Source organism: Varroa destructor, unplaced genomic scaffold (genome assembly GCF_002443255.2).
Source record: "Varroa destructor unplaced genomic scaffold, Vdes_3.0 BEIS01000007.1, whole genome shotgun sequence".
NCBI lineage: Eukaryota > Metazoa > Arthropoda > Arachnida > Mesostigmata > Varroidae > Varroa > Varroa destructor.
The window spans coordinates 12,056,726-12,128,814 of record NW_019211460.1 but is presented as its reverse complement, the minus strand read 5'-3'; the positions used below and the strand labels follow the sequence as shown (position 1 = coordinate 12,128,814).

Here is a 72,089-nt window from a genome sequence, read left to right as displayed (position 1 = left end):
CTACTCAAGGATTCTTCGTATCAATTGTAGGCTCTTTAAACCGATCCCTGAATAATTTTCGTCGACACAGGCTACATATGCTTCCACCGCATACATGGCTTGGAAGCAATGATTCCAACAGCCCATTATGACACAAGGGCGATTTTCTGTCTGCGGAACCAATCCCGACAGTGATCGATTATTGCCGACACGCAAAATACAATGCACCAGGTTCCCTATATATCGTTCAACTATTGCTTACCACATGACAGAGTACTGGTATGGTAAGACGACGTTGCTAACAGAACGAAAAAACTGCAGCGTATTACCCGCCCTACCTCCTGACACGGGTTTAAAGCTGTAGCTCCAAGAGAATTAATTAAATCAGTGTCAAAAGCAGTACGTTGATTCCGTCCTTGAGACTCCTTTCAAATTATCCTAGCGTCATCAGATCACAGCTGACTTCACCTAAACGTCATGCATGTGGAGTGGCTCGGCTCGGCTCGGCTCGGCTCGGCTCGGCTCGAATATTTGAGTCAGTCTTATTGATCAAAAGCACCCCCAATAGGCAGATAATGCTGGACTTAATTACTACGCTTCGGAAACCGACGACGAACTCTTTCATACAGTAAAACTATATGGTCATCACCTATGATCTATTCACTATACCTCAATTGTGTCGGTTTACTTCGAACATTTATGAAAACAGAAACAAGTAACGAAACCATAGGTCAGACAGTGCCGTGTAGACAGACACATCGGGTGCGAATACGACTGCGTGCTCAATTGTATAGATCACTTTCATATCGACTGATGCGTAACTAAGTCTTCCGTTGAAGAAATGGGTCTGGTCTATGTACGATAAATGCTCGCTTGAAGAGTGGATTCTCAACGCTAAGAAAGGCTACGATGTTCATGATGACTAAGACGGCACAGTACGCGTACGGTAATCGACTGGACCGCCTACCTGTGAACTGCGGGCTAGATCCGCGTAATCTTCGCATTGCTGGCGACTTGTAAGGCAGCATGGCTGGTTCTATTGGTGAGAGAGGAAGAACAAGCTGGCTATCAACTAATACAACGGTTAACAAAGATGTGACAAAATGTATTAATATGTAGAAGATGCATCTTGTAACACGAGGTCGATTGCATTGTTGAAGAAGAACGCTGAGAACGAGGCATCTGTGTAGAAAGTGTAACGATGGACGTGGGCGCTCGTGAAGCCTGTCACGGACGTATAAGATCCGCTTTGCCTGTCGGTTCTAAGTGTTTAGTTTAGACACGTAGATATATAGATCCCAGTTCACAGGACTAAATTGAAGTAAACGCAACGTAAACAATCAGTGGTCGAGAACAAAGAGAGCTTTTTACGGGCGCGCGATCGCAAACCTTTCTTCATAATAACTCTGTTAAATGTTTAGAGAGCTTTGTACATTTCGTACAATAATATTTTTAGTTTCAGCGTCTGAAACGAAAATCTGAACTTCAATTTCTAAGATTCGATACTAGATTCAGCAGTTTTTGAAATAATAAAGTCAACAATTCAGATCTTCCTGTTCAGTCTTTTTCTGACGAAAATAAAAGTGTTATTTCGTTGAGCGTCGCTGCGTCCGATTCGTGTGTTACGCTTAGCGTCCGAGTAGCAGGCAATTTAAAATGTGCGATCTATTCTTTTTTGCCTGTCCCAGAACGGTTACCCCTGGGTGGCCGAAGTCATCATCCGTCCGAGCTGGAAACTCCTCTACTGACCTTTTCGTTTTTTCAACCGTCTGATCTAGTTCGCGCCACATCGAACGCCCAAAACAATAGACTACTCTAGAGGTCAACTTAAAAAGTCCACTGCCGTCTTTGCTGACTATGAAGAACTATAGCAGCGCTCGCTAAATGTGGCGAGAGCGAGTCAAGACGGCGATCGCTGCAGAGACAGGCTGTAAAGCATAGCTAAACAGCACGAAACGCTGGGTCGGTAGCGAACGCCGCCGAAATTGTTACCGTACTTGCTTCCAACGTAAATCAACAATACCAGCAAACATTGCCAGCAGGAGGAATGTAGAGGAAGGGGTATAGAAATGAAAAATATAGAATATAGCCGAAAGACATGAATACGTATTTTCATCTATATCCTCGGCCACTTTAAATATACAGATTTGCCGGGGGCGGGGGGGGGGGGGAGCCGAAGAAGAGATCTTTCCTCACTAACAGCAATGGAACAGTCCAGATCTACTAACAGTTACGATTCTGGTGGGCTGGGTTGATTTGTTTCGGTCGTGCATCGAAAGGAGCGGTCCGGCCACCCAGCGATAAACGACCCATGTTTTCTTTCCGGAACTAACCCCTGTCTTTCGTCTACCATAGGCCTGGTGAGGGAGGGCCCATCTGCTAACAAGTTAACCTGAACAGCGTTTAGAGATTGCACGGTTGATTTGAGCAACAGGCAAAATAGGCCATTCAAGGAATAGTACAGGCTGCACCCTGCCCTTATATGATAGGTACAACAAGTAATGAATAGTGAAAAAAAAACTATTTAGCCGAAACGGGACTTGGAGGAACCACCATCTTTTTTTGCCGGAACTATTACTTTGTTGTGCTTGTACCGTTCATGAATCGTCGTCCATTAGCGACCTGTTATTTCATCAACTCGATGCTTCGTCACGTTTATGTATTATAGGTTAGGTCAACCGTAAAGGTACTAGGCCAAAAATAGGACGCATTAAAATTTTTGCGAGTAGCATGGTTTGCTAGCCATTAACTAATTTTCCAATTTACCGAAACTGGGCTGAGGCTAAATCTGTGACAGTTGATTCAGAAGATTCTTCATTTATTTGACTATGCAAACAAATCCTTGATCTGTTTGTTTTTTTCGTCAACAAAGTAAATAATCGATTGTCCTATTATTGTATTAGATCTATCTATTGACAATTATAAATAAAACCTCTTAATTTATGTTAATTAATTACTACAGATTCAAAATAATCATAAATACAGTACGTTTTGCCTGATCTAAATGGCACGTACGCGGAATAGCCCCGTATTCATGTTTATCATTGTTATATTATAGTTATTATATAAGTGGTGTTTTAATCAGGGTTTATGGCTGTAGCGTCTATAGGTTCGTGGCGGTTTAGATAAATTAGAATATTAATAGAATAGGACGTATTTGTGAAGTTTTACTTAGCGTTCTAACAGGATTACAAGATCAGCCATAGACTTGGCTTGAGACAATTGCAAATGCTTCCAGTGAATGCAGGTGAAGAAAATCGTAAAACACTTACGTTTGTATAGACATATTGCGCCTCAAGTTATAACTAGACGTTCGTGTTACTACCCTACCTGCTTCATGAAATGAATTTTAACAAATTCTACACTATATTTAATACATTTTCAAAGGCACTCTGTTTCGATTTGTCAGCTGGTCACTTTCTCGTACCATTTCGATAGCTTTAAGAACAGCCCGCATAACATGATGCAGTAGGACAGAATCTACTGCAGGACGATGTGTGCGTACGGCACTAATGAAAAACGAACGATAACGTAAAAATTGTACATCTATTTTTTTTTTTTTACCACTGTTTAATATGCATTGTCGGTCCAACAGAACAGATGCTGCATGCTATATGCCGTTACGGGCCAATTTGTCGATGCACACAGTATTTCAATACCTATATCTATAACAAGGTGGTAACTATATAAGCTGTTAGCGCGGCATGTCGTGGCAGTACTCATAAACACGATGATTAGACGCTTCGTAATGCCGAAAATAAGCATGTAATGCAATTGTCTCTCTTCTGATTCTAGGATACACTATACGTAGCACGATCTGAGTACACAGCCGTAGCAAATAATCAGCTTCCGATTGGGAGCATCTCTGTTGGGCTTATGTTGGTTTCGTTTTGATTAGTCTGTATGGTGCCCAGTGGTAACGGGGTCGTTGGGCTATGCATCGCACTGGGTATGATAATCTCTTACGAATGCAAAAGATTCGTTACTGGTTGGTGTTCCGTTGGCGCAAATTGATAAGAAAGAAGGGAAAAACTGGTTACAATGGCCTGGTAAAATAACACCTTCGACCGCATGCGAAAGGATCATGTCGCCGCTATTATTACAATCAATACTGTTATATCATTTTGTAAACAGCTAGATAAAGCAGATAATTAGGTTTAATTCGAGGATGTATTTATCCGTGCGTTTTAGTTACATAAGTTTGCCTGTTATGTCGAAACGTTCCTTTTCATGCGTCCAAGAGATCGGTCTAGTTTTTCATTCACTGACCGAGGCCATTATCCAGCTATAAGTTCCGTACGCAAACAGTGGAAATGCTAAACAAACCACTTAAACTTCTTGGAAGTGTTTTTTATTCCAATAATTTTGTTTTAACCAGCGACACGTGCCATAATAACATGAGTATCATAGAAAAATCACATTAACATTAGCCAAGGTAAAACGTTTGAGAGTTGCTATTGCCATTGCATATGCTAATACGGTGGACATTCACAAACGTACGATCGAAGGTAACGTTAGCGATCACTGTTTAGAGAGGTGTCTCGCCCCATCCCCATCCCGAACAGATTGAAACGGTCGCAACAGCTTCAGCAACCGTTTCTAGGTTTCCTGGGAGATCAAACATTCGCTTCCACATCACCCCAGCACACCCGCAATCCTTTCCGTCTCTCTGCCATCTATTTTTCCCCTATTTATTTAGCTTTTTCTTCTACCCAACACTTCATCAGCCAGCGTCGTACGCAGCCGTTCAGCAGAAGTAAAAGATAATAAAGCAACAGAAATCAGCAGCATGCAACATTTCCTGGATATCCTGTTCTCTTTTTATGGGTATTAGAAACAACATAAAGAAACACTGTGCATTTTTTGAGAGAAAACGGGAAGTATGTCTGAGGTAGACAGAAAGGGGAGAGACTGTACTTCCATACCCATTGGCGGCGCTAGTGGAAGTTGAAACTTTGCTTGTCCATGCGATGACTTAAGGGACGAAGCTTATCGCGCTGAAGTAAGCTCCGTCTGCGAAACCTGCGACCTAAAGAAGGCAGCGGCCAGTAGCGGAAACAGTGTTGCCTACCCACCCTCATGTCCCCGCAGCCCTAAGAGGCCGTAACAGGGATCATGCGTACTAGCAGAGATGAGGCACAACGCGCCCACGTCTATAATATACTTTGTAAACAACATTGAGCGAAAGAACGGCCTGTTTACCACTTACCGACAAGCGTTTGCTTAATTCGTACAGCAGCGGTATACTGACAGTTCAGGAGGCCAGTCGAAGGACAGCATTGAAGACACTTCCTGTTGATCATAATGTATATCATAAGCTATATATGTTTTGTACATAAAAAGAAAAAGATATATATATCTTTTTCTCTTTGTATGTATATATCCTTGAGCAATTGTATGCCTAATGTTAGCAGCATAGGTAGATGGTAAATTATAACTACAACAACTCAGCAGTACTCTATGGAACTTGCTATGTGATTGTATATTCCTTGAATGATGCTCTGCTAACTGGTGTTTGCCCTCGTTAGAATCATATTTATGGCCCAGCGTCATTGCTTCAAGCATTTACACAACGGCGTTGGTTAACAACGACACAACCGTCTCACTGGGCCTAAGGCCCCAGCAGCCCAGTGCGGCAGTTTCAGTATTGCAAGATGGCAACATGGCATTGGGGTCCACTTGAGCTGCGGTGAGCGCGATAGTAGCAGCAGTAGTAGGGGCTAGCGAGAGGCTAAAAACCTCCTGAGGAAGTGGCGGGTCAGACTAGAGAGGAAGTCTAGGCCTTATGCAGGCGGGCGAATGGGCGGTCCAACGGACGGACGAACTCAGGCTGGAGAAACAGACCCCTTCATTCGCTTCCATAACGCCGACGTTAGCGTCGGTAGCAGCACAGATAACAGGAGTGGGGATGGGAAAAAAGGAGAACCCAAGCAGTGCAGGGACTTGCATGACGACAGCGCTCGGTCGGCGGGGCATCGGCGATGACGATAAAGGGCGCGTTAACCGTTATACTAGCTGCTGCCCCTTTTCCTTTATGTGCTGCCGCATCGGTGTTGTCACATCGTTTATGCTCATCCAGCGCTCAGAACGACGGATAGAACAGCGGAAGCTTGCTTGTATTAAATACAACCCCCTGTCGACTGCAATAAAGATGCTTTATTATGAGGGGACGCACGGAGCCTCCAACAATCACTGTAGTAGTAACAGAAGCGATACGGTCTAAGGAATGATTATAATAATCATAATAATTATCATCATATAAAAGTGTGCACGTGCGTTTATTAAGCTGCAGAATGTGTGTTTTTATGTGAGGCAACATGAGGAGAGGTTCGTGGAGATAAGAGTAAGTATACGCGTATGCAGGTACATGAAAGCATGTCTCTCTTATTCTATATTTAATTGAACGAGTATGTACCAGCAAGATACATTTAACGGGATGTAGTTTAGGTAGGGAACGCACGCCTAGAGTAGGTTTTTAGTATACATATGTAAAGCAAAGCATGAGACAATTATAGCTGTTATTGTTATTATTGTAGGCCTTAAGGAAAAGAAGTCAATGCATGTGCCAACTTGAGTATTTATTTAAGGTACTTTTTTTTTTAATGATTTCTGCTAACTTACACTTTATTATAGATTAGTGAGAAGTTTTCCCCTACCATCTGTCCTAGCTCATATTCAAATAATTCCCTGATCTAGACTATGATAGATGGGCATAAACCGATAATAGATGTAACAAACGCTATCAATTTATGACCCGAAACCAGGGTGCAGAGACTTTATAGTGACATACAGCTTTCAAATGCTGAGCTAACGAGCGCCGTTTGAATTAAGTGGTATCCTCGCAGCATCATACAGCGGCAGGCAAAGAATTGTTTCGTTTTAGGTATGAATATTGAACAAAGATTTATAATGACCTTCCTAGTTGCACATATTGGCTCATTCTAAATGGCTATAAAGCTGACAACTCCTTGATCAGATCACTTTACGACAGGCATTATGCTGACGCTAGGTTGAAGTAGTTCCCAAGAAAAAAACCATATTGGTAGTAGTGGCAGGGTTTTCCATTTCAGCTTTGACGGTTTCGGGCATCTCCCGTTCTGGACGCATTGAATTTGCATGTCTAACGCTTTTCGACGCAGGAAGACGAACAAGGAGGCAAATTTCACCTATTCCGTGATTCTGACATGGCAGCGGTAACGAGACTAGACGTTGACATCGAAATGTACTATCAGTACGTCCATCATCAGTTTGCGACGCTTATCCAAATGACTCGCCTCATATATTTGGAGTGGTTTATGTTTATCACTGTATCACCGGCAAATAAACACTATAGTAAAAAATTGAAAAGCTTGGAAAACCTGAACGCAAACACAGAAGGTCATAGCTGTTTTTACTATTTGCCATTTCAAGCCAATTGTATTATCCAGTAGCCGAATTTAACACATTAAACACTCAATTACTGGCGAGTGTTTCCTAATAAGGGCAGAACTTAGAGTGAGTCAATTCGATAACATTTCAATTGATCTTACGCCATAACCGCCCTTCGAGTTCTGGTAGATCTTGGTTGGCCAGACGGCCAACGTTACACTATAGATAACGGTGACGTTACGGCTATACAGAATCAGGAAACGCATGATCACTGCATGGGTCCAGCCTCATAACCATAACAGTTTCATAACCAGCGGCCATATTGAAATGCGTTAGAACACATCGACGTCATCCAGGGACCGAGCACGCTCCGTTCGGAGAGTTAATGTCGATAGAATGCCGTCTATTCGTTAAATAGTGTATAGAAGAAAAGTTTTTCTCATTAAAGGACGGTTTCTTAAAAAAAAATCAGTATAGCACTGTAATGCTTCATCGGCAATTTTCATCTATAGGTGCAATTCAATTTGCACCTATGCCCGGCCTGTTTATTATGAGAGCCTGAAATAGAATATCCAGTGCGGGCGAATTCGAACCGTTATCGACAAGGGCCATAACGTGACGTATTTAATTGTATCCAATATGTACTAAGAGAAAAACGTTTCTTTTTTCCACTCTAGCCCCCCATCAGTTGAATAGAAGGCCGCCAAGAAGCTTCGTTCGGCAAAATCATTTGTGGCTCCATTTGCGAACAGCATAGAAACACTTATGAGTATGGGAAAGAATCAATTAGCTATCTCAATGTAATTTAATCCAGATAAACATCTCCATCGGAATAAACACTAATGAACGCACAGCAAACGCTTTATCTACAGACAGGCAAATCTATCTATTGCGAACAGATGATCTATGATCGGGCTAGTAGTACAGTTTAATAACAGCCAGACTAAAGGAACCACGCGTCTCATCTAGCTCTGGTCGCCATACCGCCCTCTGATAATGACGAGCGTCGTCCGTCGCTCGTGGTATATCCATCTAGAAATGTTGACGCGCCGACATATCGCGTCATAGGCTTGAGTTGAGTCCTTTGTAAAGTTCGAAACTTAACCTCGATCAGAAGTCGGAAAAAGGCCTCGAACAAGCATATGTAAAGACTGGGATTGGGTCGTTTCAAGCCTCGGCAAATACATTGAAACAAATATTAGTGATTCGAAGATATTCGAAATTTAATTCAGACTTTATACAGTTGTCCTCTAATTGGTTCGATCATGTATCATTCATGTATTTTGTTTGTTTGTTTTTTTTTTTTCAAATGGCCGCCTTTAGTCTTCCAGTTTGTCTGAACCATTTGCTTCTCTTGGATTTTCGAACTTTTATGAAAACAATAGTTACGGCATGAAATTTTCAATATTCTTACTTTATTCGAGTGTTATTCTATTGCATAGAGCAACGTTTAACGGCAGCACTAGGGGTAAAACGAGCTTTGTCAGACAACATTCAGCTTTCGATGAACATCCAGATTTACTGAAACAATATTCCTATTCTTTTCCAGGTCAAAGATAATATAATGAACTCGACAAACGACTTGCATAATGGTATGCTTCTACGTCGGATGCTGATAGGTCTTTTCCTTTATGTGACGCTGTTCCAGGCCTAACGTCTATAAATATCTATCGCAGTTATTAGAATGTTCGGGTTTATTGCCTTCTTATCAAACGTATATTCATTTTTTGTTGTATTGCCAAGTGTCAAAAATGACCAGGGACTTTTCAGACAATTCAACATGTACCCACGATGTCGATCATGTGTAATTTTTTCTTATTTACAATCACAACCATTATGGGGATTCATAGTACCGCGTTTTAGCGACATTAGCCGAGATGTACATTGCTATAACAAATCATCTTCTAACAAAAGTGTTCGGGTTTTTTGAAAACAGGATGTAAAATTAAGGATTTATAATTTTAAAGATAACTAGAAAAAAAAACAAACAAACAAACAAAAAGTCGCATAAAGCCACGAAAAATTGTTCGGAATTTAACGATTTTTTAAAAGCGAATCGATATGGAATCGTATTTTATGCTCTTACTACACAGTGGAAAAAGTCTTGGAAAGCTAGCTTTGTCGATCGATGGGTATCTTCCTGACTACTATACTCATCTGAAACTATACTCATTGAAATATAGCTGATAATGAATATAAAAAATAATCTTCAAACATTTAATAGTGTTACAATAAATATAGAGAAACACCGCTGATATACTTAGTAATTGGCTTTTGGACTTTACTGGATCCATTTGTGGCTACGAGCATTCAACTGATTAACGAAATGGTCTGGTTTACTCAGCTACTGGAGACCTCAATTCTGCCCTGACGGAACCTCGCAGCTATCGAACAGAAAGTTCCGATACAAATTTCTTCTTTCCATCAAAATATTGGTTTTTTTTTTTTTTTTTTTTATATTCACAATTTATTGTATTGTACGAAGGGTTGTCCTTTAGCTTTAATTTTTTCTGTCTCTTAGTCTTTCTTCGTTCGATTTGAGTTACTGTGTATAGAAAATCAAACACTTGTAAGCATAATAATGCTACTACTAATGTTGATACTAATTATTTTATCTAAAGATCGTATTATAACAAATACAAATGCACCGATGAGACAAAATCCCTAGTTTAGACATTACAGGAGCAGTACTTGTGCACCACTAGTGGCCTTATACGCAGGATGTCATTATGTGCGCAGTGCAGCCGAGCATCACAATAGAAAGATTTCTATCTGAAAATCATTGATGGTATAATATTGTTACCTAGAAACTAGCGGAGATATATATATATATATGTACAGGTGACATCTATGGAGAAACCTCTATTTTTTCAGTATTTCTACGGATCTGGGCAGGTTACATAGTTTCCGGAAGTTCCGGCTTCTTTTGTCAGTGGTGATTGTAGGTCTGTTGTCTTATGTGATGACTAGGTTGGCCCGAAAAGAGGTGAGAGGTTGAATATAACAAACGATATGCCCCAACGGGCTTATAAGACTGTGCTATATGTAAATACAGCAGACAACATCTTTCCTTGTTATGAAAAAAAGCTACTGTGTATTGTTACGTCATGCCAAGTGAGTCAAGGCAGTAAAAAATGTTTCAAAATCGTATCCTATGCCAGTTTTCGCATACATCATTATTTTTAATTCACAGTAGAAAACCGAGTGTGTTTATTTTTAGGACAGGAAGCAGCAGAGTGTACGTTGTTGTCATTATAGATATGATCAGTGATTAAGCCGCAAGCGTGCGTGTGGATGACACCAATGATAAGCTGAGAAAACGTTCACTTTATCCCATAGGTAATTTGCTATACGTTAATTTATGGACTTATACAATAAGCCGATAAGCATACTTAGAAATATGGTTAAAAGGAATAATTAGAATGGTTGATTACTTGTTGATTGGTAGAGTGGTTGATTACCAAAATTTCGGGTTCGTCGAACCAAGGGTATCGATGGAGATCGCGATACAATCGTTTTATAATATTATATAACAAATTATATAACAATAAATGCTCCAGGTAACGTAAGCCTGGCCGGCCTTCGCTTCCAGTACGACCCACATATGGCATTATTCCGGTTTTTCGGTTTAATTCGGTAACCAATTAACCAAAAAAACAAAATAAAGCGAACTCAAATATGAACGGATACACAATAGGCATGTTATTCACAAAAGAAGTACGCCAATTAAGAAAGAAATGTTTTTATTATTAGAGAAAGCTAGCTTCTAAACCGTTCTGTAGGATTGCGTCTCACCGCAAAAATTCCCAATGATAGGACGAAGAGGATCAACACATAACGAAGAAGATTCGACCTCTAAACTTCCCATTGGGTTGTCTTCAAGCAAATAGAAAAAGACTCATTCGTCACGCGTGATTCTCTGTAGCCCTGACTGCGTCGCGACTCACTTGACTGACAAGTACAGTCTACTCAGCTAAGGTTCGGCAAAACTTCCCATACGGGAAAAAAGTCATTTGGCGTCCATGAACCTGGCGCGCAAACGGATCCGATATATCAGACGTTATGGTTTCTGGATATAGGCGTACGCATACATCTTCAAATCAGAAGCTTTTAAAGGTGCAACTACACTTATATCTCATCTTGCCTATGTTAATTAAAACTCTACTAAACTAACCTTATCAATGTACGCATTTAGTTGATATTACTATTGCTTCAGTCGACCTTGGATTTCTTTGATTGATAGTTTTTGTCGATTTTTTACATGCCCTCCCTCTTTGCCTGTCCTTTCGCTCTCTTTCCTATAAAGGATGCACATTTTACTCAGGGTCAAGTTCAAATGACCTAAGTCGCAGCCAACTGCTTCTGGTAGGGCCAGGGTATAGGTACAATTTCATTGCTTGCGAAGCTTCTTGGTTCTAGAAAGCACTTTCTTTATATATACGAATAGGCTTCGCTTGATGTATTGCGTATACTTTTTTCTTATAACTTTCTTATTTCTACATTTGCCTTTCAGCGAGAGTATGGCAAGGATTAAAAACGTGAGAACGTTATGTCCGTTTGAGGCGTCTCACACGAACTGCTGTAACAGAAAACCTTGTCTGATTTTTTCATGTCTTTATTCGCTGTGCCAGCACCTCTAGTTACACAACTTCACGAATGTCTGCCCACTTCGAAGCAGCATGTGCCCTCGCTTCTCTATTTGGACCTACAAGTTTCCTCGACATGATGCCAACCGTGGCGAAGATGGGCAGAAACGCGAAGACAGGACCGCACGTAATCTCTCCATAAGAGCGAAAGGCCCTTGTCCATATAGAGTCTTAGTTTTCAGTCACGGACTGCTAATGTGTATGTAATGCTAGTGGAAGTCACGCAGGCCCAGCAAAACCGTTGAAGATGTATGGAAATGATGACAATTGGATACTGTAGAACTCCTCATGCATTATTATCGCAGTAATCAAACGCCCAGCAGCTATCCGTAAATATCGTACTCACGAACTGTTCTTTTTAGCCTTAATAAAGGTGACAGGTGAACATGCTTGGTTGGATTGAAAACTGCTTAAACTATCTCTTTGTTTAGTAGGGGCATTAATTAAAGGCAAATTAATTAAAGGACAATAGAAAGAACAGAGTTATTCGATATTATGAGTACGTACTGAGTACAGCTTTCAGTTCCATTTCAAAGTTACCGACATTTAACAGAAGTATTCCATTTAATCACATTACATTCAGTCAATTGAAAAGGTGCCTGATATGTTATTGTTGCGCACCGTATAGTTAATCTTTCATCATTGATCTAACTTGAAGCGCATCATCCATAGCGCTGGCTAAGGATGGATGCGCTGCTAGTTAAGTTCTTCAAAGAAAAAGCGTTTGTTATCCCTCAAAAAGGAGTGACCCAGTAACTACAGATTTGTTTGTATTTCCATAATATTTCGAGTTGTAAAATCCTCTGAACCAACAACAATCTTACTGATAGTTCTCCTATACGTATCATATGATCTTACATAATACTTAGCTAATATATATTTATTTTACAGCCTTTAAAATCGTATATACAAACCCGATGGCGACCGATTCACCACCGTTATATAATTCCATAGCCTTGCAGCGCTAGTCGGCCGGGCAGTCGATCGCTTAAAAATATTTTAATTGCCCAAAATAGCCAATAATGTAAACATCAAGGTCACAATGTAGTTTTAATAAAATATGCACACACAGAGATTTGTGTGTTTGCAAACACATCGTCTTACTCTCACAAAAACAGATAACGTAGGTGATACACGTTTGACGGTGACAAGCGTTTCGCGGTAAAGACGAACAAAGTAGTAATATGTTCTAAAAAGCTTAACATATTATTATCAATCATCATAATAAATTCGACTCTTGTGAAACGTAAGAAATTTAAGGAAATTGCCTGCGTTGTACTGGATAAGCCGTCTGGTAGGCCCTCCACAGACATTTGTTAAGTCATCTACTCTGCGCGTATCCGACGAGTACGGGCGCCTGCACGTGACTGTGTTTACAACCGATGCGAGGTTCGAATGATAACTTGGCCTTTTTTGTGCAGACACTCGCAGTATGTCAAGAAGAAAAGTGTCCTTATTTTATGTTGTATTTAACGACGCAGTTTCTATGCCCTCCTTTATTAAGTTTACATGTACTCGCACGTATACACAGGCACAGAACCGCTTTATCTCGCCGGACAGACCGCCTCTAAAAATGGTACCCAACCAACATTGTTTTTTTAACTAGATATTTCTAAACAATGAAACGCAAGATAATACACTATCGTTAAGATCCAAAACTATCCTGCGTACGGAACGTGTGCCTTTAAAAATTTCGTTGACCTCTATAAGACATATGGACTGTGATGAATTTTACCCTGCCCATAGTAACCCCTTAGTAAACGAGTTTTCGACGATCTTTTTATTAGCTTTTTATAATTCATTTATGGGTGACTATTTTCCCGTTTAGGACTCGTAGGTTTTAACAAAATTGATTTAAGTGCACCGAATCCTAATTGGTCGTCTAGGTTAAAATTGGAAGTTTGAGTATAGTCTACAAGTTTCTAAAAAAGTTCAACAAAAAGTACTTTTGTTGTTACAAGTTCAAGTTTTGCATATCTAACATCTAATTGCACGGACTAGGCCTAGAGATTTTTATAGCTATCTAAATTCGAAGGGTTGAAACATTTAAGAGTAATTTTACTATGCATTCGAATAGCTTAGGTGCATTTAATGATTTGCTCTTACTTGACTGAGCCAAATTTATAGCCGAAGGGATACATGTAGACCTGTTTCCGAAGGTTATGGTCAAGGTCTACCGGTTCGCCACAAAACGGCCATCTCATGCAATAAAGCACCATTGAATAAAAAAATTATTTCGTATTAAACAAGCAATAGAGGATGATATTTTTCCCTCTGTAGTAGAACATTATTCACCACATCATTCTTACCAGTTCCAAAGAAAAAACTTGAGACGTTTAATAAAAAAAAAACCTATCGTATTTTAACGTAACTTCCGCCGCGACTAACTCAGGGAACTTTACTATCAAAATATAGCTTTCAGGATTCCCAACAATAAATACTTGTACATAACAGAATGTCACCCATTCAGCTCTCAGTCGCGTCAGGGATACGAAGAAATATAGCGTTTTCCTTGATTTTCGAAGATGTGCCTATAAACACTATACCGGCCATCCAAATTCACGTACTTACTCATATACGCAGGTACAGAACCGCTTTACCTCGTCGCAGAGACCGCCTTCAAAAATGGTACCCAACCTACATGGTTTCTCAAACTGTAACTGATAGCACTCACTCCTTGTATATTGTTCACTCTGATTATGAGCCATGAGACACTATTCGTACGAGGTGGTCCAGGAGGGGCTCTACTGTACAACTAGGCCCATTTCAGTCTTTTGCTGAAACCCGCGAACGGCGGACTCGCAGTGCTTGATCTCAGTGACGATGTAAATTACTATATGCCGTTTCTTCCCGTCGTTGGTTTATTTCATATATAAGTGTTGCTAGATTCGTCCGGATTCTTATCCAACGTACAAACGAGACGGCGTAGTAACAGCGTGCCATAGTAATCATTAAGTAAATGCAAAAAATCGAACCAGCGATAGCCACATGCTTGTGATTACCATAACAACCCATTCAGAGATGCGCTTTAGGCACCCGCACCGTGCCGCCCCAATGACCCAACAGGAATGCCTGTGGCGGACTCGGGTCGAGTTGGCGCAAGCCGTACCACGCCAATGTTCAAACATCGAATACCCTTTATATACTACTATGTACATTGCGAATGATACGCGACCATACAGCCATGTGCCACTCGTGCACTGCAAGCGACCGCGTAGAGATAACGCATACAGATCTTAGCTTCCATGAGCATATTGCTTACTTCATAGTGATGATGACGATGATCATTGTAATGAAGGTAAAAAGGCTCTCGCTTCCTTTGACGATGGTATAGGCATGGCAATTTTGGGGGAGCATAAAAACTTTCCCAAAGACAGAACAGTATCCGACAACGCTTCAATATTCGGCTATTCGGTTGTTCAGCGGTTTGTTCGTACCACGAGAGTTTAACTATTCTTGGAAAAAGTTCGAGAAAGCCTAATTGATTTTAACATTTCAAAAGAACTGGCCATTCCTACACTGGCCTTTTTACATGTTTACCTCACCATAACCTATTCACTATTGATTGTCGCCCCTTCCTTCTAGCAATGTACCTTAGCATAGATGGTATAGCGACATAAGCGTACATCGTTTTACAAGCACTTTGCTAAGGCAATACTTTGCAAGATAGGGACGATCGTTTCACGCGCAAAGCGTCGAAATGCTGTTGCTGACGGCCTGATAGTAATGATTGCCTCATTTAAAATTATTTGATGCCCGGAGGGTTTCTCGAGAGTCTAGCGGGCCTGTCGCAGCCATGAGGGCGCCACTGGCCAAACTCAGCATTGGTAACAATGGAAAGAGTGGTAGTTATATATATATATATATATATATATGCGAAAAAGCAAAAAAGGTTTGCATTTTCGAAACGATACGGTCGTAAAAACACGTTTTGAATTGATGCAGAAATGAGAATAGGTATACATATATATAATATAGCTTATTATATGCAAAAAAGTACATAAAAATTAATAATAAATATTATCACTACTCATGCAGAATGTGCTCTTCATTTTACAATGACAGTATCACAGCACCCCGATGGCACATTCATATAATCTGCTCTTAACGTTTAGGTGTACATTAGTGCATAACTCCCAGAACATCCGCCAGCGTTTTAACGCCTTTATTTCGTCGCTAAATTTAAGCTTTCGTGCAAAAACGTTCTACTTCATAATAGCTTAAAAGAGAAAATCCATTTAAGTAAGCTTCGTGGGTGTATCCTCGCAACTCATACATTTCTCGCTCTTCCAAGATGAAATTCAGCTATTACATCGTAGTAAGACAAACGATAATAAAGTACAACGTAGTAAGATAAATAGAAAAACAATTATAACAAAGAACTATGCACAATTTACCGAGCGTTGAAGAATATTTACGACGATCATTTATGACTATATGGTGAGTAGTGAGATGGCATCGTTGTAAGTTAAGAAGTACATTCTAACTAATAGTTAGCAGCTGCTCTCTTATATATATATACCATATAATATATATATATATATATATGCCGATTTGAAACGGTCGAGTTTCCGATTAAAAGAAACCAGAAGTTCAGCTTCAATAAACAAACACACTACACAATTTGTATGAATAAAGTAAGTCATATATACTACCACTATTTGAGTAACGCGTAAATATATAAGTAGCCGTTCTATATACTGTGCTTAGCGTTCGGCGTCGCCGCCTGTGCGAACGTTTCAAGTGCTACTGCCAGGATCTGGCCAGTGACGAGCCTGTAATCTTGGCCAATGCCGCCTTCACGCTCGTGGCGAAGTCAGTTTTTAATCTCGGGGCTTGAGGTAGTAGCATTGGGCCAATAGAGGAAAATGTGTGTGTACACACAAATATGGTTTGTATTCTAGGTTTCAATCCTGTGTAATTGCTTAATAATTGCTACGCTAGAATTTATACGCAATTGAAAGTGTCATCGAGCATCTTCACATGTAGATGAGACGTTTTATGCTATACCTCACCTGCGAATACGAAATTGACAACGTTCAATGTACGAAATAACGGGCTGTAAATGATTACGCATTAGATCAAGTATGTCCCGTAAGTATAAAAAGTAAGTATGTCATGTATAAATAAATGTAGGGATAAAGAGTGTAATACATTTGTACATTTGAAACACGTACGGGGGTCGACGAATTCTTCGTTAAAATCTAAAGTACTTTATGCAGAGAAGCTATGCAGAAGAAAAATAATGTAACGTAGCAAAAAGCTCAAGGTTCATAAGATCACATTTGCTTGTTATCGTCGCTATTGAATGATGTTATTCTTTGGTTGGATGATATGAACAGAAAATAATCTTTTTTTTTTTTTTATTTAAGGAACCGTTTGGTGTTCCCGAAAATTCCTGAATAATGGCCAACAAACATGGTAACGATGCATGCTTATTTAAATATAGAATCGATTGCATTTACATAAGTGGTTATTTTAAAATATAGATTATGTTCTGGCATGGTGTGTATCATCAAATGAGGCCCTTTACTGACGACCCTATCGAGCAAATAGAAGTTACGTCTTAAAGGTTGGATTGCAATGATCGAATTTGTATACATAATTAAAACAAACATAGGTAATGACCTTGATCCATGGGCTACTCAGTTTCGAAACATCTTGACGCAACATATAGTTGAGAGAACGTTAATCCAATGCAGAATCCTATTTCCATACTGTTTGTTGCATTTCGATATTGTGTTTTTAGAATATTTTTTGTAGCCTGTTCGAGAAGCCATACGCGCCGTTCCGCTCATACACTATCATTACTTTTAGGCATATTTTATCCGCCGCTGCTACGACTCCAGCTATGGACCATGCAATAAGATCTAATCGTTTCCTGTTGTGGCATTGTCAGCGCATCTCTATGAAGTCATCATAGATCAAATCCACAAGGCGCCGAATATCATAAAGATGATCGTGTTCAGTTTCGAGGGCGATGCGTATCGTGTCGATCTGTCTTCATGGCACTGCCGTCGTCATCAATATCGTCGTCATTGTTGGCGTTGTTGGTCGTAATGTTTGCCTAGCGCAAAGGTCGGCTTTAGTTGTCCGAATCTCCTGCATGGGAAGGTACCCCAATCGGCCCCACTTTTCCGCCCTAGTGATCAGGCCACTCACCACGCACAATTTGACACTACCCTTAGTAGACGACGGTAGCTGAAGGCAGACATATCTCGAGAAAAAAGGGGGACCTACGGGCAGAAAATTAACCAGTGATAGGGAAAGAAAAATAGACAAGCAGAAGACTTTTTTTGAGTTGCTTATTGTAAGGCCTCCAACGAGAATCGTTACAACAGTTCTAGTAGCAGTAACAACAAATCAACACACCATACACACACACACACACACAGTCACACACACACACACACACACACACACACAGTCACACACACACACACACACACACACACACACACACACACACACGCACCAACACGCACTTAGACACACAACCAGAACGCAGAAGTAATACATGATTGATGCTCGCTTAGTCGGGCAGGCAGCCGAGCAGTCCACAAATGCGCAGCAGTTGTACGGTATAGACACGTTCGGCGTCTGAAAGACGCAAGGCGCTGAGCCGATAAAACAGGCGAAAAATACAATGAAATAGATGGGCAAATAGCGGCGCAAGAAGAAGAAGAAGTGACTAGGGGCGACTAAGGGGCGGAAAAAAGAGATCAACGAAAAGAAATCATCACTCAGTTTGTTGCTTGTCTGAAGACACAGTGACGCCTGTTTACTCGAGATGCTTCATTGCGGATTCAGCTATTCAGGCTCAGGCCAGCACTGCGACTCGTTCCGTTTCTGCTATCGTGGTCTTGTCTTGTCGCATTGACTACAATGGGAAATGCTTGATCAGACTTTTTATTTATCATTGTTTTAATGGTAACTATTATATGTCGTTGTCTTATGTGATGCCAAGTCCTTGCTCCAATAAGTGGATAAAAGATGATACTAACTAATTATGTTCTGCTTACGTAGACATGGACGACTAATGGAACGAACCATATGTTTGACGTTATAAACAGTGGAACTGTGCGAAGAAACGGCTGGGTTTTGGGACAATTACAAATAGGCGTACAATAAAAGTTCAAAAAAGTGCTATTCCAACTTTCCGATTTTCTTATGTTTGTCCTGAAAAAAACATTTGAGCTTTATTTTAGGATTTATATATTTTATATGAATTAACTATAATGTATTTAGTATAACGTTGGCAAATAAAGAAACTATTTTAAAATACGTCGTTGACGAAACTCTTACAACTTTACGAATAGTACCAATCTGAAATCTACTATCGTTCATTCAATACAACAAAATAGAACGTCTATGAAGTATTGGCGACTAAAAATTTGTTCGACCTAGTAGGAAATACCCTAACTTTGTAATACATTGGAAACTCTCGAGACACAGCGCACCAGGCTGCTGCTATACTCGCATGCTATCAAGCGTTAACAGGACAAAAAAACGGCTAAAGATCTTGTTTTTGTAGTCTCTGGGCAACACTGACAAGCAGCGCCATTCGAACTTGCCCTGCATCGTTCAAACTGCCTTTTTTTTGTTACTGTCTGATAAATCCATTCAGCATGTAGCGACCTTGTTTAAACATGGAAAAAAAAAGGAATTATATACAGTCATACGTACCTATAGATATACATATATATATATCGTAAACTAAAGTCTGAACGCATGATTAGTAAAACTACCCTTAGTCAATAAAAAGAAAGTTTGTTGGACAATTTTTAGCATTTTTTTTTATAAATACATATACATTTCAGCGTTGTTCAATTCTAACTTAATCACATGACGAATAATGAAAACAACGATCTGTTTACAGATTAGATGGTTGGTAATGTCCAAGATATCATATCAATGCACCAAAGGAGTGATTACGGCGTTGAAGAAATCTAAATGGCAGTTCTAGCTTCGTATGAAGGCGTCTGCATGTGTCGTGTGATGGGAAAAACATTGGAAAATGTATGGAAGACACTTTCCAACGCATCTGGGGGCTCTTAATTCACTGGACAATGGTGCCATAGTTTTTTGTTAATAAGGTCACATTTTTTTTTTTTATCTCATCTACCGTTTCAGCTGAGACGGATTGTCATATTGTACTTGTACCCAAAAAAATAGCATAAGTGATTTAGCTTTACCTTGGTGTAAACTTTGGGAGTGTATGGTCAGCCACATCCGGCTCCCCGGGAAACTAACCCCTATAGAACAAACGATTCTTTGAAGAGTTGCCCCACCAAAATCACCCTGGCAGCTGTCACGGTCGCCAGAACTATATGGGCAGAACATTTCCGCAGGTGAAAATGCGTAAGGGAACCTGGCATAATATAGGACCATATTTAGTTCTATCGACTGGATAGGCACACGCCGTACACAATAGACTATTCAAGATTATTACTAGGTTTATATATCCTTCAGGAATTATTCGGTCACGAAAAAGCGTTTTGAAATTTTTACATGAAATACAAATTAGCATGCTTCAGTACCGAATGAGGGCCAATTGGGGAGCGCTATTTCAGTTCTACGGGGAGGCTTATAGTAAACCTTTAGATTTAAGCTGTTAATATCAATTGTCGAATTTATTATACGCATACAATGACATAATTGTATTATACGAATGTATGGCGTTAATTTTTTAAGTGATTTATATAATATATTAAGATGGTTTCTTTAGATTGACACGCACGGAAATTTCAGTAAATTAACTTATTAAACTTTTGACTGATCTCTCTTTGCAGCGGTTGTCAGAAATGGGTTGTAGTCTAGTGCGGTGAAGAGCATGGGGGTTGTCGTGGATAAGTTTTTTGGTGCGACCCCATCCGGCAACTAGAAGAGACTTAGAAGGATATGTCGTTGACGGACCGACACAAATCGAAGTGGAAGGGCCTGTCGACACGGAATAAGTAGCGCGATATCATTGGCCCAGCTTCCCTGCGATATTCAATTGCTTGCAATGTAATGCTCATACTACGAATGTATATGACGACAACATCTATGAACATCTAAACATAAAGCAGACGCTGGTTGAGAAATAAAAACACCTTTACTTATCGTACTAACTAAGGCCTTGCTGGCTGACCTTTTTTGTTGACCCTGCAACAAAGGCTACTTTGCTAGTTCAACGTAAAATGCAGGCGTTGAGGATCTTCGATTTGATTAAATATCTGCATAGAAAGGTATGTTTGTGCAGCAATGATTAGAGGCCTTTAACCTGGATGCATGACGATCTCTGAGACGGTCCTCGGTTGACACCCTTCGCTGGTAACAAAGATTTCGCTTTGGCTTTGATACAGTGAGCTGTGGTCACCGCAAAATACTTTGTAATGAGCGCTACTCCGCAAACCTGAAATCAGCTACAATTTGTTGCATGTCTTTATACTAAGAGAAGTCTTTGCATCGTCCCGTATCTCGTAGGAAGCTACTATGAGGGAAGTATTTGGTAAATCCAATAGAAAAATAGCTAGACCTTGAAAATTTATCTATTTTATTATTTAAGGTCTGTACGTGGTTGTCTGTTACACTTCTTCATACGACTGCTTGAAATGTCAGATGGTTGTAAAATGACAATAATACGCTACGAAAGTGACTTTATTTTACAGATACGCCGAGTCAAAGGCTCATATGTCCGATTGCCAATAACCAAAGTCCTAGGCGTTCCAGTCTCCTCGTCGGTGTCTTTCGCGCACCTAGCTTTCGAACGCTTTTCTGGTATACCATATGTACGCACGATGTGAAAGATAGACTCTAGCACTAACCTGAACTCCATCTGTTCGACGAGCCAATTGCCAAGGGACTTGACCTCGTTGGGCTTCAGTCCCATCGGCAATACGACTTTTGCGAAGAGCTGAACGACCGCAAGGTACTAGCCTAGGTACTGACCTTCTCCCTCATCCGTCACGGATAACAGCTTAGAAGGTTCTGGTAAAGGTAGGGTAGTACAGGATAACCATACGTCTACTATGCGCTAGCTTCATTAGCTCGGTGAGTTACTAATGGAAATTCAGCTTAGCGGTAGCGATATTTTAGCATTTGTGCTTTATTAGATACGCGTTTTAGCGTTGGTTGAAGTTAGAGGTCAAGTTCAGTGTTTCACTAGATGCTTCTGCTTAAGCTGGACTGACCTCAGCGATGACTCAGTTTGCTTAATGTGGGACAGGCTATAGAACTAGAGATAACAAGTAAAGTTCAATCTCGTCACCTTTTATATTGACTCTACTGAGCTACACGTACCGCTACCTAAAACCGCAACGGCAACTGATCGACGTGATAATGGCAAAATACGCGCATGTGTTCTTGGAGTACCATTGTAGACAAATGCTACGCCGCATTGATCGAAAGTGATTGATGGCGGCGTCATAGATCATTTGTACGCACACCCTACAGCGATAATCTGGCGTTTGCAGGGCAAGGAGGAAAAATCCGATTTGATGCCCAAACGAGTTCGCTATGCTTATCAGTGTTCCGCTTGTTGTCGAGGTCGCTGTTGTCGCATCTATTATTTGCAGTACCCACGGACAATTCGCTCGATGAGCGCCCTAATCCTAGCCCACAGTAAAACATGTTTAGTGTTAGTTAGAGTGATGTTTATATCTACATAAAACAAGCTTTACGTCGTCTACTCTATTGGCCAGTACGCAACAAACACTCTTAACCTTGTCTGTGTGTGTGTGTGTGTCTGCGCGTACATCCCGGTAAAGAGCTTGATAAATTGACTACGATGACGCGGTAAAAAGCGGACACGCGTTGTCACGCATGATGACAATACAATGTTTCTAATACGAGGCTAGACGGGCATTTACCTGTAAGCAGAGCCCGTCATATCCTATTGCTATAGTATTGCTATGAACCCATAATATTGCAGAAACATATTTGCTTAAATGGGACTTGATCCTATTACGATTGAAGTTCGATGTAAGGAAAACAGCCAAAGCCTTGTCCTGAAACGTAGCACATTCCGTGTTGCCATCATGTTCAAAGGCTCAAAGAAAACGAAGCTGTTTTGGTAGATAGTTTGTTGCCTCGTTAAGGTTAAACTAGAACCTGTTACAAACAGGAACATAAAATGCTTACGTCAGAAGAAGCGACATAGGAAATTCTAGGTTGGAAGTTACAAATGTCTGGCACGCACGCGCGTCAGAGACGGCACATAGGCAAATACTTGTTTAACTTCAATAAAAACTGTCTGGTATTGATTGTGAAAAGTTGGTCTGGTGTGTATACAGGCAACACGAAGACTACAAGATCCCAATTAGTTTGTTTAATTCTCAACCAAAACACTTGAGATTTATTTATTATTGTATTATAAAAAAAATTTTAGAGCTATCCAGTCAGGTAGCATTGCTTTGACTAAGTTCACTTTAAGGGACTTGAAGTTGAACTGCTAGTTAAAATGTCTAGCTCCATTCGGCGGGTGTTCAAAGTCGTCCTACTTATACCACGTAAAGAAATTCCAGTTTAATAAAGAAAAAGTATAACAAAACCATGTTTACTCAAATGATGATTACCTAATGTAATAATAAACGTTTGCAATTTGCCAAATTTGTATAGTTAATAAACAATTCATTCAATTTAATTTTAAACAAAACACTCTTAATATGCTATATGCAGTCTTTAGCTCAGCCGATGTACGATACCGTCAGGCGTAAACTAATCTTCTTAATAAAAAAAGGGGTTTCCTTTTGTTTTTGTGGGAGTTAGTTATAGGTATCTGCTTAAGTCTAAATACTAATAATACATACAGAGCTGTTCGATAAATATCGTCATATTTATACCTAATTTTGATTCGATTTGCTGAACAGTCGATGCGTAATACTTCGCGCCAAACAGTATCTCCCATTTATATCACAAATGAAAATGATATGAGCTACGTGCGATATAAACTTGCGCTAAGATAGTACGTTTTGCCCAGAATGTAACCTACAATAAGGCCCACTAGTAGGCAGTCAATCGTCTATGAGGAAATAAATCGCCGACCACGTCACGGACGAGTTGATTCTGGCTATCAATACGCATTATCTGGCAGGCATTATCTGCTAGATGACGACCACGACGACCTTCACCTATTTCATGCGCAGGTCGATTACGCAAAAGGGCGAGGCCTATGGCTGGATGATAGGTAAAAGCCTAGCGATACGTACCAATGATGTCAGCAGACAGCATACTTCCATTTATAATAAAGCCTTTAAACCTAACAGAATTAAACTTGTGTTTTCGTGTCGAAAGGTGTTAGATCTTCTAAAAGTGAGAATATGCTTTTTTACAATTGGGCTCTTAATGAAGTATTAGTTCAGGGTGCCAGCTAAAGATGTTGTGAGCATTTGTATAACTGTATTAAATGATAAATTGTCTTTTTCCTGTTGACGTTTGCAAATTTTCGGATATTGTTAAACACTCCTCACCAGAGGTGCCACAGCACATATCGTAGAGAATGCGTACATGTTACTCATAATGCGTGTGCAATTACCAACTAGTACAGTCCGAAAACCCAGAAACGTTCAATATTGCCCTGTTGAAAGTAGGGAGTGCAGTGCTGATCAACTGCTCTAAACCCAGTCTCTCCCGAACCGCGAGTTCGTTCTATTCTGAACTTAACTAATGCCAGTAAAGCGGCGTTGAGCCAAAAATAAAGGCTAAATATTACGAAGGCCATAATATTGTGCTATAGATATTCGATCGGTGGTAATCGACTATATCCAATTCTATATCTATATACAAAAAAATTTTTATTTTTTAGGTTAATAACTTACATTCTAAGTAACTTTTATAGTTGGCTTTGAAAATATCAGAAAAATTAAATGAATATTTAATTAAACTAGCATTTATTAAATTTTGTGACGAACTTGCTAAAGCATTGTCTGAAAATCATTGATGATCTCTTTTTCGTGACTCTCTATCGAATTTATTCTGTTCCGATGGTCTCATTAACGTTGACGTAAATTCAGTCGCCTATGCGGGTTCAATGAACCAACCACATGGTACAGATATAGGATGTATATAGTAAATAGGTACAAGATGACTTTTTTGGCTTTGTTTATTTCAAAGTGCTAAAGTAACGCTCTACTACTATCGCCTCATCTCATTTTCGCTGAGATTTTTATTTTATACTCTTGCTTTAAGTGTGATTAGTATAGTTGTTCATTGTCAAATAATGAAACTACTTCTAAACGTTATTTGAGATCAAGTTAATAATTATAAGTGAAAAAAGTATCTAAAGTTAGCACAAATGCAACATTTGCTCACTTTATTAATTCTTCACACTGCCGCGGACGATGGTACGGTTTTCGAAACTTCCAGAAATTGACCCGATTGCATTACCAATATGTGAGGCCATACTGAAAATAGATTCAGGAACCTGCAAATAAAAGCAATATATGTTGGGTTTACAACCTTTGTTTAGGGAGAGAACTAAGCTTTTTAGCGTTTCTGTAGAACGATATTGTGCTCACTAGGTTTATTAAGTGAAACTGTTAAAGTAGTGTTTTTTTTTCTGTCGGTTTTTTATAGTCTCGTCGCAATACATAATCTACAATCAGCAATGCGCATTGATATGATAAAGTACATTGACAAGCGGAGTAATCAACTACTGAGCAACAGAATAAAAATCTGCTCCCACCTGTTCTTGAATATTCGATAGAGGATCATTAATCGCAGGTAGTTGTTCCCAAATAAGACCTGTTATGCTTGTAGTAGTTAGGTAAGGTTCTGGTACCCTTGAAGCCATCTTTATCCTTATAAGAGTTTCGTCGTTTAGCGTTGAACGAATCTATGAGGAATAGAAGGAAGAACGAAACAATCATAATGATGATTATAACAGTATCTTCAGTTTCTGTTGCGCAACAACAACAAAACATAATTGTAAATAGAGTTGACGAAATAGAATACCTGCTCAAGATCCTTTGTACTACCAAATCCTTCAACGATATCCTCGATCCATGGAGTGAATGTGGTTGTGCGGGTGTAGACTCCTGGGGCTCCAATTCGCGCGCAACCTTCACCCCACGATACCACTCCGGCAAGGTAGCTGATCCCTACAAATAGCCACAGTAAAATGGACCACTCGATGTAACGATACTCCTCTATTCGCTCGCGGCAACCGACGAGTCGAAAAAAAAAAAAAGAACACTTACTGGTAGAAAAAATTAACAGAAAATGTTTTTGTGAGCCACTATGCTAATATTAATTACTATCGTCATATTCATGCCTGTACAGACCGAGCTATGGAAATTCGTCGTTGCAATGTAGCCGGATCTAAGAAGCGCAACTATAAAGTGCCTTCGTTATTGCCCTACCTAGTTTTAAAACTCTTACTAAACAAAATTGAGGTAATAGTGGATGAACGTCGTTTTACGAGCGTTTATATAGGCTGATTGTGTCGTTTGATCTTAGCATTTAATAATCCATCCTTATATATCTTGCTACGAGAAGAATATTGAGTAGGCATGACAAAAAAAAGAAGCAATCCAGACTCAAAATGCTTCAACTTGCTTCGTTTAACTTGAATATAATACGAAAGTCGGCTACACAAGGGCAAACATAAATTGATCTATAGACAAAAGTATATAAGTAGTCCAATATACACGTCCAAGACGTATCGACTGTATAACACTTAGGACAGCACCGAAATCTATGATGCGACCCTTTGCCATCCGTGCCTGGACGTATGAGCGCAAATGACTCTGTCGTAGACTAGAAGCACGCAATACGGCAAAGGCTCTGCAGATGGGAAAATTACGTGTAACCTTAACATTCGACCCCCTTTTATTTACAGATTACTGAAACCCAATGTGCAATCCAGCTGGCGAGAAACTCATCAATGATTATTCATTTGTCAGAAGGATATCCATACGCTGGCAGCGGGCAGACGCCGGCTAATATATCTAGTTTCTTATAATAGACTGTAAATGTTTCCCCAGTATAGCAGAGAACTTGACTAGCCTTTCGCTCATCAAAGCGTAGCTTAGCATTCTTTATAACTTTCCAAGTTGTTGAAATCATTTGCTAACGTACAAGTGTATAGTAGCGAAAAACATCCCCCTATGCATTTGACAACTGTGCCTACAAACAGTTACGGCACGGATTCGTCTGCAGTCAGAAATGTTTGTGTACCAACCTCCGTGTTTGATTACGGCGGGACCTCCTGAGTCCCCTTGGCATGAATCCTTTCCACCGCCCGGCTGCATTGCGCAAAACATCGAGGTGGCATTATACACGCCACGATAACGAGAAGCACACTGATCATTTGGGATTACTGGCACAGAGGTAAACATAAGATCTACTGTGGCCGAACCGTTTTCAGTGGCCCGTCCCCAGCCCGATATCTGTCGATGAAATGGCACAGCCATAACGTAATGAAACTACTCTGCTAATTTTACGTTCCTTCTAGTTAGTTTAGGTAGACTGAGAGCTAGCCAAAGAAATAAGAGTAGAAAAAAAAAAGGTATTCATATTTTTTTATCTGTTTTCTAATATGAGTGTATTTCTGACTCGATAACGTGAAGAGACACTACTAAGCAGATCTAGTTAATGCAGATATATTTTCACACTTTTATTCTAAAAACAATATAACTTCTCATGGTGAAGATAGATAGATAGATTTTTACTATGATAAAACTGTTTGTCGCTTTTATAAAGCATTGTTTAATAATGATAATAGCTAGGTAACTTTCTAGGGAAAATACTTGATAGGTCGTTTTTACCCTTGCAAAAAGTCTATGTGTACTTTTCCCATTTCTAATAGCGCCTATACTTCGACAGTATACTGTCGATTTGTTGAGTCCTCAAACGTGCCATTCTTCATTAATATGGACCTAACATGATAAGGATTACCTTTAGGTTACCCAGTGGTTCGTAACCAGGAGGAGGCAAACAGACGGGCACTGCCGTCTTTTCGTTCAGCGCGACCGATTGGGACAATCTGAGAAGTGCGATATCGTTTGAAAGTCCCAGATTTGGGTTCCAGTCGGGATGAATGTGAACACTCTTGACAGAAGATTCCTTCAACAAAAAGTCGTACTTCCCAAGAGAGCCATAACCGACCGTATAAACGAACGGAGTGTCCTGAACACAATGGGCTGCCGTGATGACGAAGTTCTCTGATAAAATTGACCCGCCGCAAATATGTCCGCCATGTTGCTGTAGTACCACCTAAAAATAAGCCAGCCATAGACATGCCGACTATGTAGAGGCTCTTAAATGAGTCAGTGTTTGTCTACGCACAACGGTTGTGTCAGGGCCAAAGCTTTTGCAATGGATAGTTTGAGCCATTCGAGTGCTATAGCATAGCTGGGCTAGGGTGATATAAGTAACGCTAGTAAGTTGACAGAAGTAGTATAACAGAGCAGAATAATGGCCACATCGAACGTTTATTTCATTGGAGGAAGGATGACGTGATAGTGCTAGCAAGCTATGCAGTGAGCATCTTTGGCAGTGAGGAAAGGACGAATTGGGTTTAGACGTTCACAGTCGCTAGAAGTAGGGTGCTATGGGACGCACTAAGTCATTATTATTTAGGTCATTCTGAAATCTCCATGTTACAACCTTAACGTTGTGTAACCACGAACCACGAACGACGAAAAACTTGAGATAAAACTATTTGGCTCGTATATAACGCAACACTAGAAAATCATTCCGTATATTCCGACCTCTATGTTTCGAATTTTACGTCCGGTATGGCCGTTAAACATTCCATAAAATGGTTGGCTTTCAGCACCAAGCGAAGTCTATGCCCGGTTCGAACCTAGATAACAGCAGGCGAATACGTTACGACCTGTGGTGACCTACCTGCCAAGGAAACTCCCCCAGTTGAGCCTTTTCTCCACCGACAATTTTGCCTCCACGATTTAATGAACGGCCGCATGTCACTAATGAATAAACAAATCCGAGACAAAAAGCCAGCACCATTAGGCTAAGGAGTGGTCTCATTTTGAATCGTCCTTGAGTGTGCTACAGGCAACGGATCAATCGTCGATATTTAAAAGATTGTTGAAGTATAATTTTGCATTTATAACGGTTAGGGATATTTTTACGATTCTCGAGTCAATCCTTTTCACTGTTTGCACTTGCTGTTATGCGCTCGGAGATTGCTCTCGCGAGCAGACCAGAAACAGGCCTTAATAGACGACCGGTATAAGTGGATTCTTGTAGGATACACCGTTCGCTGACACAACCCCTATGATAATCACGCAGCCGAACGTCGCAGGACGAAATGAATGAAAGTGAATACGGGCAAGTTACTGGCAAATTGAGGTAGAGCTCATCTTTTTTTTGGGACCTATTTATGGGATACTAATTTAGAAGAGACATAATCGAAAATCTACTGGCCTTACGTAACCATGTAAAATCGTGATGATAAATCGCTTATTGTTGTTCAGCACGGCAGCCTACGTTTGTATGATACCGTTTTACTGCTGTAGTTGCGCTAGACGAACGTCGTAACTTGTGAATAGTCTGCAAAATCGATCTAATAGGGAATTTCATTGTTTTAACGTTACTTGTTATAGATACTTCGGGCATGTATTCAGCAACAGCCAGCCACTCAGTTGGTTTACTATTGTTGTTGCTTAACCTAGGCGTTACTTTTGGTGGTTAGAAGGTTTACTTAATTTTAAGCCTCTATGTTTCGAGTTTCACGTCCGGTATCGCCGTTAAGCTTCTTATCGGATAGCCGGGTTCGAACCTACATCCCTATGCTTAGCGGGCAAATACGTTGCCCAGTAAGCTGTACCGGGGCAAATAACCCTTGTCTAGGAAAACTGATTTTTACATTGAATATCCAAGCCAGGGGCCATTCTGATATGCAATTTTTGTTTACATTATGTAGTAGCTAAAATTTCCAATGTGTAGAAGTAGAAGTATGCTCATTTCATAGCTCGAACGAACAGAATAGCCATATTACAAAATAATACTCCGGAATGGAGTGGCGCATAATCTTATGTCCATATATTAATATTACTACTTGGCCTTTGTTAGATAAACCTTCGAAACGTTTTCTTCGCATACGTTTCGAACAGCTATAGCCAAGGGGACAAGCAGTACAGTGCCCAGAAGACTGTTGCCGGTTTCAAGGATTACTCTTGGTTCTTTGCGCATTTGACGTAGTAAATAAAGGAGAGAAAAGTCCAGAAATTACTCTTGATAAAAAGTTCGGTTAAAGCATGATTTGCAAGATCCAACAGAACGCATGAGATCTACTCAATCGTTAGTCGCTAGGGGGAATAGTATTAAAATAATAATGAGTGACAGTTAGAAAAGACCGTCAAAGAAATGCAGTCAATAATAAAAGTATACGCGCGTCACTCCCACCGCCAAACTAACCGTAGTTTCGATCTTTCAAGATCAAAGTGAGGCTTTTCCATTAAAAGCCCGTTCCGTGCCTATTATCAACCTGATCCTCGTGCCGTCCTGTGTGCTACGAATAGCTCAACCAGCCCGAACTCAAAGCTATAGCGCCACCTCGTATTATTCATCCTTCTTCTATTCAATGCACTGCAAGTGCGATACGTACGAGGCGCCTGTTACGAAGAGATAATACCGCTAAATATAGGCATAAATATAGCTACTCACTGCCTGGATCCCGCTACGGTTGAGCAGAGGGCCAAAAGGTCTTCTCGGGTATTGCCGTACCAATATCGGCACGGCGTCCTACGTAGTGCTTACTGTAAGGGCACGTTTACACGTTAAATTTATTCATGCCGAGTAGAGTGATTTCGATCCTCAATGTGGAGTACGCTGTTAGGGGGTTGGCTGCTGTTGTAAATCATAGGAGACGGCAATAAAAAACAGAGGGAATATCGATAGCAATAGGAGCTGGGGTATGTCCAGGCTTACGTGGCGGCCGCAGCTGAAGAAGAGACAAAATGACTTATGACAGCAGATTAAGAAGCTTGATGTTTATGTTCAAGCTTGGGATTAACGATGCGAATGTATTCTTCAAGTCAATGGAATTAACCCTTTAACCTATAGATCCCGAATTTGAGTCAATGATCCAGAGTCAAAGTATCATTCATTGACGCGGATGAACAGTGTTTATATAAAAGATGAACGATTAAACGTTCTATGTTTTTACTTGAGACCGTTAGTCGTCACTGAGAGGTGACCTAGATCACCTATTTCTGCAATCACATGTAGAAACAAGTCAATGTTCTGTTCTTTTTATAACAAGCGCAATTGTATCCCCTATACCTGATACATGTTAAACATGTGGTATGTACGCGTAGCGATCTGGATGGCTAGGTTCTGGCTGGAAAAGCACAAATCGTTGGTTGAAACCTCTGCAACAGACACATACTACATGTTTACCACCCGTGTAAAGAATAAAAAAAAGTCCACTTTATTATGATATTGTATATCGTCTTTGTTCACAAATGAAATTATATACTTACTATTCTTTTACGTCCCATAGGTTGTCTAATCCAGTTCGGTATGGACAATTAAGGCTATATAAAAAACGGCCGAAAACATATCAACGTGTCTACATATATATATTTCAGTTTCAGATATTATTATACAATTTTTTAGTATTTTCACCAGAACAAAAAGAAATAGGAAAGAGCATCTAACCGCTATTAACAAAGATTGCGCCTCTGAACAATCTGTGGCGAAGCGAAGCCTTTCAATATGGCCCTATAGGTTGTTTCATCATGGTATCAGTTTAATAGGTCTACAGAATCTACAGGTTAGACAAACAAGCTTAAGAAACAAGCGTTGCACCACGGCGTCTTGGACTTCATTCTGTCGAAACTCATTTTAGTTCCACAATTATGTAGTATATCTATATAACGACAGTTCTCGTCAGCTGGAAATTAGAATCGTACTGCCGAACATTTACACTGTTCATAGCTAAACTCTAACCCACATTATATTTGATCCCATATGTGAAGATAAAGTTGTTAGTCATAGGTCAATAAAAACTCAGCTTTGCCCCGCCCAAATTTGCGTAGTTCTATCATTAAAAAGGGACTCCACGCATATCTCCGTCAAAACGGCTTAACAGGGAACTACATATCCGATTTTGCGGATAAGTATCTATATATCACTGAATTTCTCTTTTCAAATGTTGTGACATATCAGGGGTTCAACTCATAACAGGGTTCAACTTATAACTCTATATTTTTTTTTACTGAAAGTCTATGTTTTATTAATTATTATCATTAAGAACTAAGATTTTGAGCCAAGTCCCCTTACGGGATGACGCCACAGCTTACGAATACGAATTTCGCTGCGTCATCACGCGCACCGTTTCCACTCTTCTTCCAACGTACACATTTCGCATTCTGGAGGTGTACTCTAATAGACAAGCTATCTGAAATTTTCCCATACTCCACTAAATCCATATTGTATAGTTTATGGGCCTTTTTTTTTCGTTGCTTTTCGTAGAGAAAGCCGGAATAAATTGGCTTACACTTAAGCTTGTATCTAATCTCATTGAATTTACGATACAGTGCACTCAGAAATCTAGCGAGCCCAAACTTACTAGGAATTTCCACCGGAAGCTCATCATTGTGATACTTTCGGTGGCGAGTTTCGATGGGATCGGCATAATTTAAGGACTATTTCGACTTGTTCTTTCAGGATGTTGAACAGGAAGAAAAAGAAATGGTCCAAAGGACGAGCGCAGCATAAAAGAGCACTTGGAATAACTAGAATTAAACCGTGACGGTAGATGTCAAATTATCTCACAACCTACATCAGCAATCTGTTATGTGTACTACTTCCTGATGGCGATACATCGGAACCAGTGTTCTGTGGACTTCAAACCCGCGGCTATATTATCCAGATCTACGCTAAAGCTAACGAGTATTTCGTGCCATGAAGCGCTACAGGTAAAATATGGCCTCTCTATGGTTTCTCGTCACTTTCGGCCAACGTCACCACTGTGCGTAAAAAAAACGTGCGACACTGCGTGCCGTACTATAATTTGATACAGAACCGTCACGATCCCTTTGTGCTAAGGATGTCTAAAATCGACAATGGCCATTGCGGTATTCATGTAGACTAACGCGACAGGCTATTTTGGTCACTAATTTGGCCTTTTCAAGGTCCGATAAATACGCAGTGAATTCAAGCAATATGCCTTTTACTTTAGGTACAACGAGAATATATGATGGTTATGTGTTCGGTTATTGATATTGGACTAGTTGAGCGTTACATAATGCATTTGATACGAGCAATTGCCGTTTATAAGTTGACATTTGTATGTCAGTAAAGCACACCTTAACGTCTCCGAGCCTCCATACTTATTAAATAACAGGACAACTATCGATTTCGTCTGTTAGACCTGCATATTGAAACCTTACGATATGGGCGTCACAAAAGTGGATGAAATATATCTTGGCAACGAATGAACACTTGGGACTTCTGTGCTTTTGAGCACTCAGCAGATGCTGTACCTGTTAAGACAAACATAATTTTGATAAACTTACTAAGCTTAGTGGTAGGTTAACTCACAAATTCGACTCACTGGGTATTTTGCCGAGTTGGGTCTCTTGGCCAAACTCCCACACAGATCAGGCTATCTCATCAAGCGATTGAATAATTTGGTATTAAATAAATAAATAACGTTACCTTAGCTATTACCTTTAAAGCTTTATGTAGTTAATAACTTCTGTAAAAATTAACATTTCTTTGAAATGAACGGATCATTTGCTGCGTCACGATTGTCGTTGCGGTGAATAGGAGTATCAATAGAGACAATTTTCCCCTTTGCAATTCAAAAGGAATTTTATAAAAAAAAAAACGTTGGCGGAGGAGTTCAACGAAAAGGGAAGAGTAAAACAGCTCGTTTAATGATGCTCAAAAGCGTCTTTATATCATTTAGGTGCGGAGGCGAAAACAGACGCTAGAGGGTTATTCTGAGTCATATTTGGTATCTGAGATCTTAAATATTCAGAAATACGAGGTTTTCAATTAGTCGATTAGACAGAGGGTTCCACATGAGCGACTGTCGTAATCTACATTTTGACATAAAAGTTAGAAGCGAAACTTAGAACTGAGGCTTCTGAGTCGGGTTTGTCGTTATATGCAGTTGAACTGCGAGGCACATCGTGAGGGGTGGAGGGAAGAGGGTTGTGACAGAGCAATTGAAGGCAGAAGCGGAGTGCTTGCAACCGGTGGATATAAAGAAGAGCAAAGCCCGTAAGGGGATAACATGAAGAATTACGAAAATTACAAGGTGTTATTTTCATTTAAAGAAATAGGCCATCATTTCATGAAACTCCGAGTCGCTCGATTTCTAGGATTCTCGATTTCCAGCTAGGATCAGCCAACGACCATTTAAAACGGCACAACACGGTCGAGCCATTTTAAAGTACCGAACGTGTCGTCCAATAAACTAGTTAACACATTGTCAGATACGTACAAAATATACCTTATTAATTCAACGTAGAGTCAAAGTAGAACGAGTATACGTCGTTCAAATATTTCTGCGGAAAACAACATAATAACTGTAGAGCTAGGATTATCTTTTAGGCCTTTGTCCTTCTATGTACCAGCTTTGTTATTTGAAACGTTGCAAGGAATATATAAATGATTGAAGATTAGAGCTCAGTATATTGCCAGAAAATAAATACGAAAACTGATGGATTAACTTATTTATCGATGGGCAAATTCGAAGCGTTCTCAAATTATATACCGTTCGAAAACAAAATCGGGTAAATACTGTATTTGTATTAAGTCTGTCTACGGCTACGAGTTGACTGAGGGTCATTGGAAGATAATGAGTTTAGAAACAAAGATCTAGTTATCAATGTTCGGTGATTAAATTTGCTTTTTGGAGGTGAGAGTGCTGGTAGACTCGGCCAAAAATGCCTTTGGCTCGATAATAATTTGTTATTGATTCATCATAAAATCAGTCATCGTAAAGCAAAAATCGAAGAAGTTGAAGACTACAGAGGACGTGGTTATGTCTCACGCGAAAAAAAACGGGTTGCTATAATCCAGGAAGCTTTCGAGCGGAACAGAGTATAAACAATGCGCATTTCATGTGCTTGATGTGAAATTTCTCGAAATTTCCCTAAGAAATCGTAATAAAACCACTACTAAATAAAAGAAGCAAAAAATAAGTTCCTCGCTGATTGAGCCCAGGACAAGCGGACAGCCATTTTAGACTGAGTTTCCATAATTATTGCCGCTCGAAACATACTGTCGCCACGGACGTGGCCTGGACCAGCCTGTATCACCCGCCCGCAAAGCCCAAAATGCAGTGTCGAACAGGCGAGACAGCGACTTTAATGGCAGTGCCGGAGAAGCTTGCGGGTAGCTAATGCACATACTTACAATAGGTAGTGTGAGTTATCGCTCGAAAAAAGGTCAATGCTGCCAGAATTCGTGAGGAACCCCATGGATGTGTGCAGGGACAATTGACAATACTCAGTGTAGTTACTTGACGGCCCCACCGCCATGTTTCAGTCACGACCTGAATAAAGCAAAATGAAATCAATAAGATTAAACAGCGACCTTAGCTCCTATAATATTTGGTCCTAAGTCGATCTGATGTCGGTTGCTTCTATGTTTTAAAGGCTGCGATAAATGGCAAAATGTATTCTACTGATGATTCCTTCAAATAATGTATCTGATAATGAGTATAATTCATCAATATAAACCATGCAAATAACGAAAATATTGACAAATGACAGATGTCGTGCTTGGAAAGTCGATTTATAATGGCTACCCAATAACGGCAAGTTCGTTAAATTTTTTTTTACTTTACATTTAGAACTTATTATAATTTTATATGATTTAAACGTTATTACAAGTGTTTTAACTGGCTAAATAGTTCCGGACCGCTTGACAATAAAGCAGGATTTATGAATGACAAATAAAAAAAAAGCACAGTGGAGGCAGTAAAAGGAAGTGGGGTCGGGAGTTCCCAAATTGAGCGACGAGTCCACCGCAAGTTCTCAGAGCTTTTAGGATTTTTCGCTTGTATTCGAGAAATGTATCAGAGAATAAGCTATAAGATCTCTACAGTCTCGTCGGTGTCAGAAACCCAACAGGCTGACTATCACAACTCGGCAGTTAATGACAAATATTATTTAATATCATTATTGGCAATAAATGTTTAACATACAGCCGAGCAGAATGAGAGCGCTGTCTGACTCGTCAGTAGGAAGAGCGTAATCGGCAGCAGGACAGTGGTCTGGCGACCTAAACGTGTTAAAAGTTTCCGGCCTGATTGACGTGAGTAAGTCCAATCCGGCGACGCGAACATTGTCAAGATAAACGCCCAAACTGAAATCTAGTCGGGCTATGCCATAGAAGTCTATTGCTCTATTGGAATGAACCGTGATGTTAAATAAAATATCGAACGTGTCTATACGTTTATATATATATAAAATCAGGAGTTATAGATAACTCCTGATTTTGTAAAAGGTGTGAGTGATCTATCATTAAATGTTAATACGTGGATTGATAGGCTGATAACCCTTAATTTGTTTACTCAAATCGAAGTGTTTCTCCGTCAGGTAACATATTACTCCAAGAGGCCTTAGCGCTTAATAACTGGACAGATATTTATCTGGACATTTATTATATGGACAGATATTTAGACGGCAAGTTATCTCATTGGCATTCAAGTTGCTTCTTTGAATACAACTTCCTATCGCTGATTTACTCAATTACCACTACGGTATATTTGTTGATTAAATAGGTCTATAAGCGCCAATTAGTATTATCATTTGTGAGAAAAAAAAGCCTCATAAACTCACGATAATGCTTTTTCTGGCGACATTTAATTTGTGCTAATTTGTAAAAATACAAAGGAGTGTTTTTAGTTAAGCATCGAAATTAAAAGACCATATCGATGACGTAGACCGGTGCGGTAAATATAATAAAACGATTAAATTGTGACAAAATGTATGTTTTGCGGCTTGAGCTGCAATGAAAACTTCAGATTATTTTCGTTACGGAATATATTTTCTTAGATTTAGTATAGTTCGGACCATTGTGCCGGTAATCCTGCCTTGATTGTGGCATTCTAACTATAATGCGTAAACATTATTTGTTTTCCGGCTAATCCTAGAGTATATTGCAGACGCTAGAATAAATTACCAAATATATCGAATACCAATGAACCAATATCTGCTATTATCTATGTTCACTACTACTATCTACTTCAATACTCAGTATCTAAAGGCTTTGGCAGCTCTACTACAAGTCGCGCCAACAACTTATATACGTATATATAACTTTATTTAGTCACGTAACTTGTGCAGTAAGGACCAGAGCAGTGATAACGTCTTCAAATGAATTTTCCGACTCTATCCTTCTCTGGAATGACAGCGCATAGCATTGATAATGTGGATGCATAAGTTAACTAACTTAAGTGAATTGATTTTCTGTGGGGTCGAGCGAGGCTACAGGGGTCTCGCGATTGTCAGTAGTAATTACCACTTTGCAATACCTGCAGTGGCGCTCCGGAGTTAAGAGGAATCAAGGCAAAACCTATTTAGGATTTTCAAAGTTGCAGAAATCGCCAGTCATCTCCTGTATGGTTTCAATTAGCTGGCTATTTAGAAAGAAAAAAACACGTTTTACAATATCTGTCATAAACCATTGTAACGTATCAGTTCGGCTAGAACCTATTAACATTTGCTACAAGGTCGCATTTCCTATGATATCGGAAAATATACTGCATTTAAGATGTAAGTGTCTATAGTCGATGACCATAGAACGAACAGTATAGGCTGTTCGAACAAGCTCAGCCCAATTGAAGGTTTATAGTACAAAATTTGTCTATATTGCTGCAAAAAATTTATGCGTTTTGGAGTGGATCATAACGTTACGTTGATAGGAGTGAGGTGCAACACGGTGCTGACTATATCGCTTGTCTAAGTGGACTGATTATAGCTCCAAACGTTTCATTTTTATTTAGCACCATTCTATGCCGATCATCAAGCGTCAGAAAAGTTATCATCACATCGAAAACTATCCACATAGATATAACAAAGAGACGGAATAATACCACCAGGTTCTGTAAAAAAATAACAATACAACCCATTCCGAAAACGACCATTAAACCATTTAGCCTAATTACCCCAATATCGACAACAACAGAATGAAAGGCAAAACATTGAGCATAGATATTAAAAAAAAAACAACAGTAGAACGTAGCTATTCGAACGAAACCACCAAAAAAAGACCGGACCCATTTTCGTTACTGAAAAATGAACGAACCACCATTGGCGGTTACGGCTGTCTGACAGTTATAATACGGCACTCGCAGCGGTCCTCGCTGCGTGATAGAACAAGATCAACGCCTCGCGATGGACGGACTTCGCGCGAAACGCTGGGCTTCGGTGTCGACTCTGAAAAAAAAAGACCGTCAAGATAACAACAAGCTAAGGCGCTCCCATAAAGACAAAGTGCTCGACCGAGGTTTCATAGACTACCGCAGTATTACCACATTAACGCTAGCAGCACTGAAAGCCAACAACGGCGACAAGAATTACTACACGGGAGAATATTGCCATTGATAAAAGTGTAACAGGTTATCAGTGACGATTTATTGTTATACGTGGGCCTACTGTCGTATACGGCCGGTAATCACTGGCGCCTTCTTGAATGATATGGAACCAAACGTTTACTGACGCCGTAACATAGGTTATTGTTTACTGCGGTTAATTATTTGACACCTTCGAAAATGTTACTTATATATACAAATGCTAAAAACTCTAACGACGGCGACCGCTGTCTACCGCATGTCCATACAGCCATGTTATATTCATGTCACTTGTGTCCATGTAGACCCGCTCGTCTATAGAAATTTAATAGTCCATTGCCTAATAATGGGGATGCACAATGGAGCAGCAAACATTTATATTTATAGTAATATGTTTTTGTCAAGATACATGCGATAAATATTTACCTTGCAGAATAGACATGAAGAGATAAGTTATTCAGTGATATAAGGACGGTTACTTAATGACTCGTCCGACAACGAGTGAGCACGTCACCGCAAACGACGCGCTGTCTTGGGTAGGTGATCGGCAAGCTGACGACCTACTATGGCTATATTCGAACTTGAGAGATATCTAAATCCAAAATGATTTTTTCAGCTATAGATAATAACAAATACAAATTTACAGCATTTGGGGGCGATCAAACCTTCTCGTTCTTTTGTCGTTGGACGTTTTTGACGTCGGGCCCGAAAGCGTCGCCTCTACAGGTCTTTAATGACATTTTACAAATCCTAACACAGCGGTCGGCAGTAACAATGTTCGTCTTATGATTCTAATAGATCATGAATAAGTTGGATTTTATTGACGCTAGGGAACCGACTGTCCAAAGTTACCGTTGTTGCTCAAATATAGTAACAATTATTGCAAACTTTCCTTTCTAGATCGTACATTGTGAAACGGACCAGGTCAGCCATTTGGGCATTGCCAGATCGGAGAGTGTTTTGCATTGTAGTTCAATGACTGGTAATAAACTTTCGGAGTGAAACAAATTCGTTGGAGGAAATCGATTAAGCACCGGGGGTGCGTACGTACTTTAATCAACGCAGACATTGGCGAAAACTGTTCAGTGGTTCTATAAATAGATGGTTATATTGCGTGACACATGTCTTCTAATTTGCACGCCAACCATATTTAATTACGACTATTTATGCGTATTCGAAATAATAGTCTGATGATAGAACAATGCTGGTTCTTCACAGCGAATCCACACGCACCTCGGCGCTATCGTCCGTCGAGAAAGACTTCGAATGTGTTGAGGTACATCATGTAACACATAAGAATGGTGTATATATAAACCTATTTAATTATTGACTATGATATTCGTAGAACAACGAATTCGTCGTAAGTTACTGCATTGTTTATGGAAGTTAACGTATCAACAAAAGAAAAAAAAAAGCAGAAGATTAGGCTAAAAATAATTGTTACATGCGCGAACTAGATTCCGATTTTACTGCAACTTTACTGAAGACCGTGACAGATGCATAAGCAGAAATCCTGCACATGTATCAGCAATGCAGAAGTGGTCGGAGCTCGAATCTGTCAAATCTCTGGCATTTGCCCGCCGGCCTAGATCTAGTCAGCTGGATCTGGGGACTCCACCCAAATTGCGTATAAGCAATTACGAAGCCCTTCGGTCCTTGATTACACACGTTCAGATCTAGTACGCTCTAGGCATAACAAAGTGCCAACAACATTAGGCAGAAGGATAGGTTTTGGATGGCATACTCTCAAGCCGGTCTGGTTACTGCCATTCAATTGTACCGAGTAAATGGGTCTATTTCAGAGGGAAATGCATAGCGCCAAATGGACGAGTTTCAAAAGAACTTGTCCTGTAATCGACCATTAACATTTTGCTTTGAACCAGTGACGGTGTCAGGAGCCACTGCTTACCTAGCGTGTTCAGAGGGACTCATTAGCGCCGTCGTTAGTAGTAAGATGAGCTCTGGAGTTAGAGAAATGTCAGACGCCCAAAGCGAATAGTCGAACGGAGGATAAAAGGGAAGTGTTGCCATAATTTTGAAAATGATAACGACGATTTATTTATAGCACACATATTTCGCTCAGTACCGTAAAAGGTTTGCCTTTGCCCAAGCAACTGGCGATTCTATTTTCAGCAAAGGAAAACATTTTCACTGTACTCTGGAGCACTCACACTCAAGCTAGATAACAGGGTTATGACGACGGCACTGTGAAAATGTTCCGTCCAACCAGCATAGGCCTTCTTTTTGATACATCTAACTACCGCACCAGAATTATTTATAAAACGCTACCTCTATTAATCCTAGATCCCAGTATGTGTAGTATGGAATTTCTTACGTCATTCCATTGTAGACTTTAGTGGATGGGCGTTTCTGGTATACTATAATACTTTCGAGCAGCCAAACTCGAGTTAGGGAATATTCAAAGATTATTATATACATATGCTTCTGGTAAGGTGCGATTTATATGCAGATTTGGGTAATATTTGTCTAGGAATTAGTTTTCATGTTCACGTCGCACTAGCGGAGTGCGTTACCTAACGTACTGGCGTATGTCCTTTCGCTCGCTGTAGGCTGCCGGTTGTGACCCAACAGCTGTGTGGGGCCGCGCGACTCATGACGATAGATGGCTCATAGTGACGCGGCCGCAACATTTTGAAAAGCCCATGCGTTGCCCATTCTGTTTTCACCAGTAGCTTTGTGCCGTCATCCCAAGCTCTTGCTTGTGAATCTGTTACCCTAGACGCTACCCGGGAAGCAGCTTCTGGAGCGCGCTGTGTTTTTTCGTCACCAGCGATCCTAACCTTTGCGTGACCGTTTGAATCACATGCGTTGCATGGTGAATATTCGAGAGTCGCCTTGACGTGTGCGATATCGTTATGCTGGGCATAGTCTGGACCTACCGCGATGTGAAGCAGATCACTATATTTATCGCAACAACACCGAAGCTCCCGAAGGAACACTACGTAATTTCGCGTCTTGGATCACGATGCATGACGTCGCCTTCCGGACCGACACGAGTTGACAAAAACGAATGTAATAGTCAATTAGCACCGAAACCTGTGAGGCCTTACCATTTGGAATTTTTAGGGAAACCGCGAGGTCTACCTCCACCTTTTCAAAAAGGGCGTTCCAGCATCGGCACTAAGGGGAGAACATTGAACTGTTCCGGGTCTCGGTCAAGTTACTGACAGATCTCACAACAGGACATCACCTCCCGGTTCCACTTCGTAAGCACGCCTTTAGAAACGAAGCCCTGCTTACCATGTTCCAATGGCTTCCAAATTTAGACAGGGCTAGCCCCCCCGCGCGATATAAGGCAATAGCTCCTCCCATCTAGGACGATGGAACGTGAAACAGCATTTCCTCCCCCTAATAGGCTAGGCCGTCCTTGAGCACGTACGTTACAATGCAAGATCATCCTTCTAATTTGACAATTATTGCACGCAAAGAAGACTCCTCCTTTTGTGCTGTTCGAATCTTGCCCGACTCAAGAACCCTGCTTTGTAGTGATGGCACGTTGAAACTCGACAAAGTCTCCGTATTGGCGTTTGTGGAACCCTTTTTCTAAACTATCTCGAAATCGTACTCCTGTAAGAGCAGAGCTCAATGCTTTAGCTATGGGAAAAAGTACTTTGTGCAATATTGCCTTAAATAACCTAGAAGTGTAGCCCATACAATTGCGGTTGGAATATCTCAGCGGCTTATACTATCTAGCCACTCGATCTCGGATGAACTTACACATCAGTCAAACGGTGACTCGCGATAGGCGATGATCCGCTCATGCCTTTATTTTAGAACCCCTAGCCCGGTCGTCTGGCGTCTCTCTCTAGCCTCGTCTACGAAATCCAGATCCTCTTCGAAAGTGACACAGGACGAGCTTCTCTATGATATTGGATTGCAACAGCCGACAGGCCGCGTAGTGGTCGGCCTTCCGAAAATAATCCTTCACGTAGACTATGACTTAAAACAGACTTGAAATCCGCACAAAATCTGGTACCAACTTTCAGTCGTAAGGGACTAGGTTCAGAAAGTTTTTAAAAGACGCAAGGATGGGCAAGGTTTCCACTACTCTAACGTTCTTACGATTCACGAAAACTCCAATACCCGTGAGCCTATTGTGGCCTAGACACATCACATTCTGAATTGTGGAAGCCCACTTGTTTGCCTTCAACTATAGGCCGGCCAATGGCCATTGGCACCTTCTGCAGGGAAGTTATGCGGACATCGAAGTCAAGTGAGCAGACTATAATATCGTCGAGGTAAACAAATTTCATATGGTTCTTTGGCTTAACGATTTTATCCGTCACGATGCGTTGGCGAGATGAGTGATATCCGCTGAAACCAGTGGAACTCGTAGAGCCCTCTGGCGAGCCAAACGCTGTCTTCTACTTGTCGTTTGGGTGTACGCTAATTTGCCTGTCGTTTGCTGAACAAGACTAATATGAATGAATTTGTCTGGGTCTCCGAAAAGATGGCCGTATTGGTTCAAGAAAGCCTTCAAGAGGCGATTACGTTGCATTGTTGTTAATCCTGCGTCTGGCCTAAAAGACCCGCTGTCACTAAGGGAACAGGAGAGACTTTCTGCGTTGGTGTTAGCTCTATAAACTTTTTTAGACTGACTATATTTACTTAGGGAATCCGGTACCTCAGTCTAACGGAGTAATTTTCTATGTTCGCAAGCAGCACCTGCTTTTACGCATTTGCGCGCACAACGCTGTACGAGGACGCATACGAACCTCCCGGGAAACAGCCGCAGTATCGTGTTTGTTTAAATTGCTGTGTACGATGCTATTTCCGGTATGACGTATCCTCCCGAGGCGAAGTACTATAAGTACTTTCCTGCAAGGGAGTTTTACCTCGAGCATGAATGGTTACCGGCAGTACTGCTTATGTATGTGGATTTATGCTTTCAATATAGACTTTTAATTAAGGCTTCAAATATAGATCTTTAAAATTATGCCACTTTCCCCAATGTAAGCATTGTAGTCGATTGATGGAGGTTCATCGGGCTTACTTGCCATGTCGCATCCGGCACCACTTAGGAATTTGAAGCTGCTCCTGAGCAACGTTTCTCAAATAAGGCACTCGCGGGAAAGCTTCGCGAACGCCTTAGTGTACTCCGTTGAAAAAGCTTATGAAGCTATCACTCTGCACATATCCTTGACATTTCGTAGGAATACCACGAAAACGTACGATGGCTCCAGCGGAAGGCGTCTTTTCAACGAAGGTATAAAAATTTTTCCCTGACACCACCTGCAAACATTTTGTTGAAACGGCTTTTGGGAATCTTTAGGAGCTTCGTTCTGAACCGTGTTTATGTTGCTGGGGTCGTCCCGGACGCCGCCTGCCCTATGGCCGTTCTAAATTACGACCTTGCCGACTTCGACAGCAACCCGCAAGCTACTCTTAGAATATGGTGGAGAGACCAGCTTTGGGTATAGGCAATAAATTCCAACTGTAGAGTCCATTTGCTGGGCGCCATATAGTGTAGTTACGGCAGGTCAGGTGGGAACTAGCAGTGAGGCAGCCTTGATGTTCGCGGGCAGTCGGGCGATAGAAGTTTTGAGCATGAGGTTTGCTTCGCACGGGCAAATAACAAAGATTCTACTGTCGAGCTTGGATTTGTGGAACAGCCCCTTATAAGCAGGTTTGGACTGCATTTATCTCAGCGTATCTTTATACATATAAATATGTATGTAGCATTGAAGTATTTTAACAGTTAATGTAGAAAAAGTTAGAAAGCCGACAAAACTATCTTGTACTTTCGTTAGCGGCTCATCGGGTTCTCATAGCGATGTCTTCTAGAACCATAAACAAGCACAATTGAAAACGGACACTGAAGGGCTCCGGTGTTTCTCGTACTTAAACGTAACAACAACTTAGCCGTGATCTTCCCTTCACAAATTTTAGCACATAAATTAATCTGTAATTTTTGGGACCGATAATAGGAGTTTGAATTTAGCCAGAAATGTAAAGAAATGTTGTTATTGGTGAATGTGAATCGAACTTTTATTTTGAAGTTCTTAATGAAAGACATTATAGTGGGTAACATGTTTTCCTAAACTTGAATCACATTTGGTGGTCTGGGTTCAAGTCTAGTTGAAGGCGCACTTAGTCTCGTGCTGCGGGCCAGCTGTCTCATGGAGCGTCTAACGATGATACCGAGCGTGTAACTCTAAACACTTAGCTTAGGCTACGAAAGGGTAGGAGCGAGTACGAACCTCGATTAGAGGCTAAATTGTAGAGCTTCTGACAATTGGACGATTCAAGAAGAACTTGGCGGATTAGGAGAAATCCAGCTTATTCCTTGCTACAGTGGCACATACAAATGTTGAAATGAAGTTCACCTGTTTTTGTAGAAAGTATGTAGAAGCATTCTATAATATTTGCGTAAGTAGGCATATTTACTACAAGCCAAGAACGTCAATATCTAGCATTAGAGCTACACAGGATTGCGAAATACCCCTTTCGTCTAAACTGTAAGATCTTGATAGTATTGCTTTGATATCGTGAATGCATAATAGACAGTATCTAAAATCAGAGGAAATGGGTTATTCCTACGGCATATCAGGTTGTATGTGCTCAGAACATCAGCAAGATAACAAAACACCACGCAAACTAAGTCTTGCCCTCGATCTTGGGGCTCGTAACGTAATAGTGTATTATAAAGAGCATTCTGCAGCTTTCTAGCTCTAACATGGCACGAAGTTGACCCTCGATCGAGCGCGTTAGACAATCATGCTGTAGGGTAGTAAGTTTTATACATACTAGATCTAAACGACCTGTCTACTTAAGATCTCGAGTGCTGGTTGTTCGTCCACAGATAACCCACCGATCGTCGAGAGTAAGGCTAGCTTTTTCAAAAGACGGCCTTAAGGTCGGAAGAGAGAACAAATAAACAGCTTACGTGGCCTAAACGGCAGCTCTAATGTTCAGGACAAGCAACATACAACCGTGATGTGCTTATTTAACTCAGATATCACCTTATAAAGCGACAATGTTTAAGATATCACACGACTCTTCCAGAAGGGCATCGATACAACGAAGCCTATATCTTTTGGTACCCCCTAACTATTGTTAAGGTCGAACGTAGATTTACGCAAATTTTATCGTCATCAGTGTGTATATTGGTCCATATAGCCATTCTATCTAATGCTCCGAGCCGTTTATGCCGTATCGGATGTATTGCTGTTTGTCTAAGCGGTGTGTAGTGCGGCAGGAAAATAAAACACGCGTTCACGCTCGTAGATAATGAAACTTTCCCACACTAAAAGAACTTAGCATACGTCGCATGCGTTTAGACACGACCGGATATAATCTATCTTATAGGGCCTGAGTGTGGGTTCACTAACCAGCTTGCAAACATTGGAACTGTGCTTTGAGAGCGTAAAGCACAATAGTACCTGACTGACTAAGTCGCCATGGTTACTGTTGTCACTTCTGAAGCCTGGAACCATTTCGAAACATTATTTTAGATTTTTCAGGCGAGGATGGGAGAAGTGTTGCTTGTATATTTAGTTTCTTCTCGCGTCTTGTATTTCCTGACGCTCTTCTTTAAACTTGCTTCCTATTCGTTCAGGTACTTGTTTGTCGTACATATTGGGCCCGGAAAAGGTCTTTCCTCTCCTACAACATGATGTTGATCTAAACATGTGATCGCCAACGTTTTCAACCATCCTTGAAAATGTACCTGGCAATATTTGTCCATACTTCTTTCGGACAGCTTCACATTCAAATGCGGTATGACGTACCCCATTCGTTTAATTAGGCGCGCATGATACCGGTATGTCATACTGCGTTCTTACTATCTTTGCCACGTAAATCTGGCACCGACTGTTTTGTGAAGCAGGTAAGGTCGCCATAGTATGGTTATGCCAAACACATAGAGACAAGTTAAGGGACTTTGTACACCTTCACATACCATCTACCGTTCCTGGTTATGTCGATTTGTCTTGTCATTTCCGCACCGCTGCTGTTCCGACTGTTGACAGGTCAATAACCTTCAGATATTGCTTTTTTTGTCCTGTCAGAATATATCAGGTAGCGTCTTAATTAGCGCAAGACGGCTTCATTCGAGCTAGTCCCATATACCCTGGCTGCTCTAAATGCTGTAGCTTTTTGTGCCGTAAACAAGGTCTTTCTGTTCCTCTGTTTATTTAGATCAATATCTACTTATCTCAAAAGAGCATACAGCCCTACAGATTTTGCCAGTGACGTTAGAAGGCGTTTCGTACCCTCCAAGAAACCTCTCATTCTAGGCATAAGTCGCTCTAAGTTCTATACGCTACGGAGTGCTTTCCCTACAGCGCATTAAGCATGTGTTGTTTCTCTCGGAGAAATCCTCAAATAGCTGTCGCTTGCGCCCTATGCAATTTCCGTCGTTTGCCAGAGTGACTCCTGCGGCTTTTCTTCCTGTCAGATAGATTGCCCCACTTTTTTTCGACGTTGCTTCAGGAGTAATCTTCGTAACCGACCTTCAGGTCAATAGTTGTTTTCATAAGTCTTAATTCAAAAGTAGTTTGCAGTTCACTGTTGCGGCAAAGGCTTCACTGATTTGTCCTTCTAGAGTTTCTTCAAAGCGAGCTATTATAATCAACGCTAGACCATCGATGTAGGAGGCGTTGCTTTCTGTGTCGTTCGACATATTCGGGATTTTTAGCTCTTTGTCATAGACAAGGTGCTACAAAATTGGTCCAAAAACCGATTCCTATTGGACCTCCGCCGTGACCTTTTTCTAGCACGTTTAACGTGGATTTGATAAACACGAATATATCTGTACTGAACTGCAAGCGACCTATGACCGCCGATCAACCCAGTAGCACAACAAAGGAACTGTGTTGATCAATCTGTCCGTGGCACAAGGCATACCAGGCAAGGCATTTTTTTTACAAGGAACTGTTATTGTTGTCTGTATCCGTGATCCTTCTACTCAGAGAGATTAAAAAAAAAAGGTTAAAATCATTTTGTGGGGGGGTAACGTGGCCATTTTATTTTTAGGATGTACAGGTTTTGCACGAACCTAGTAACAATGGAAGACCAATTAGTTTATTTATATGAAATAGCCTTGTCAAGGGCTAAATCTCCGTGCAGCTTGAATTGAGCTTAAAACATAGGTTCACAAATTAGGGCAGAGGTAAAAATAAACATTCTTCGTGTTATTGACGCAACTGACGCAATTGACGTTCATATTTTGCAGGACCTTCGTAACAAATTGATAAACTCAAGATTGTGGTTACTGTGCCCACTCTAGCTGGGCTCTGAGTGGAAATAAGCCCCCGATGCTATACCGGAGAGGTATTCCGAGCATTTGTTCTTACAGAGCTATTAATCGAAATACACATTGAACTTCATTTTCGTGTACTATCGCTCACGCGACCTAAATCTGCTCACCGAGTTAACCAGGAAGATAATCAGTTCTCAGAACCTTTATGGCGTTCAAGTTAAAAATGCTTAGTTTATCTAGTGTGTTATTGATTTATGAGTAACATTGACATTTAAAGGAAACACTGTTTCCTTCAGTCTCTTAAAGGGCTAGCATATGATATGATGGTAGCTCTACAAAGTCACTTGACCATCACCCATATAGATGTGAGAATAATTTTAATGATTCATGGTTTACACCTTATGGGTTACAGTTCGATTGATAAATAAAGGTTCACCCCGTGCGTAAGAAGAATGGAAATTTTGGAAACTTGTATAGATTTGTAAACGCTATCAAAAATTCCAGGTTCATTATTTTCAAAATAGGTCCAAATTACAGAAGAACTAGATAAGCAGCTTAGCGGGTGAACGGACGTTTTATGCAGCCAGAACGAAGGAGCTTGTTCTGATTGCATAAAACGCAACGGACGAAACCACTGTTGTATTTGCCTCCGTATCCTAGCATCGAAACAATCCAGATGCAGAAAAGTTCTATAAACAATTAACTTATGTGTTAGAGTAAAAAATTGCAAGTGTTTTTTTTTTAATTACATGTTATGCTCCACTATATAACTTTGACTTTAAATAATAATATTTGCCTATTTTAGAGCGAAAATTCTATAGAAATACTACCACTATTTGTAAGATCTGTCCCCTTTGACTCCAAAAGTTTGTATTGGGCGGATATTCTTAAGAGCGCACCGCAAAGTGCTCAATCAATTTTAAGACCTTCAAACTCATTAATCTTAGTAACTCAGTGATCCTGACTATATTGGAAATTGCTGATCGTTTTTTATTGCGATTGAGAAATACGCGTTTCCTGTTGTGCGTATTGACGGTAAACGTACTTCGCTTTCCTGCTCCAATTTAGTTTCCTAACCTCTCTGAGTGTAGTAATCGAGCCTTCGTACAGGCCATTGATAAAGTACGTTGTCTCCTAGCTTTACGTTTGGTACCGTTATGCCGTTAAACATTGATTTGCACAGCTGGCTCGTCCCAGCACGAGACAATGTTTACGGCTAGGTTTGAACCTAAGCCGTTAGGTGTCATTAAAATTTAGTAGACACACACGCTACCCGGTGCGCCCTTTCAGCAGACGGAAGCATTTCTCCTGGCGTCAAAGATGAATTAGACATGTGTTGACCGAAAGTAAACGCAAAGGAACAGCGGATGGAAAAAGGCAGGCCGAGCAGTACATCTGAAGCTAAGACCTTTAACTTCTGACACTATTTTTTGAAAGTTTTGTGACCGCTGATGTGACGGCATGCATGTCGAATGTGAACTTGTTAGTTATGGGCCTACGTTGTGGTGTGTGCAAAGAGTTTAATGAATTTCAAAGTTTTTCTTTTGTAGCTTGGCCCTGCACCTGATGATAACGTTCAGAAAGGGAAGTGAATCTGTAAAATTAATGAAAATGAATTATACTCTTGTACTGAAGTATACCTCTCGACCCGGTCGTATATATTACGTTTGACTGTCCCGTTAATTGCAAATATTAGGCGGTCAATTTTCCTTTGCAGATGTTGCACCACCATTATGTGTTTGTGCCAGAGTACCAACAACTTCAGAAGGCAAACAGTTCTTATTGCCGCGTAGGCTCAATGTTTTTAAAGTAGGCGAAAAAAGCATCGTACAGCCTGTAAAAATGTATTACAACATGATAGTGCTATGCATCAACTGTCACGTTGTTTTTCATCACTAGCCGAATTGCGTGAATCCTGCATCAGAGTTTACCTACTCTGATGTTATCGGCAAACTGGGAGCACTCCCTCGCCCGATTATGCGGTAGCGAGGGAATGCCCGCACCGAGCATTCTAGTTCAGATCATTTCTTAGCTGGAAAGATGTAGAAGAATTCGATCATTTCACATTCATACTATGCCGAGCGTTGTTGAAACATTGCAACGCGACCTTCATGAATATGCTATACGGAAGTCTATTCGAACGTAGACGGTACGTCTTCGTTTCATGCTTCACAGTATTTCTTCACTCATCACTTTCACGAACCGTCTTTGTGCGTAACCCGTTTGTATTACACACGAGCAGACCTGCCTCAAAGACTCGATGCGGATCTACTAAATACTCAATATAAGGGAAATACTATATAAGGGAATAGAAGGGAAACTTGCTACGGCAAGTTGCTCTCAACGCATTTCTGGCCGTACGACACTTTCTTACAATCTTTACGTTGTGTTACGACACTCGGAATATAACGGTGACTAGCGAGTAGTTCGTTAAACATAGTAGTTCTCTGCGTATATCGGGGCCTGTATAAAACTGCGAGGGTTTTGTTTTAGGCTGGATTTTTGACTCAGGCCAATCAAATTTTTCTAGCTTACCTACATAGTCAATGAATATTTGGAACGCTGAAACAGCTAACACGAAATTATGCACGCGTAGTGAAATACATGATAACCCAGTTTTTGGCAGTATGTTTTAGTAGTACCTGCTTGACCCCGAAGATAGATAGAATCAAAATTTTAGGCTAAGAAATTCGGACGCTTGTACTACCTTAATAGCTAATAATGCACTATATATAGATCATGACATTCCAATTTACCTAATGGATTTTAACATGCCTTAAAAAACCCGTGTGGTTAAGATGGAGTGAATTGGTACGCAATGTAAAAATAGCAGGCTTTAACCTACGTTCGAATGATAATTTTTAATATTACCTGAAGCATGTGATGTTCCACTAACAACTAGGAAAGCGGTTGAAAAACACCCAATCAAAGAAACGTGTGTTGAGAATCTAACAAATGCAAATAAACACTTGCCGACTTGATCCAAACATAAGACTTTTTTTTAATCATGGTTTCAACCTCTTTTTCTATTGTTTGAACACTTTTTTTTTTAATATTTTTACAAAGCTTGCAAAGTTGGCTTTCTACTGTATCGAAAGTCAAAATTACGTATAGCTTGAAATTAGCTTTCCGGCACAATCGAGTTTTTTAAAAACTGATTAAAACATCTCCAAGTTGCGACCTCTAAAAAAAACAGGTATCCGGAAAGCCAGATGTATACCACGTATAGACCTAATCAACCATCTAAAATCAGGCACGAACTCATTTTCGGGCTTAACTACGCAAGCTCTATCGCCAGTAGATTGTCTATCTTGTATACTCGGTTTTCCTAAAGTCAACCCATAAGGAGCAGAGAAAGAGAATTTAATACGCCCAAAAGAAAGCTATTCTCTAAAGCTGATCTAACATCCCACATTTTCAAAAGCATACGTTTTGTGCTCTAGTAGACAGACAACATTGGTAATCGCAAAACGATTTTATTTAAGCTATAATGATGATATCTGAAGGCTAGATTGGTATCAAAGGTCTCAAAGGAAGGAATCTGAGGTTCTGATTTTTTACTGTTTGTTCGGCGAGCCGCTAACTATACTTAGAAAATGTGCTTATCGATCGCAAGGCTCGTATCGGATCTGACCGCAATTAGAACTTGATGTACTTTTCCTTTACTTTTAGCAAAAAAAGAAAAAAATACGGTTATAACTGACCACCGACTCGGACTAAAACGTGCGGTTCACCATCGATGCTGTTTACGAATTTTTTTAAACCTTGTAACAATAAAAGTGAAGTACAAAGCATCTCTATAGTCTTCTTTGAAACTAGCGCCAAGTCACGATATTCTGATCAGACATTTTGTTGCTTCTAAGCTTTCAATTATACTTTTCGTAATATTAACCGCTACTGAGATGACCAATCGTTGTTTGTCTCCGGCGTTCAGATTTTATCTGAACACTTCGAAACTTCCGTGTACAATTTTTATACATGTCGAGATGCAAGCGGATCAAAGTACGTAATAAGAAATAGGTGGCCATAGAATTACATTATACAGCAAAAGTAGAACGACAAGGTTAGATATAACGAGAGGTTAGGCTGGGCATGCTCGCATCTGATGCTAAAAATAGTTCCGATAGTCCGCATAAATTTCACAGGCTTTGTAGTCTAGACCCATAACTGAAGTATAGAATCTGGACAAAAAAATTGCAAAGAAGAGTAATTGTAGAAAGACCGTCTAAGAGCAAAATTATACTGAATTGGTAATTTATTGGACGAATAGAACTGCGTATATAAAAAATAACAATACACTTCTTTATTATCGTTAAGTTCATTTAAGTAAAAAAGGAACTATCGCGAAGTTATCCCAGTTCAGTATAGAGACATGTATTTGACACAGGTTTGTTCATGCATCAGGAAGATCTGATCTTATATTTGCTAACGCTTAGGAAGTGGCCATCGGCCGAGTGACCTATATAGGAGATCGGATCTTTGTTTATTGTAAATCTCCTCATATGTGTGTAAGCTATTTGTTATCACATTTATCAGTATCGGATAGATACCACACGGTAGTTTTAATGGGAAGCCGCCCATCGTCCACAAACGAAAGTGAAGAGCCTACGTACATAGAATTAGGTACAGAATTTCTTTAAGAAAATACAACAGAATGGGAAAAAATCTAAACAGATCGGTCAAAGCAACGTATTTGAATACTATAATACGTTAAATTACACCTACATACACTGGATGTATGTGATAATATTTGCCGGAACGACTGTTTACTTAAGGGTTTTTTACACTTTTTCCTTAAATCTTTACTTTTGTGATTGTTTAATATAGATATTCTCAGTATGAACTCGTCTCACGTTTGTGAATCGACTGGCTTCTATTAGCCTTGCCTTCATGCTTCAAAAATATATACAGCAGCTGTATCGGAACAGGTACGACCCGAGATTTCGCATGATTCTTCTGACCCATGCATCTGAGAAAAATATTCTACGCATCTATCGGATCCGTGTGTGCCGCTGCGTGGCCAACGCGCCCGGCGCCAGTCTAGCTACGCACGCATATCTTCAAAGATTTAATATCTTCAAAGCAAATCGGCATGGTTTACACGTTGTTGCTGAACTACTACTACTGCTGCTGGGCTTATTCGTCGTTTACGTCACCATTTATTTCACACAGACGTAAATATAGCAGTGCGCGCATTCGTAGAGACTGCTGGCGGTAACGCGTGCAGCCGTCGCCGCGGACAACAGAATCGTGCCAACGTGATGCCCAGCGTGTGAACACGCCAGGGGCCACTTGTGGAATTCTTTGCCAGCAGCCTGTTGCGGCAGCAACGTCTGCTGCGGCCTCTAGCTACTTTAAAGAACGCGATTTGACGTGGAAACAGAACGCCGTCCATCTTTCTGTCTGTCGGTGGGCCGTCTTAGTCGCCATATCGTATCATAGATTCGGACGGGCATTGGTCGGAGTTCAAAGGCGACAGCTGCAGCCACAAGGGGGACCGCATCCGGCGCCGCCTTGTGCTTATATCTGTCGGTTTGACTGTGTACGCGTGTGTGCATGAATGTCTTGGCGTGGATGTATGTCCACGAGCGAGAAGCTCGTAAAGTGTGTGCACTTATATGAGACCCCATACGTAGACGGCTTACCAAAGCTCGTTGATAGGACAGCGTGCTACTGCTCCAGACGAAGAAGAAACGAAAAAAGAAGCTGCAAAACCAATGGTCGTATATTGCTTGACGAAGCCGACACTTGCCACCACCATCATCCAGCCGTCCTCTTTGTTGAGTTGCAATATCGTCAGGGTTTTGTCCCTGTGCAATCCCTCTCTTTTGCCTTAAACTCGACTCTATGCCACTGTAGACCGTAGGCGACGAGTATCCTAAGGTCTCTTTGCCCTCTTTCAGGCTCTACGTCTCCCTTCTTCGCCCGCAGCCTGTTGTTGCCTCCAGCGACGCGTTTGGCCCAGCTTATACTACTGCTGCCATTGCTGCTACTGCCACTTCGACGATGTCTTCTACTGCGATTTGTTCTCTTTTGTGTTGATGATGTCGTCATCCGCCATTATATATTTGTATATATGTATAATATATGTCGCCGTCTATAGTTTTCTATCTATATGTACTGGATGGAGTGTTTCTACGTGTTCTATTGACCTTACGAAAGCTGCCACAATACAAACACGCCAATACCACCCACATCTACTAAGATACGGATTATTGGTGATGAGCAGAGACAGGAACATGTTTAGGACCACCAAAGCAAGTATTCTGACCAAACCGATTTTCTCACATATACACTGGTCTACGGTCGTTTACATACACACATACAAACTGCCATATATAGAGATATATGTGCATATTATCCTGGCCTGAGAATCCTGACGGCTGCTACAAAGGTTCCTGTTTTTTCTCCTAATGCTGCCGTTTCTAGTTCTTGCCGGCCCTCACTGGATCAGAATCGGAGACTTGCTAGCTCATCCGCTCCTTTGAGTACATATCTCACACAGCGCCAGTTGAGCTCCAGTGAGCACACAGACAACGGAAGGTCTCCAGCAGAGGCGCGGGAAGTTTATTACAAGACGATGGCGACGGTAACAACAGCAGCAGTAACTACAACGACGACTAGTACCCACGGCGACGGCGAAGAGATCAGACGAATTACGGGCACAGCTAAAGAAATAGCCAACACCAAGGATATTGACACCCTGAACAAGAAAGAGATCCCTTTGCGCCACTTCCTTACCCCTTCGCGGTAGGAGGGTTTTTTTTTCTTGACGTGCTGCTTATCCGAAAAGCGGCCTCGGCTGGCCTCCGACCACCCCACCCAACCAAACCATCGGAGAAGAGCTCACATACATACACAGACACCTCGTAGCCGGAGGGGTTACAAGAATGGATCACAGAGGCATGGCCCTGAGCTTCGGTAGGGCAATACCATACTGAACATCACATTGACATTATTGGCCGAGCCCCGACGTTTGTCTTCCGTGTTCTCGCTGCCTGGACGCGCAGGCTATGCCGGGTGAGTCGGCACGAGACAGGCCAATCGCTCTCTTCGTATGTCTCTAATCCTGTAAAGGTCGATATTAGCGACAAGAAACGACATAATTCGAAAAAACATTTTCAAGAATAACACTAGATATTACATGATGCGAAACCGAAATATTGTCGCAGATGCAGTATTTGTGACGGTATATACATTGAAACTAGAATCATTGCGAGGTGACTTTGGCTTCTCGAAGCTATAAAGAAGGACGACTTTGGCGCGAAGTTCAAAAATTGCCAGCAAATGGTACCCACCGTAGTCCTCTTCAATTCTGAGCTAACTTATATTGAATCTTGATCCTTCTTCGGAGCTGTTCGTAGGTCTACTAGCGACTACAGAAGTCGATGTCAAGCAGTGACATCACGTGACGAGCCCTTACATCACTTGGCAATGAGGTGCCTTTTCTTCGGAGGAAACCATAGAAGCCTGCTATCTCCCCATCGGATTCATCTCCAAATATATACACGAAAAAGTCCCCGCTATGAGTAGTATCTTAAAATAGTATGAAGAATGGTGAAATATCAAAGTTAAATTTGGCGAAATCTAGTTGTCAAAGTCAACCTGTCATACAAACCATAAGTCTATCATGTGAGTTACATTTGCTAACACGGTGCAATCATTTCTACAACGTTTTGGGCTACCGTTTGACACTCGAGTTAGCGTTACGGAGTCCCTGTCGTTTAATGATAAGAATGCTTTAGAAAAGCCATTATGAACGAACCATTTTTGTTCAAAGGCGTTATTTCGTTGAACTAATTTCCGAGATTTTATGCGTATAAACAATATTTAGATTCAAATCTCGATTATAAGGACACTGTTGAAACTATAGCTATAACCAATGTTTTATCTTAACCCATTGTTTTAACTACGTGCTACAGGAAGATGTGCACGCTCTATCATTACCATAACTGTCCTATATGTATTGCACTTAACTATCATATAGAATCTTCCAAGCTAAACTCATGTTGGTGACATCGCGTTGCGAACATTTCCCGATAGCAGATGTCCAACATAAATATCCTCTATATCCCAGCCATTCGGCTTGCGCGCAGTGACCGCGCATCAACTTTCACAAAGGGTCCATTAAGATCAATTGTTCCCTACGAGCTATTGTTGGGTTAGTTATGTTCTATGTTGTTTTCCCGTGTGATAGTGGCCAGTTTATCAGCGCTACTCGCCGCTTCGAGAAGTTGGCGCTGTCGTTCGTTGTATTTCTATGATTTTGCTTATTCTTTTCTCCTGTAATTATATTTCACTAGTGATAACATAATTCAGTACCACATGTGGCGCCCTCTCGCATCTGTTCTGCATACTCATTTCGTTGTTTCGATTTGTGTACGACTTCCGCTAACTTGACCCCCAGTACCTAATACCCCGTAATACTTCGGCCTGCGCCTATTTCGCCGTTGATTTAACTAATTTGATCCTTTAATACTACACCCAGCCTAAAGTAAGCTGTAAGCTGAATCAACAGATATGCTATTGCAATCGCTCTGCCCTACCTAACCCTCTACTTTTCTGTAACTACTTAGCTTATCCCAATATATTCGCCAGGGGACTTCCCTAGACTTTAAATGGGGTCGACTTTAAAATTGTTTCACTCGTACGATGTCGGCTATGATTACGGGGTTTTTTTTTTAATCAATGTGGACTCTGCTTCTGATACACGTATGAATAGAGCCAACTGAGGTTTAAAGCAGGTACGTTCTTTTGAGTACGGCAACGATCGAATTCTAATGGACGTTTACAGTTGATAAGATTGTGGGATTTATTCTGATTTTAGGACCTTACCAGAATCTTTTACTCAGTAGTTACATTGAATTTCATATATATGTCCCTAATGATGTTTCTGTTACAATCAATAGCTATTCCATGTATGTTTGTAATTCATTTAGATCTACCTAAGAAAAGTGATCATAAAATTCATATGTATAGGTGATGTTTTGATCTTGTTTCCGGGATGATACTAAAACTTGAGGGCTTTTTTTCTTATTTCTTTCTTTTCCTAATAATAATAATAATAAGTAATCGTACATATAGAACTAAATGAAAATATCAAATATATTGTATGACGATATCGTATGGTTGGGTCGATGCGTTAACTTTATTCTGGGCAAATTACCAAAGCTTAAATAATTGGTAGAATTTTTTTTTTCTAAAAATGAGAAAATCTCGCTTCCCCAAACATCGGCTTTACCGCCGCTACAACTTTCCAATCGAGAAATTCGCCTGGAAAAACCGCAATTTTTGCTGAACCACACTTGCAGACGGAACGTAGCTTTCGTACATATATTTGCATATTTAGCAAACGCTAGCGACGTTTTGTTGTTTGTAAACAGTCACGTGACGGCGTTATCTTAAATATTGGACCAACAGCTAAGTTAACAACAAACTTTTCTTCTCGGGGGAAACTTATCTGGCTCGATGTTGCGAGAAAATCATCCTAGTATGAGCCCCTAGCGACCCACAAAAAAGCAGCCCGATCTGACGACCGTAGGGGTAATTTTGGGTCCGACAAACAGACAGATAAACGGCTACCGAGTTGTTATATAGATAGATAATAATAATAATACTAACAGCTGTCAAACGTACCCGGCGAATTGCCATTGTAGCAGTCGGTACTTAGAGGCCACTTGTGATGACTGTGATCTCTGGTAGTTAATAATATATCTTTGTCCAATACAGCCGTCAGTGTAATATCACGCATCCGTTTACTGCGTCAGCGTTGGAAGACGAACTGTGACAGGCAACAAAAATAGAAGATGCCACGGTAGCAATACATGAGGACTCATTCATTTCAATAGACGCCGACGGTGCCGACCACGTTCACAGTATAAGGTAGGTGTCTCTTGTCAAGAGTGAAGCATAACAGTGCAAACAGCACTGCTAGTTGTAGCAAAAGTTTAGCAGAAAATTTTTACGTAGAGTTGGATTCCTATCTCCAGCCTTGGTGGTCTTCCATGATATGAATAAGACAGCAATTCGAATGAATCTAAACGGACGTTATAACGACGATACGATAAGCAGGTAATTGATGAAGGCCGTTAGATACGGTGAAAGAGGTTCGCGGATAAGAAAAAGTCGTCTATTCAATACAGCAAAAGAAAATGACGCATACAATCGTATATGGCTCGACACTCCAAGTGGCAAGCATTGGCTTTTTTGAGTGAGTTTTAGTATATACACATATATAATTGAGTGCTTATTGGGGTTGATTGGACAAAGCCCTGGCAGCCAATACAAAGACACATCTGTACGCAACAATTGTTTATGGCGCACTATATTCTTTTTCACGAGTGAAATCTTCGCGCCCTCGTTAACCTCTATAATTAAGAATAAAACTCTTGATCGGATCATTGTTTATGCCTTGTGTTTCCTTTACGATAATACGATATTCGTTTCATTCGCCGTTCGTAGTGTGATACTGTTGTTTTCCGAACCCGTCTCCCGCAATCTCCGGTTTGTTCAGAACATGCCCTGCCGATGCAGCCTACGAAGATCCATTGGTGCAGCACAACGTCCCCCCCGTCCCCCGTCCCCACAAGGGCAACGGAAACGGTACCGTGCGTAAGACACGCGAACGCCAAACACAAACCGAATGCAAACGTCGGATGTCGAAAGCCTCCATTGAGCGTGCCCCTCTTTCTCTGTCCCATACTCATGAACATATAGCCACGCTGTTCTACGACCGGTTCTTGTAGTAGCATGTTCTGTTCGCAATACATGAAGCGAATTTGCCAAGACACAGCTTCCTTCCGTTCATTGTCAATATGCAAATGATCAAGGTGGAGTCAGTTTTTGGACTGACACTGCAATCCTCCAGCGAACATGGCTGTCGGGGTAAGAGAGAAACCTAGGAAGCGAAACGGGCTTCGCCCGGGGGTCCGAATGGCAGCGGCGGCGGCTGTTTGGTCTTTCATTCGCCATCGTGTTGAATCAGGCCATCGGGAATAGCCGGGAGGGGATTAGCCCAACAAACGTACATTTGGTTGAGTAGTATGATAGGGGATTACGCTTCCGCCGGAACCAGCCGTTTTCTAGTCAGACCCAGTTGAGGCCAAAGCCAAGCAAGACCTCATTCGAACTGAGAATCCGTCCGGAAAAATGTCCGGGACATTTTAATTAGCTGTAGAAACAATAGACAGCAGAACTAACAGTTCTACTTGCGGTGATGTCAGCTTTTCAATACGCAGCTGCTCATGCGTTAAGCGTGACACCGTACCAGAAGTTTGCTATGAACAGACGATGGAATGAGTTCTGCGATTTTGTGTGTACTCGATGTTCACGTAGAAAAAAAAGAGGAAGCGGCAGTTGCTTGCGAAGAACACTGGGGTGTGTACTTTACGAGAAGAACGAGGGGCCCCAGATATATTTGTGTTGAGCAGTGAAGTGTTATTCTAGTACCTTTATGCTCCTCAACTCCAGCTGAAGATTGTAGACAAACATTTTTTTTATACCGAACTATATTGTAAAGTGAATAAATTTTTGTTCTGCCATCGTTGGACTTGATGTGATTTGAAGCTCTTTCTTCGCTCTATATTAATAAAAGGGTAATATATGAATCCCAAACTTTGCGATAAGCGACACTTCGTGCGCACAATTCGATGGTGAGCTCCTTTAGCTATCGATATAACGAGAAAATATTTTCGGTGATCGAGATTCATGGTTTTGGTTTTTTTTCCCTCGAAGTCTCAATAATGGTTAAGATTGATCTTCAGATCACCTTTAACTTTAGAAGATATTGTCTGTGATCGAAAGACATAGTTCTGTTAGTGTTCTGCTCGAGGTTTACCTATGAATGAGATAAATGTGTTATGGTTGTTCCAGTTTAGTATCAATCGTCAATGTGTGTGTCTGACCCGGTAAACAGTAAAGGTAAATAGAAAGAGAAGCTTTTATTAACCTAAGCTCCTGCCAGAGGAAACGACGTGCATTATTCTTAATAGCAAACACGTTTTGTTGCTCATGAGAAGGGGCATCGGCCGGGAGCAGCAGCAATTGACATGGCCGATTTGCCGATCACAAAATCAGAGTCGTAAGTTAAGGAGGAATTAAGTGCTAAATCCTTGTTTTAAAAGGGAATCAGTTCTATAGCATGTTTGACCCTATTTGGCGTGATAAAATAGAAGCTATCAACTAAGTTAGTCCTGGTACATTGGCAAGAAGACACGGTATTTAGACAGTACATAGTCAGCTGAAGCAAAGTTCGTCTTGAGTTCAGAAATATATGCCTTTATGTAAGATATTAAATGGACCTTTGAGAAGCCTATTGACTTCGTGTACGTATCCTCATACAAGGGGATCGACTGTGGAAAAAAGTACTGAGTTAACCTTACTAAGAGCCTTCTCGGCAGTTATATGTAGACGTTAAAAACTAAAAGCCATCGGACCATTTAGTGACTAACGGGCGTTTATTAATGACAAGGTGAGTGGAAATGTTTCAATAAAGAAATATTGCCCGGCCCGTGAACACATAGTACTTTCTGATGGATGACCAGTTTTCATACCCTATCGACCCTGGTCGGTAAGGCTGGTTGAATAGGTCACTTACCATATACGCACCTTCCGCTTCTACAAGAAAACTGTGCATTGATATAGTCAAATGATATGCTTTATAGAAGACCACATCTTGCCCGTAACTAAAAGGAACGCAAATTTTTTTCCAGAAAAAAGCCTGAACTTGCTACTTGTGCCTACTCCAGATGGCGACAGGCTGCACAACACCAGGGTGAAGCATCTTCTCCTGCAGGTATACTTTCGGGCCGAAAGGGATTCTGTGCAGATATCAAATATAATTACTACACCGGTGTTTGCTATAGAATTCTAATAATACTATATATTGTGCTTTATATGTGAAACGCCTATATAGGCGTATATATATATATATATATATATATATATATATATATATGTATATATATAAAAATTGGCACCTAAATTAGGATTTCCGGTTGTGCTTTCAAGAGTGGATCTGACAAAATGTTCTGCTTGCCAGGGGTGCCATTCCGTACAAGTTTCAACCTGATTTATGCTTTCTCAATATTACCACTCTCTATCGCGATTACAACATTCGTTTTGACGTTATTCAACCACTTTCTAATCGTTCGTTACTATTTTTCCCTCCAATAACCTTTCAAGAATAACCGTAAGTATTAGTAGATATACGTTTCTTGAGGGGAGAAGAAAATTAGTTTCATTGAATGTTAAGCCAAAGATCCTAAAGATGTGGGGGTTCAAAACAACCAAAAAAATGTAATGTTGCGAAAATACTGAAAAAAAAATAATCCTTTCTTAATTAAATTAATTTCTCTGTCAAAAGGTTAAATGTATCAGAAAAACATTTTTTTGGTGAATCTTTGAGCACGTAAAATTGAAGCCTCATTGATGATTTTTCGATCTGCTTCTTGAAAGTGCTCTTCAGGTGCCGTAAGAAAAGTGATAATAATTTCAAGCGAGAATGAAGTTTGTAACCTTGGAGGGTGGAAGGTTCGTCCTCGTACACGTAGAGGTTGGGGTCTTTGCTTGAATTGCGTAATCGACATATTGTTTAGCTCCATGACGAGTGTGTTGCTTTGTCAAAGAAAAAAAACATATTTTTGTCCACTGCCAAAAATGTTAGACGGACGCATGCCATTTACGATGAACAGCTCATAGAAGTCGTTTGTACTTGTGTGTAGAGGAAAGCGGAGCTATATGGGACGGGGGCTCCATGGGCTACCCCGTTTCTATAGTTAGGAAACGTTGATTTAAAGTTATAATATAACTAATGTTTCCTGTTTCTCTAGGGGTAGACGGGTCGGAAATTCAATGCAAGGGTAACACTGTATTTTTCGTGTTTTATCAAAATTTTATTGAATTATAAAAAAGCAAAACCTAATACCACTTATATATGTAATATAAACGTCGTTACATCGTTGCATCACATGATTACTATGGAAGCTACTATATGGAGTACTATAGTTTCGAGCCTGTAAAACAATATCGTCGAAGTAATTGATATTGCTTCTAAGCACAACTTACTGTAGTAGTCATATATATATATATATATATATATATATATATATATATATATATATATATTTGAGAATTTTTCTTGCTAAACAAATGTATCGTATGCCACGTTTCTAAAATTGTTTTTGAAAGAACCTCTGACATCAAGATATTCTGATAGAACACCGTCGAAGAGGAACGTTATTGTTGATAAGACTTAACACCTCTTATCCTATGGGATCAAGTTCTGAACGTGGCATCAGTTCAAGTTTCTATAGACATGTTTATTACTCGGAGTTCACAGGTTCATTTAGTAACACTGCGGCATGCACAACTGTATTTTCGTCGACAGCTATTCCAAGCTTCAGAACGTCGCTCATGTTTAAATTCTGCCATGTTCCGTGATGACTTGAACGCTGTTGACCAGCGCTAGATTCTGTGCATCGAAGAACCATTCGAAACGTTGCCACTTCGCTACCACCTATCGCCGTGGCTCGGGCAGGAGCAATCGTTTCATAAGAGGATGCTCTAGAGGTTAGCTGCTGGATCACTGAAAATCTTAGAACGGCTCGTACATATAGAACAGTGACAGATGGGTACAGGGTTTAAGCCGACGCTGGCAACAAACAGCTGCGACCATTGCGGATAGACACCATTCCGTTAGGTCAGCTACTCGTGAATTAAGAATAAGTGAAAGCATATTGCAATGACAGCTCAAGGCCATGTAAGAAGCTGCAGTTACTGGTACTTCAAACGACTTCGCTTCAACATACGCACATTCGCATCGTGTGCCTAATACACGGTGTCGAAACGCTGTACTAGCAACATACTACGGATGATGACTAGGTCGAAGCCGAGCTAAGCATCGCGGATTGAATGATGGCTTATTTAGCATCTAGCTTTGTTAGATAACGGTGAAACTCGGAACGATGTCGTTCGAGCACACAGTGAGCTTTAATAGGAAAGTGCCGAAAAGCCCTTCTCGAGACTCACAAAACTTTTGTAAAGTCATATAGTTTTACTCCCTGAAATGTGTTCAGTGTAGATGATGTCTTTTCTTACCGTAATGTACCTTTCAAGAGCGATTACGTTTAAGAGAGCGAAACCAATTCCTTAGATGACATCAAAAGGACGCAGAACCCTTGTCACAGTGCTCGCCTTCGTGTCCGCGTAGACGTACAGTTCCGTCGTGTTCGGCTTTTCAGAGACGCATTTCGAAGAACATATGCTAATAGGTGCAATCGCTGGAACGCTTTGCAAACCTGTTTGGACGGGTCACATGGGAAGGGATCGTATCCCCAATTTTCGCTTTTCCGCCTAGAAACCATACTGACTAGCAAAGGCAGCCACGAGACTATGTAAGGCGGCGAAGAGGGATCCAGTTGGCTTTGACGGATAGTGTCGACATTATAACACTTTTTCTGTTCACCCTGCGCGATTAAGGTTCAACTTCTAGGTGCAACAGGCAACGTTTAGGCCAGTTCAACAGAACTTCGCTATAGTAATAATAGGTATCCTGACCATTTCGAAGCCAATGAATAATGTTAATACTGATAACTAACTTATATACATGTATATATTGTCGAGAATATGTTTACCGTCACACGTATTTATCTCTCTCATGTTCTCATAAGTTTTTGGCTATTATTCATGTGCCGCCTTGAAGTCCAGTCATGATGATTATTTCCACCTATTTTTTTCAAATATACCTGCTGTTTTTCGTCGTTCAAGTAGCACTTAAAGCACAATTAGAAACTGTGTATGTCTGTACTTTCTATTGACGTATGTTAGCTTTTCAATGTAAATTGTGTTAGTTTTTATTTGAGCATCTTCGTGATTCATTGTGAAGGAGGCTATAACAGTCGCTGCCGGAAAAGATGTACCGAGAGGCGATGTATGTACTTGTACTTATTTTTCTGGGGTGACTTTACAGCACCTCGCTTAAATTTTCAGCATATTATATCATTTATGTACTCGAATAAGTCCGAGCTACGGCGATCAATGTCATAGCGATATCATGTTTTTTTGTTAATGATATGTTATGGACATTGGCATATCATATGTATTCTTGCAAGGACCGAACAGCTATTCAAGCTAATATTTTATGCGACGATTACTTCTTATCTAAAACATGGAGGTTTCACTTACTGGGTCTCTAGCCCACAGAACCTATCTTCCCTAGATATAGCCCATTTATGAGGTAGTGGAGTTGAACATACATGGATATTGATCAGGTTTTTGGCTTCGTCGACACGCTTATCTTCGTTTCGTCTGTAGTCGACTGCCTAAGTGAAGAGTTTTTCTTTTTATATTCTAGGAATTTACTTTCATGTGGACTCATTTATTTTTTTTAATACTTTAGTCTAATCATAATTTTCTACGGTGCGGGCTGGGGTAAATTGGGACAAACGGGAATGCCCTCATACGTTATTCTTTGTGTGAGAAAGCAGACTAAACAATCAGCTCGTCAGGGTAAAAAGTCGCTGCTGTATAAGATGCCATTATTGGATCAGACTACGCACTAAACGAACCCCCCAATAAAATGAAAAAAGGGTTTGTTTTTTGTGCCTAGTCGACGATTTACCTACTGCTACAGTTTTTATGCGGATTCTCGAAAATCAGTTTAAAAAAATTTTAATGAGGCAAAACGAAAAGTCTTCAATAGATATTTTCATTCAAAGAGCTTGGAAATGAATCAAGTTTGCCTAAGCTGTTCGTAGTACACTTGGCTGTTTGATACAGAAATTAAGAGCGGTTTTAAAAAGGAAATCATAGATCGCCAATCGAGTCGTTTATACAAGCCTTTTTGCGCCTCTTGGACTTTTTGGCCACTTTGAGCCTGTGTACTTTTGGGCCTACTATCAACCCAACATTTAAGTTCGCTTGAATGTTTTATGTATAGCGTGTTGAAGCGATAGTGTAGCAAGTTTATACTCACCGATATCGCTTGGTGTAACGCTGGTATTAAAAAAAAAAGCTATTTCCGGATTAAAGGCGAAATATTTCTGAAACGACTCTTAGGTAGGTTAGGTTACAGGTAGAAGCTTTAATTGCCGTGAATAGTGGTTACGCTGAACAAATATGACCATCAGGAATAACAGCTTTAGCGCATGCAGGACGTTCCGTTAAAACGTCCGACCTTATTTAGGTACGGTCTCAAAAATAAGGTGCAAGAGAAAATCCGAACTCAGACACCGTATTTTACGAACACTAGAGCTATAAGCAATTAGTCTCTAAGCGGAACATTTAACGCATATATTATTGAATCGTTATTAGTAAGACAGTCAATTACCAGTAGTGTGCTCCGCAGACGGAAGAGAGGCATTTTTATGAGGTTCAGAAGAAAAGTTGGCTTCTATAAGGCTGATTGAGACAAATTCAGAATTAGCATTTTAATGCACACTTTCGAAAATAGGTTGCCCTATTTGGGATGCAGTGAGTCGGAAACAAGTAAAATAGAAGTAGATTGTCTTGCTCTAAATTCCTAATGAAGCGTGCAACGCAGTACCCTGTGAGAGGTAATCTCCCGTTTAGGGACCTGGCCTATATGCATTACTTGTGCCATATACCCACGCACTTATCACCACGGGGTCCCTTGAGAGAAGACTTGAATGGAATCCGCCTCGCGGCTCGATCTGATGTGTAATTTTCAGTGAACTGCATCTATGGAAGGAGTTATGCTAGCTGAAACTTCCAAAATCGTATAGGTTCGTGATAGACCTGCAAGGAAGAGAGCCTAGCGGAAATATATGATTTGGGTATATGGATCTTAAGGTTCATGAATTTCACATTGTAGGTGTACTGTGAACCATTTTTTGCCGCAGATGGCCTACGTCAACAAGAAACGTCGTAGAGCATGTTTGTAGCCCATGGGAATCCTCAGCAGTTCGAATGGCCATTGGATAGGCGTACTCGATTAACACGGATTAGTCATGAATGTGTGACGGCTTGTAATATGTGTATGGGTGGGGTATGTACACAAAGGCGGATTGTAACTTGGCAAATCGTTACTACATCATTTCTTAGCAAGAGATGGGGTTCTCGTACATTGCTTACAGTTGTGTATAATGCGGTAGCGCTGGGCCTGGCATCGTTGGTTTCTCAGTCGGTCTGTGATTTCGGTTCTAGCGGAGACTATTCGAGCTTCTCGAGGGGACTCCTGCCCCTTATTGAATGTGCCGGCATTTATATAGCCCCACTTATTCCGATCAGCACTCAAGCGATGCTGTGATGCCACTTTTATATCACGCCATTGTACCAATCGCGCTTGAATACTTCAACACATGTAAATAGATACTGCCCGACTGAACGATGCAGATGGAATATATCAAGATTGTAATAAACGCCTATCATGCTACTTCGTAATGAGGAGGTTTGCTCTTTTTATAACATTCTTGTCCTCTTTACCGCGTTGTATGCGGACACGTTCGCTAGCACAAATGTACGGGCCAATTCACAGGTATTCAGGTTGGAATACTGATATATCTCTATCGCGTGATATCTCAATTGCTTGCCCTTTTCGCTTGACTAACGAAGTCTACTAGTTGCTCTAGAGTTATCGTTAAGGCAAATGAGATGGAAAACAGTAAATGATCTCCATACCTATCACGCTGTCGCCTCAAGCTTCACAGCATAGAAAATACAAAATGAAGTGTTTAGCTGAATCCGGAACCTGCTTTCGAAGACTTTCTAGTTCGCAGCAATGTTAGCGTTTTTTTTTTTTTTTTTTTCTTTTTTTTTGCAAATGTCTCTCTATTTCTTTCTCTCTTGCTGTTTATTTGCTTTTATCATATGTACCATTCGCAAGTGTTTATCTCTCTTTTGTAAAAAAGAAATAGATGGTTGTTGGGTGTTGAGTGGGAAAGGACGAGTTTCGCTTCGAGTTGAAGCCGCAAAAGCTAGATGGTAGAAAGAGTAGATAACTCATGCCTACTTTATTTCGCCTTCCTGTCTCATTACAACAACTTGTTAAATGGCCGAGAACATGAGCCATGAACAGCCATTATAAATCGAGGGCTTGTTATCACTTATTTGAAGCGTGAGCACTCTGTGTGTACACTGCACGAAGCGCTATGACAGCTTGTTACACAAAATTGTTAGTGGTGCGTTCGTAAAGCAGCGTGTCTGTACTTCGATACAGAAAAAGGAGTATGCAGTTTCGGGAGATATCTAGTTTTCTATTCGAAAAAAAAAAAAAAAAACATAATTCGCGTTAGATAAAATCAGAATACACTGGGAAATTTTTAAGAAAAATAAGATGGCCGACTAAGTAAACGAGCTTGTCCAATGGAACAACACCCAATGGCGCAAGGGGAAATTTTCTTTTTACACAACAATGCCAGATCACACGAAGCAAAAGGCATTAAAGCTGTCTTACAAGAGCTTGAATGGGAAATGCTTTTGTATCTATTGTTTGGACCCCTCGCTGATGGATTACTAACTTTCTTCATTACTTATGAATGATATTCGTAATACGTTTGATAATGAAGAGGGTCTTAGAAACTAGCTAGACAAGTTCTTCGACATCAGACCCAAGTATGCCATTGTCACTCACATCTTTGTCTGATTCACATACATATATATGTGTGAGTCTATACCTATAAGTTGAATAAATAACAACCTTATAAACATAACATTCTAAACATAAAAGTTACGCAATTTAGGTCAGCACACGACAACAATACATGTTCATGCAAATGATGCAATTTTATTGCAGCCGAAATAACCCACTATAGAACAAATCTGAAATTTCAGCAAAACAAACTATAATAGAGAGGAAAGCTTAGGGATCGGACGGGGTTACAGAGGATGATGGTAAATATATAGATTGACTAATAATTTATTGAATAAAACTTTCTCACTTCTGGTTAGGTGAACATGACTTTCAGATCAGTTCTATTAATAAGGTCCCTGAGACTACAGGCATTTTTGATTTTCGCAAAGAACGCGAATAGGACTCTTGATGAGATGGTGTTTTTGTCGGCGATAACTTTGAAGGTGTTTTGGTCTGCCCATTTGTTAGATTATATAGGTTATTTTGTTGGAATGTTGGAATCTTCTATAATTATTATGCATGTCGCATACAATAGGTTTGAATTGTAGCAACCAAAACTAAGCATACGGTTATGTTGTGTTTTGTTGTATTGAAACGGCTGTTCCTCCTCGGACAAGATTACTACAGAGGATTCTAAGGTAAGGTAAAGGCAAGTGGGTAGAGGCCTGCAATAAGAATCACTTGTTGCTTGCTATGCACCCTCCTTAAGATTAGTATCGTCCTTCAGGTGGGGTCCGTTTGGTATTGTCTGCCCGTTTTTTGAATGAATGCGCCCATCGAGCCTAGTGAGGAATCTCAATTTATTGACATGGAAATGGACCTGAAGTTGTGAGGAATATTTTAATTGCGTGTCAACTTACGCACTTCCACCTAATCTCTGCTCAAGTAAAAAATACTAATTAATTAAAAAAACCTGTGTCAATTGTTGCTGTTTCTAAATGTAGGCCACTAATAACTACTAAAGATACAACATGTGTTTATGCTACAAGATACAATAGAATATGGTTGTGAGTATAGATGATTTTAAAATCACGTTCATCTACCGCGTTTATTGAGCATAATAACACCTGCACCACCTGCTGGACCGGATTTGTATTTTGATTAACCTAAACCTATCATCATCCTACCGCTCTCTGCTTCATTTGAGGGGTTCGATTTTGCAACCCGGCATCTAACAGACCACCCGCTCGCCTTTTTCCTTTGCTTGGACTACTCCCTTATCCTTACCTTCTTGCTATAGCCTACAAGCTCATCTAAAGCCAGCTTTATTTGATAGAGCTGCTTCACTGCAACCGTCGATCCCTAAGAGAACTCTACATCGAATTTGTGAGTTAGCTTACGTATTTCGGGACAGACATTATGCCCAGATATTAATAATTCAATTGCAGAAATATATGCGGCGTATAACCCACTTCACCGACAGACTTGAAGCCTCATAGCTTGACTCTACAAAACAACCACTAGCCAATTTGTGCTGCTTCGAGACCTTACCTAGTAGATATATAGCGGCGAGCTTACACTGCGTATATCCTTTGCATTCATGTGTAATATGGCATATATTGTGGATAACCTATCCTTAACGCATTGTATAACTCTTGGCCCACTTGAGTCCCTTCATCAGACCGCTCCTGAATTGAGTCATCTCTACATGATGCTTCCGTTTACCTGCTTACCCTAGACACATACACATCCAGATGCCCCTTTCGACACACTCGGAAACTTTCTGTACCTTACTCCTCCGAAACTCTGCCTCTACTCCTCTACATGTCTACTAAGCGGCAGCTAAGAAGGAGCCTAATGCCCATGGTCGTGACTATGATAATGATTGCGATGCTCAACACAGCATTGTCCTCTTTCGGGCTGCTGTGGTCGACCCGGTTTTGGTCTTCTGAATGTCCTGCCACTTGCTAAATATTTATAACCTTTTAGCCCCACAAGCTTTTCTTCCATGCAAGAGAATGGGAACAAGAGGTAGAGAATAAAAAGCCAGGAACCACCAAAATTCTGCTGCCAGCTAAAGTCGTTCGTATACTCAAAGCCTTTTTTACAGGGCAAATCTGGCGGATGAATCTTTTTGGCTTACAAGTTAATTCCATGTGGATTATTGCCTCTGGCGATAAGCACATGAACGCAAACGCACATGTTGTCTGTAAACCTCGACTGTTCATCCATTGTAAACTGTGTGCGTGTCGAAGATTGCGACGAAGTTAACACGTTAGTACAACAGGTAAAGGTGTTCCAAGGGGAATGAGTCTCCTTACAAATGAATTGATCGAACTTCAACTTCGCCGAAACGGGCGCCTTCATCATTACAGGAGTTTTTTTGTAAAATCTAAAAAAAAAAATAGATGATTTAGATCGGGCTCTAAACACCGAAAAATAAAAATGTAAGAGAGACCATTTGAAAGGACCTGAACTAATATCTTCCGTTTCATTCCTACAGCTAAACGTTTTATTTCCAAGGTACACAATGTGTTGCTAGAAGACGTTAAACTATTTGGGTAATTGTTTCAAAATAGAGAACTCTCGGACATTCTAATATATCCGAATAGATCTGACAACGGTGGAGGTGGCAATTAGTCATCCATTGAATCACTTTCTACTGTATTCTTGTTTCTCTGCATTGGGCTGAACGTTCTTAATAGGTTAATATGGAAATCCCGTTAACTGACACGGGACGTCCTACTTGGATATTTGTCCTAGTCGTATGGCGTTTTAACCAGCCTTTCTAACAGTCATATCTATTCAATTTTCATCATTCTCTGTCCCTAGGCTACATCGAAAAAATAAACATAAAAACATATAGAAATGAAAACAGCAACAACTTACAAGAAACAAGCAAAAAGATTCTGTTGCCACCATGACCTAAGCGATCGTGAAGTGGCGAACATCATCACTAAATATTCAATATATTGCGAAAAGGTATTGAAGATTGTGAAATTGCTAAAGGGATCTGCTTATTATTTGGAATGTTTTTGTTACGGATAGTTATATCTCAGTAGTATCAGGGTAACATATCGTTGTATTGATGTTACAAACGCATACTTCTCGGAACACTAAGTTAAAGCCTTACTCAAAATACTACAATAAGTAAGTACATATGTAATAGCGGTTTTCACTGAACAAACAACGTAAAGCTTCACTCGAATTTTAATAGCGTATAAATTTATTATAAGTTCACTGTCACTCTATACGAAGTTCTTTCATTTCTCAAGTAAGTCATTATGTCTGGTCGGAAATCTTCAAATCTGTTGTTAAAGAGATTGTAATAACTCGGCGCAAGATCCAGAAAATTATGGTACATCCGATAATAGGTGTGACTCAACCTTTGTAGAATGGCTTTCATCATTTTCGTCAGACGCGTTCGTACACTGTGGCGGAGAAGGACGACTTTATCCTGTTTATCGTGTCTTTGCTGTTATATAGCCTCACCCGTTCCTCACTAGGAATATCCATAGGGAAGCGTCTTTCCCTGTGCTGTTCGTTTATTCGTTTAAAGGGCACCCAGGCCCCTAGTTTTTTGAGCAAATCCCATGGATACAGCCTAACCTCAGTTCACCTTCTCAGCCAATTCATGGATTGTTCAGTTTCGTCCAAAAGTGCCATTTTTGGCAGTCTTCATTAGTCTTGTATAACCGGCAGGATGACGTCCTCCTGTCTCGAAGCTTCATCACCGAATCGTTTAAACCAGCATCAGTTAGCTCCTTCGAATGGAGGCCACACCGTAGTGCGCCTGAATATCCGGGCTTGCTTCGGCAGTTTTTTTTTACTTCCGCGAAAGGCGGAACAGAGCAACATGCCGAAAATGCCCTTTTTTCCACCGGGAAATTTTTCCAATCTGAATTCGCGGTAAAATTTTGTTCACTATACAGCGAAATTACAATTGGCTTATGGACGAGCAAAAAGCGTTTTTGAGTGATATATAGGATTAAGCGAACAGTAAAGCGCTAACTAGAAAAGGGCATACCGGAAAAAAGATCGTCATATGTGTGTGTTAACCCAATAATTAAAATGGGTCTTATACGCGATTAAATACATTGCGAGACTGATTCAGCTGTTCTAAGACTATTAGTGCTATCAGAAACAAATCGACGCGCGCAAGAGAGAGAGGATACGCTTGAAAATTAGACAAGCAGGCACTTAAAAAGGAAAAAAATTTACTTTTTAGTTTCTCTGAGATTTTCTCGAATCCAGTATAAAAGGACGCAAGCGAAGTGAATATTGGCCTGTAATTTATAGATGCGAAGTTTTTATATTATATCATAAAGCAGCTAAGCATTGAAGCTAGTGACAGTCATTTTCATCAGTAGGAAACCTAAGGGATATACACTTAGTTAAAAAATTAATGTGGACAAACGGTGAGAAATCTATCAAACCGTAGAACTTTAAAAAACAAATGTTTGCCCGCTTGAAGCGCAATCTTGATTTATGTCGTAACTTTTTTCTCATATCTTAAATGGTTTGGTCGTCATATTTAACGACCTAATGCCCAAATTGACGTGTTCTCAAGGCCGATATTTTTATATCTAAATATCATTTTGGGCTCATGGAAATACCACAACGACAACGAACTTGTCACTGCACTGTGTAGTACTTGATTGATCAAATGTTTCAGCTCACTTTAACCTTTCGAAGAATCTGAATTTTTCGGATCTCAAGATATTTTTTGGCTTTTCATGATCTTTGACCACTGCGCAGTCGCCAGCCTGCTCTGCGACGAACTACAAGGGGAAACGATTGATTCTCCATTGTTGTCGTTGACAACAACAACAGTACGCTAATTGAAGGCCTCTGTTG

General features: G+C 40.5%; 1 protein-coding gene and 1 long non-coding RNA gene across 3 annotated transcripts; one reads left to right on the top strand and one right to left on the bottom strand.

Annotated features, from left to right (window-relative positions):
* Positions 1 to 25,255: 25,255 nt before the first annotated feature.
* Positions 25,256 to 30,762, bottom strand: LOC111254444 (trypsin-1-like). 2 transcript variants are annotated; one of them, XM_086975364.1, is made up of 7 exons: positions 30,609 to 30,762; positions 28,827 to 28,906; positions 27,873 to 28,190; positions 27,157 to 27,364; positions 25,929 to 26,074; positions 25,660 to 25,809; positions 25,256 to 25,398 (listed from the first exon to the last, which is right to left on the bottom strand). In XM_086975364.1, coding segments are annotated over exons 1-7 (1,011 nt in total). In that variant the 5' UTR covers positions 30,610 to 30,762; the 3' UTR covers positions 25,256 to 25,290. The 2 variants fall into 2 exon arrangements, with proteins under 2 accessions (XP_086831490.1, XP_022671047.1); XM_022815312.2 differs by lacking the exon at positions 30,609 to 30,762 and having other exon boundaries at positions 28,827 to 29,238.
* A 25,344-nt stretch (positions 30,763 to 56,106) lies between these two features.
* On the top strand, positions 56,107 to 60,497 carry LOC111254704 (uncharacterized). The gene is made up of 3 exons (XR_002675145.2): positions 56,107 to 56,448; positions 57,434 to 57,586; positions 60,415 to 60,497. It is a non-coding gene; the product is annotated as an uncharacterized LOC111254704 (long non-coding RNA).
* The last annotated feature ends 11,592 nt before the right edge of the window (positions 60,498 to 72,089 follow it).

Coding starts and splice junctions, on each gene's coding strand:
- LOC111254444 (XM_022815312.2), bottom strand. CDS start 28,967: ATGAGACCACTCCTTAGCCTAATGGTGCTGGCTTTTTGTCTCGGATTT. Junction 28,191..28,826: donor TGGGGGAGTTTCCTTGGCAG/GTAGGTCACCAC, acceptor GCTTATTTTTAG/GTGGTACTACAGCAACATGG. Junction 25,399..25,659: donor TATCGAATATTCAAGAACAG/GTGGGAGCAGAT, acceptor TTTTATTTGCAG/GTTCCTGAATCTATTTTCAG.